Source organism: Phodopus roborovskii, unplaced genomic scaffold (genome assembly GCF_943737965.1).
Source record: "Phodopus roborovskii unplaced genomic scaffold, PHOROB, whole genome shotgun sequence".
NCBI classification, from domain to species: Eukaryota; Metazoa; Chordata; class Mammalia; order Rodentia; family Cricetidae; genus Phodopus; species Phodopus roborovskii.
The window spans coordinates 38,348,688-38,420,776 of NW_026126407.1; positions in this window are offsets into that span (position 1 = coordinate 38,348,688).

The window sequence follows — 72,089 nt, forward strand, 5'->3', positions numbered from 1 at the left end:
TAGGACTTCCTGACAGTACATATCTTTGTCAGATGTGCCCTTGCCAACAGTTTTTCCCAGTATGTAGATTGCTTATTCATTCTGTTGTAGACAATTTTGTCCCTCTTTTTTAAATATCATTTTTGCTTTTGTTCCCTCTTGAAGCCCATTTCAAAATCACAGAGATATTTTCTTTTTTTTTTCCTAGACACTTTCTGTTCCCCACTCCCATTTTCTTTTGTTCACCAGTGTTTTTCTGCACAGCTGGATGCAAACTTTGATCACAAACATTCCTTCTCAGCTTTGTGGGTTTCTTAAGCTTTCAGTTGAGCTGCTCAGAAAATTGCCAAATGGAAGAGTGACTGTATAGCTCCAAATTTTAGGTTCCGGATAAAAACTACCTAGATTCTTGTCTGTAAAATTGTCCAGTATTACCACGGTCATGGTGTCTTTTCACAGCAAAAGAAACTCTAGGATAGACAGTTGCATTTTAGTTAAGTTTCTACATTTTTCCATATACTTAGGGATAGTTTTCTTTTTTTTTTAAATTTTATTTAATTTTATATAACAGTCCAATTAAATGAAAACAAACATTTATACACAGTATTTGGGAATTTGGGCATCGTTCTTTCCAAACTACTTCCTGCTGGTAAGGGGCGCTGTCTTGGGGGATTCGAAGAAGATTCAGATATCCTGGCTGTAGTCTGTAGGGCTGTTTTGTCCAGCTGTTTTGAATGTAGGATCAGCTTGTACTCTGTTTCAGGCGGTCTGGCGTGATCAAGCCACATTAGTATGGAAGGAATCCACATCTTTTCATTTTCTGTGGAAACAAAAATAGAAATCCATTTCCCCAGTAACTTGTCCTTCAACTTAAATTTTGGAGTCAAAGCATTTTTTTTTTTTAGTATAATATATTATTTTACATGTCGATCCCAGTTCCCTCTCCCGCCCTCCCTCTTTCGCTCCCTCCCCCCAGCCCTTCCTCCCTCCTTCCCTCCCTTTTTACCTTCTCTGCCCTCTTACATGCACTCTAAATACCCTCCCCTCCCATCCCCCCACCCCAATTCCATATGTAGGGGAGTACGATCCAGTTGAGGTCATGTAGATCTGACAGGTCCTGTGAAGTAGGGACTAGGGCTTCTCTCCTGTCTCTAGATTAAGGCAGTTATCCCTCCATATCCATGGGGGATATGTTCGCAATTTTCTTTTGTGAACCAGGGATACATCCTGGCTCCACTGTCTGAGGTCTCTTTGACTGCTCAGTCCTTCTGGCTGAGACCCATAATCAGGGGGGACTGAGTCAGTCCCATGCTGGCTTCCCAGCTAAGAGATACTGTTTTCTATATAGGCATGTTTATCATGTTTGTACAGAAGTTACATTAAATGTCAATTCTGTTATTTATTTTCTTTGTACATACATATAACATACATTTCATATACTATATAATTATTATATAACAGCTATTGCATAATTATTATATAATGTGTTATAAAATGTATATAAGGTTATATATAGTATATAATATAATATACTGTATATAATATTACATATAATATATATTATATACAATACATAAATACATGGAAAGTTTTATAAGGAAGAAACATGAATGGTCTACTAATTACCTGGAACTTTAGGTGTGGAGATGATTATATATACCTGCTACAACCCATGAACTGAGTACAGTAGGCGAGATTCTTCTGTACTAGATCGAAAAGAAGGGACTATTGGACCATTAAAAGACACAATTCCAGCTGCCTTCGGCAAGTCACTAAATAAAAATCTTTTGTTGATAAGATCATTGCCTGAATAGTTGTTTCCTGCCAACTACAGTGTCTTCATTACTCTTGTCTAAGCTGAGAAAGGTAAATGTCCCTCCTTTTTGTATGGATACTTTAAAAACAATGACCTAAAAGCTCATGAGTTTGAAACAATAAAGATCTTATTTTAACTCATGTTTTTGAGTTAATTTAGGAATGGCAAGGTAAAGTGGCCATCAGTGACCCTGCTTAGGCACCTGCTGGTGCTTGTTACCTGGATGCTGCCACATGCATTCCACTATGGAGACTCACATAGGCAGTGCTGCTAGTCTCTCAGCATGCTTATTGTCACCTAGTACTTCTCAGCTGTGCAAGGTTGCCATAGCAGTATTGGTGATTGACAGTAGACAAGCAGCACCAAGGGAGGATTTTAATTTATAGGCAAGATGGTGGGCAGAAAGTTTTGCCACCATGGCCCAGTTAATAAGCATCACTATAAGAATGCACAAACATCATCTATTGTAAGGAAAAATGATAACCTTGGAGATTCACCAAGATAGTGATAGATAGAAGAGCTGAAAAGTGATGAGGGACAGATGTGAAATACCAAGAAAGGTGAGCCAGGTTAAATACAGGTTCAACCTGTGTCTCCATGGAAGCAGGACAGAAAGCAAAAGCCTCATCTCAAAGAGAGACAAGGTTATATATAGTATATAATACATAATATACTGTATATAATGGTATATTTAATATATATTATATATTATATACAACAAATAAATACAGAAAGTTTTTATAAGGAAGGAACATGAATGGCCTACTATTTACCTGGGACTTTAGGTGTGGGGATGATGACATGTACCTGCTATAACCCATGAACTGAGTACAGTAGGAGGCTCTTCTGTACTGGACCTAAAAGATGGGACTATTCACATGTACTGAAAACAAATCAGCAGTTGAAGCTTCAGGCCAAAGCTATGGTGAGCGTCACGTCTGGATGGCTGCAAGTTTTGGTGAGGCAGTGATCTCTCTAGGAGGGAGTGAAGGGGTGGGAGTGGTGTTTGCCTGAACAGATTGTCAAAGTGTAAAACAGAAAGCTTGAGAGAACAAGGCATTTAGACTCCTTCAAACAGGCCCTGGTTCAAACATACTAAAACAGGTAAAAGGCCAGGGGAAAATTTCAAAAGTTTACTAGCAAAAACAATCACTGACCTGAAAGAAAGCAGATGAACTTGAGCCAGGACCTGAACGGGAAAGTTAGCAATTCAGATAAGAAAGTTAAAATGTATCAGAAAATAAATAACATAGGTTAAATAGCAACAGGTAAGATATTAGTAAAGAAATTGGGATTTGTTTTTTGTTTTTTGTTTTTTTTTTGTTGTTGTTTTTAAATAGAAATGTTTGAGATGAAAATCTCAGTGTTTCAAATAAAAAAATCACAGCTGAAAGTGTCAACAATAGACTCCACCAAGGAAAAGAAAGAATATAAGAACTAGAAGGCAAGGATATGGAAGTGCTAGGTTCAAAAATCAATAAAGAAAAAAAAATGAAGACAGCACCCCCTTACCAGCAGGAAGTAGTTTGGAAAGAACGACGCCCAAATTCCCAAATATTGTGTATAAATGTTTGTTTTCATTTAATTGGACTTTGTTATATAAAATTAAATAAAAATAAATAAAAAAAAAAAAAAAAAAAAAAAAAAAAAGAAAAGAAAATGAAGAAGCATGACCAAAGCAACTCAGAAGTTAGGGAATGTGCTCAACAGAACAACTATAAGAATCCATAGGATAAAGAGGGGCTGAGATGGAAGGGAAAGGCTCAGAGAATCAACTGAGAGAAATTAAGTTTGGAATTTCCCATGTAACGGAAATAGACCCAAACATAAGAGAGCCAGTGGGCATGCCCAGAAAAGAACCTGTCCATGACATATTAGAATCATGACATCAGAAATTCAAGTCCAAGTAACAAAATTCAATATACTAACCATCTACAAAGGCAATGACTAGCAACTTCTACCAAACATTTAAAGAGCTAACAGTGAATCCCAGATCTAGAAAGGGAAGGAACGCTACCAAGATAATTTTATGAAATTGGTGTTAGACTGAAACCAATAAAGACAGAACAATCAAAATAAACTTTGATGAATATACATGCAAATGGTTGTAATAACATAGAAGCTAATGAAATCCAAGAGCACTTTATGGAAATCACTGGAAACTGGCTTCCTCCCTGGAATGGAAGGTCACTGCAGCATATCTACACCAATAATGTTACATGAATTGGTGGAAATGCAGAAGTCACATGATCATTGCCAAAGATGTGAACTCTGACAAAGTTGATCATCCATTCATGGTAAAATCCTTTAAAATATTATAAACTTATAGAAGTGACATTAGTATAAGAGAGGTTATTTACAACACAGATATAGTTAGCATCATAGTAAACTGGTCAAAATATAATATTTCCTATGAAATCGTCAGTAAGATATATATGTCCACCCTTTCTATTTAGATTCAATGAGGTGCTCAGATTCATAGCTATAAGAGCAAGTTAAGAGAAATATATGAAGTGATACAAATAGAAAACAAAGAAATCAAATAATCATTGTTTGAAAATGACATGTTCCAGTACGTAAAATATCCCCACACCCCACCAGAAAATTTTTAGATCTGATAACTCTTCACAGGAAAGTAGCAGTATACAAAAATCTATATAAAAATCAGTAGGTTTTCTATATATCAATAACAAGAAAGAAAAGGAAAATACTTTCTGAGCTGCTTCAAGAAAATAAATATCCAAGACTAAATCACCAAGGAGATGAAAGATATACACAGTGAAAACTATGATGCTGAAGGAGGAAATTAAAGAAAATACTGGAAGATTGAAAGGCCTCCTATGCTTTTGATCCCTGAATTAATATTGTTAAAACACAACTATGCTACCAAAAGCAATCTAACAATTCACTTGCGATCCTCATGAAAATTTCAGTCTTCAGAGAACTAGGGAAAATAATCATGAAACCATATGGAAGTTCAAAAGACCCAAGATACTCAAAGCAGTCCTACACAGAAAGAGCTATTCTGGGGGTTCATGATGCTGATGGAGACTGAGGGGAAAAGAGCTCTTCTGAGATAAAGGAAAGGGCAGAAAAATAGAAGCTAATGGAATATATGTGGCATGATGCAGAAGGTGGGGACTATTTTGGACAATGTGACCAAGAACGTGTGTGGGGCAGTGGTAGATAATGGAGAATAATAATGAAGGAGATTTCATTATAAATAATGATATGTACATACATACATAAATACTTACATATATTTATATAAAATTGCATAACAAAACCCAACATTTGTGGGATAACTTAAAAATTTATTGAAATAGTATGTCTTCAGGGACTTGCTTGGTAATTCTTCTATGTGAAAGGGTAGTAACCTTATCATATTCAGCTCATGGAAGACTGTTCTTGTATGTCCAAGTTTACTTCACTGGCATATCTGGTAATTTGGTAGAGCAGCTGGAAGGCTACCTCTGCTAGAAACATTGATGGGAACATGTAAAGAGAACCCTATAATGATTCAACACCTCACAATCAACTAGAAGTTTCATGATCTTTAAAATACTACCCTAAGAAGTCACTTAATACCATACTTGTTTTATTCCACTTGTTGGAGCATTTTTTAAACCTTACTATTTCAAGGAGCAAATACCAGCACACCCCTACTCAGTGAGAGAAGTTTCAAAGGTTCTTGCATTTATATTTAAAAATCACAGACATTTATGTTCACATTTCTGGCATGAAAATTTACCCATCTTCTCCTGTTACTCTCTCCCAGCATTCTTATCATTAAAATGTCAATGTAGGATCTTATATTAAGTCATCTCCAAGGGCAGACAAAGCTCTTTGAGTTTATTTCCTATGACTCAATTCTACATTTGGAGAATTAGGAGGCTCTTAAACAATGGTCAGTCCCCCTAGTACATAGAGACAAGAGTCTGTAAAAGGAATAAAGGCTGAGTAGAGTGCAGGAGGCATGGAAAGAAGATAGTTCATGCTACAGATGTGTCACTGAATAGCGAGAATTATTTTTCTTAAGTATGGTTATGGATTAAAATTAATCTTTCAGAATTTCTGTCAAATACATAATGCAGTTTGACAAAATTCCCTTTATTACCTTCAATGAACTCATTCTCCCTTCAACTGAATCTCTTCCTTTTCATGTCTTTTGTTTCACATTGTCTATTGCATGAAATTGAGGTTGCTTGCCTGAGTCTGGGTTGGAATTACTTTCTTGAGTGAGGGCAATGTATCAGTAACTATATGGTTGAGGAATATGATTTTTCCTCTTCCAGCAACCATTAACTGCCTATGAGTCCTAAAAAAAGGTGGGACCTTAGAAACCTCTTCCCCCATCCGTAATAGAATATTGATGGGCCCAGTCCTGTACCTACTTATAAAGGTAGCCACTGGTACCATGAATTCATGGATACAACAGCCATGACCTGCCTAGAAGAAAACTTTTCACAGCACTGTTTCCTGTTTTCTACCTTTTACAATTTTTCTGTTCATTCTTCTGAGATGTTCCCTGAACTTTTGTGTGCATGATAAATTTCCAGTGTTCTATACAATAGTGTGATACTATGCTTAATAACAATGAGTAAAGTTTTATTCAAATAATAGCTAGTAGAGAGCATTTTGAATGTTCTTGTTGAAAGAAATGTATATCTGCCTGACAGCTTTGCATGTTACCATTAACTATTACACATTGTATGTGCCACAGAAATGCCATTATAAATATGTACAAATGCTTTATGCTAATTAAAACAAATTATATTTAAATGGAGGAGAATATATGTAGCATTCAGTAGTAGATCAATTCTGTCATTTAATTGGCTATATCATAAATAACACTCAGTTCTTTTTTTTATTTCATTTCCTAAACCATTAACCATTTTGTTAATTTGGTAACTAAGTAACACTCTTGGCTGGACTTATATCCCTAGAAATTTGTTTCTACAAAAGTGTCTTCATTTTCTATCTTCATGTTCTAGTTTAGTCAAAAATTGACAGATAAAACAACTTAGACAAAAAATACATGCATATTCCAAAACACCTGTATCTTAGGCTCCTCACTAAACTGCTCTTAGGAACACCCTTCTCTGTCTTAGAGGAATTACTATGGAGGTAAGAAGGTGTGAACATTCTCTTCATGTTCTTATATGACTTTCTGTACAGATGAGAGTGTGTCTTGGCACTGACTTAAATCTTTGTCATCTCTAAACTGGATTCTACCACTCCAATTTGGATCTGCAGGTCAGACATCATTTGCAGTGTTTTATAGTGGATCTTTTCTTTAAGGCGATCTTGATAACTCTGGATGACTTGGAAAGATTGTTCTGGATCCTTTGAAATGGGATTAATACACTTACTACTTTCATTTTAAGATTTTCCCTTTCTTGTTGCATTATATAATAGGTACTATGAGACTAGATTGTGTGTTAGTCAGTTTACTGCTTCTGGATCCAAATACTGGAACCAGGTATAAGCTTCAAAAGCCTGGTATTCCTGACATACTTCATGAAGCTAGTACCTGTACTTAAATTTTCTCAAGGCTCCCTATTGTGCTTTCACTTCTTTTTCTGTAATGACATATCCTCACCAACACAAACCTGGGATGTGGCGAAAGGGTTTATTTTACTCACATTTCCAACTTGCAGTGCAACAACTAAGGAAAGTCCAGGCAGAAACTCAAGCAGTTAGTAACATCATTCTATAGGCAAGAGCTAAGAGAGAAATCAACGCAACCTTGTTTGCTTGTTCCCAGCTAGCCTTCTCCTTCCTTCCTTCCTTCCTTCCTTCCTTCCTTCCTTCCTTTCTTTCTTATTTTACATGTCGATCCCAGTTCCTTCTCCCTCCCTCCATCCCTCCCTCCCTCCTTCCCTCTTACTCTCCCTTCCCCCTCATATGCACCCTGACCACCCTCTCCTCCCATCCCCTCACCCCAATTCCACATATAGGGCAATGCCATCCAGGTGGGTTCAAGTAAATCTGTCAAGTCATTTGAAGTAGGGACTAGGACTTCTCTCCTGTCTCTAGGTTAAGACAGTATCCCTCCATGGGGATGTGTTCACAAGGTCCATTTGTGCACCAGGGATACATCCTTGTTCCACTGTCTGAGGTCCCTGAGACTGCTCAGTCCTTCTGGCTGAGACCCATATTCAGGGGGTCTGAGTCAGTCCCATGCTGGATTCCCAGCTATCAGTCTGGGGGCCCGTTAGCTCCTCCTTGTTCAGGTCAGCTGTCTCTATGTGTTTCTGCAACCTGGTCTTGTCCTCTCCCTCTGCATCTGGATTCTAGTTCAATTCACTGTTTATGTATGAGTGTTTGCTTCTGTTTCCAACAGGTACTAGATGAGGGCTCTACGATGGTGGATAAGTTAGTTGTTGCTCTCTCTCTCTCTCTTCCTCTCTCCTGTCTTCTATTCCTACCCTGACTCAATCTTCCTAGTCACACGTGCTTTCCTCTCCTCCCCTTCTCTTTCTCCTACTTCTCTTTCCATTCACTGCCCCCCCCCACTTCCCATGTGCTCTGGGGAACTTGTCCCTTCCCCCTTCTGTGAGGGACTTTATATAAATCTCTTAGAATACACCTTGTATCCTAGTTCCTCTGGTGGTGTGAATTAAAGGCTGGTGATCCTTTGCTCTAGGTCTAAAATCCATATATATGAGCGAGTACATACAGCCCTCTGCCTTGGGAATGATGCCAATCACATTCTTCTGCATACCTTGCCTAAGGAATGGTGCCAGCCACAATGGGCTTTATCATTAACAATCAAGAATATTCCTCACAGAGATGTCCATAAGACATCATGATCTAGGTAACTTCTCATTGTTACATCTTGTTGGGGGATGACTAGAAGCAGAACTCCATTGAAAGTATTGACTAGTGTTGACATATTACATGCATTCTCAAGATAACAGGACCTTTATGAAGGTGCAGTGTTTCTGCAATGGCTATGCCATTTAAGAAGGTGGTAAGTGTGGGTTCCTTTGCCAGTTTGAGACCCCAAAAGACAGTCACATTTGAAGTGATCTATTGGACAAAGCAATGGGAAAAGTCACACTGAGGAGGAGCTCCATGTCTTGGTGGAAGAAGCATTACAATGTCTGCTGTCATGTCTAAACTCTGTGTCATGCCTAAAGTCTGTGTGATCAGCAATAATTAGCCTGTTTAATTTACTTGTATTTGTATATTCTGTCTAAGGAAAGTTTGTGTGGAGTCCCTTTTACTCTCTCCACTTGAACATTTTCTTTGCAGAATGAAAATTTGGCTCTCTTCTTTCACTCTTGACCAAAAATATCTATGGCATTTGTGTAGTCAGTCACTAAAAAGTACTTGCCATTATACAGGCTTGGCTTATAGTGCTAGAAGGTCCTTTTTTTTTTTTTTTAACAGTCTTATGTTTTAGTCTGTAGGCTGAAGATTAAACAAAATTTATAAGCTATTCTCAGAAGTAAGGGGATGAATTAAACTTTCAAGTTGTTCAATTTAAGGTACCTGAGGGAATATTCCTAAAAAAGATGTCTAATTGCTATTTAGGGTTATGAGTATATTTATTAAAATGCAAACATTGTTTTTTCCCAGCTAGTTTCCACGACTGATGGATGCCATTTTTCTACTTTGGTCGATGACAATTCCACTTAAAATTTTCTTTATTTTCAAATTAAATTAGTTTATATGAAAGAATAGGGGATCCTACTTAACCAATTTACAGGGTAGCTAAATATAATTAATGAATTACATGAAAACACTTATGATTTCTAGGATACTCTATGAGGAAGATGAGACCTCATTCAAAAATAAGAGCACTGGAAACTCAGAATAGAAAAAGAAAGGCAGTCTAATTTACAACTTGGAGAAGCCCTGTGTCATCCCAGGATGGTAGGCATGCTGATTGGCTGCAGAGAACAGTTTTTATCACCCAAGATTCAGGTCCCTTCTTCCCTTCCATAATTGACTGAACAATAAGGAGGGTATAATCTTACATTTCATTTAGAAGTTGTTCCTCATTAATATTTGTCTATTTCTCAACAGGCCCCATGTGTGGGATCATTTCTATATCTTACATACTGCTTAATTTAAAGCTTATTATTTGCATGACGTTGCCATGACAGTAGGCCATTAAGCAAGCTTGCTGTTAATTATTTTCTACTCTTAACTTCTAGTTTGAATGTGGGGGTAGCTATACTAGCATAATTTGAGTTGAGTGCCTTAAATTATCAACCTGTCAGCAGGAGTCCAGTGTTTCCTGATCACGTGGAGCTGGATTTATAAGCTGACTCAAAGTACTCAAAGAACCATCAGATATTATAGTTTGTTTTAAAAATTACTAGCTAACCAGGTAGTAGCAGTGCATACTTTTAATCCCAGCACTTGGGAGGCAGAGGCAGGTGGATTTCTGTATGTTTGAGATCAGCCTGGTCTAAAGCGCTAGTTCCATGATAGCCAGGGTCAAAAAAACCCTGTCTCAAAAAAAAAAAAAAAAAAAAAAAAAAAAAAAAAAAAAAAAAAAAAAAAACAAAAACAAAAACAAAAAATACAAACAAACAAACAAAAGAAACAAACAAAAATCACTAGCTAACGTTGCTGGTAGAGTGGAACATTTAGTAAAGTACTTGTTTTGTAAGTATGTAGACCTCAGTTCAACACTCAGAACCCACATAAAAATGTTGGGTGTGGTGGTATGTGCTTATAATCCCATTGTATAGGAGGTGGTGGGAGAAGGATCTATGGGGCTCATTAGCTGTCATGTCTAGACTAGCTATTGAGCTCTAGGCCAATGAAAGGATCAGTCTCAAAGTATATGAATGGAGTTCCTGAGGATGACACCCAGAACACTGAGCGTTGTCCACTGTCTTTCACATACATGTGAATACAGGCAGGCACACACACACGCACGCACACACACACACACACACACACACACACACACACACACACACATACATGCTTAAGATGGTAGCTATTGAAATGACTCAGAGAGACTAAATGATGGCAGGAAAGACAGAAAGGAAGGCAAGAATAACAATTTCTACAGGACCAACGAATAGATCAAGTTTGGGTCTCAGGAGTTATAAGCTAAAATAGATCTTCCTCATTATTAAATTATTTATTCCCAGTAGTTTATTATAGTAACAGAGAACAAATAGTCATACTTGGTCTTTCAGAGGCAGGAGTTAGCAGACTGCATTCTGGAGCTCACAGTTCAGTGCTGAGACAAAAGCATTAGCTCTTGAGGGAAAGAATAAAGCATAATTCATTCAGGGAAATTTTAAGATACAGAAAATAGTATTCTAGCAAATTGGCAGTGTTGAATATTGGTTCCCAAGCAGTAACCAGGTGGGTAACACCCTGCATGCAACACTAAGATGCTTTGACTATTTTAAGGGGATGGCAGGGGAGTGAAGATTCTTAGTTCATCTTTGTGAACTAAAAGGCATTCTAGGCACTGAAGAGCGTGGAAAAGTGATCAGGAGCCCAGTTTGGAACTGTTCAAAGGGAGTCAGTGGAGAAGCAGAAGTAGCAAATGTGTGTGACTTGTGCTAGGAATTTGAGCATCCTTTGCCAGAAAGCTGTATCTGGTTTGGGAAAGGAAAATATTCAGGAAGTATTTCATGTTTATCTTGTATCACGCACATTGTAAAGTGCTAAGAGAAGAGCAAATGCTTTAATTAAAAGGAACAATTTGCTTAGGAGAAACAATTGCTCTGTTTGCTAACCGAGTCTAATGCGGTGCACAGCCAAACTGCAGGTTTAATATATGCCATCTCTTTAAATGCCAAACGAACCAGCAATAGTTGTGACTGCATATTTATTCAGTGTAATTGATAGAAATGTTTAATTAAGTATTCTGAAGAGTAATTCTCTAGCTTTCTCTATCAGACAAATTGAAACTACTGCTCACTTCTCATATTGTTCTGTGTATAATTAAATAAAAAGCACCCCAAGAATGGGAAAGTAACATTGGCAGAGTTCAAGATGGCTTTTAAAGCACTTCTGTTTGTGAAGTCCCAGGGCAAGACTGCCCCTGGTTGTTTCTTTTAATTTTCCTCTTCCCCTCCTCCTTTTTATCACACTGCTACAGTGTAAAATGACTACAGGGGATAAGAAAAGTATAGGGTTTCCATCAAACAGTTTATGGACTAGTTGTAAGAGATTAATTGTCTAAGTTACACAGATAATATATGCCACAGGGAAAAAGAAAGTAAATTACATTTTCAAATCAAAGGAAGAAAACGCTATTCCAACTGATTCTAGTTTGAAAATTTTCTTGATTATACACACAGAATGCCTCTGTAGGTTTATTTTAAACTCATTATCTTGCTCAGTTCAATGCAGGGTGAGATATTTCATTAAAAAGCAAACATTATGGGCTGTCAAGATGGATCAGCAGGTAAAGTGGCTTGCCACCAAGCATATGACAACCAGAGTTTCCTCACTGGAAGCCATGTCATGTAAAGATTGAACTGACTCATGTGGGTTGTACTCTGGTTTCCATATATGTACTGCAACACACACACACGCACACACACACACACACACATAAATCAATCAATCAACAAATGTCAAAAATCCACCTCAAAAGAGACATTGCAGACCAGCTGGCATGATGATATCAACCTCAGATTAAATTCACTTTTCTGACTTGTGTATATTTTAGCTAATGAGCATTAAGTGGCCAAGGTATAATTCCTTGGAATAAATACTTTCTTAGAAATGATTACACAAGTGTTCAAGTGGCAAAAGACATTACAAGGTAGTTATGAAGCAATTGTCTCTTATTCTTCTCTTCATCACCATCTGTATTATCCTCCAGAAAATTAAGTAAAATAACTCTCATATCTTTTATCTGAGTATTTTTTCATATATTTTAGTAATGAGGTAACTCTACATTTCTTTTTTTTTTCTTTGTCTTTGAGAATTTATACAGGTAAATAATGAAATATATCACCCCCCCATGATATCCTTTCCAAGTCTCCTCCATATTTTCTCAATATGTGCCCTGAATTCATTTCTTTTTGATAACCTACTAAGTCATGTTATTTCTATCCATATGTAGAGGAGTGGGAGGCCATCCACTGGAGTATAAGAAACTTAAAGATCACTACACACTTAGAAAAGAAGGATTTTTCTCTCTCCCAGGAACTGTCAGTTGATAACACATTTTTGATAAGAGTTGGGGCCAGGAGATCTTCTACCCCATCTAAACTGGGATTCTGGTTGTTTGGTCTTTTGTAAGTAACCATGACTGCTGTGAGTTCATGATTTCTATAGCCCGGCCATGTCCAGAAACAGTGTTTCATAGCATTCCTCTCTATCCTTCAGCTCCTACATAATTTTCTCATCTTTTTCATGTGTTCCCTAAATCTTGATGGTAGTCATGACTGTTACTACAGTTTCAATTTAATAATATGTCTTCTGAGGATAACATTGTCTACCCATGTTAGGTAATGGCACTCCAACTCTTTTTGTATTTTTAAAGTTGTATCTTAAAATTAGTATGTTAGGGTTAACCAAAAGCAAGGATTCATGAAAATGGCCCTAAGAAACCCAGTAGTTAGTAAACTAACTTCAAATTTCTTTTTTTTTCAATGGCTTGTATGTGCTGGGGCTTATAATTCAGAAAGTTTTCTATCATGAAGGTCTATTTAGTTTATTTTCAGAAAACAATAACTGGTTTTCATTTGGTTACTGGAAAATTAATTTAGAGTTCAGACTTTCTGAATAAAGATGTAATATAATTTAACATTGAACAGATAACCATTTTTCCTGCATGTCAATTTAATTTATAGCAATTATTTGTGCAAAGTAGAAAATTAATGATGTCACAAGGCCAAATGTTTTATGTTTATTATGCTTGCTCCATGAAAAACAATAGTGGCATGCCAAGTTCTCAATTTTGTTAAGCAAAAGCATGTCTTGAATGTGAATATTGTTCTCAGCCAAACTCAAGTACATTTATGTGTTGAAAGAGTATGTTGTACTCACTATAATGAGCTATATGGAGACAAAATGTTTTGGCTGAAACTGGCTACCCAGTCTCAATGTGATGCCAATGATGGGTATTCTGAATATGTATTGTTTCTCCTCATTCATCAAGGATATTATGCTTATATGTGTCAGAAAAAATCTGTATTTTTCCTTTCCTTAGACAATTACTATGTAAGGGCATCTTCTGGCTTTGTAAACCTCTACTTTGCTTAAGTCAGATTATCCCTACTTTGCTTGATCTATAATAATGGTTTTTTAGCACAGTAGTCCATAGATTGTGAAATGCTACTGAGCAAAGGCCCTCCTCTGGAAACATTTTTTATGATTTACTTTTTCCTAATATTCACTAATTTTTAATCATCATTGCCCATGAAAATGACTTTCTTATACAGAGGTTGTGTTCTAATGTTCCCATGGAAACATTCTTTTGGTTAGGCTGGAATTAGTGAAGAACATTGTAGGTAACAGAATTAAAACCATGCATTTCTATCATTGACAAAATATTGCCTGAGTGTTAGCCTCTCTTCTTAACTATATCCCAAGCCTTCTGAGAAGAGCGATGGCTGAAAATAATGTAAACCAAATGCAATAAATTATCTCAAATACTGGGTATGTTTTCTGGCAGTGTATGTATGTATGTATGTATGTATATAGTATGTCATGTGCCACTTTAAAAATTAGAGAAAGATTGGGTATAGGGTAACCATGTGAACTATAAAAGGGAAAATAGACTTTCTGTCTAAATCTGGAAACATTGGACCAAGGATGTGTGGTTTGAATGAAATGAGTGCAGAAAAAGTTAAAGGAAGGAAATACTTAAATCACTAGCCAGAAAGTATTCGTGTTTGACAGATTTAGAAATGATACAATACCTCATACCTTTACAGTGAAGCTCTAAACACTATTATTTTTCATCTGTCGAAGAGAACACATTTTATTATATGACCTAGGAGATCTTGCAGGTCAGACAATTCTAAAACAATGAAATATATTTCAGTCACTGTTGTTTGTTAGCTGTGCAACTTTTTGTAATGATTTGACATCTCTGTGCTATCGTTTTATGAAGTGTAACAAGAATAATAATGGAATTATCTCCTGGAGGGCTATGAAGATTAAACAGTTTTTAATGTGAGTTTAATTTTTGATAACTATGCCCATGGCATTTCTTATCTGTTCTTTAATTGTTACTAATAGTGATAATATGAGTGGCTATCTTTAGATGAACTTTACACACTGATCCTGGAGCTTACCAATTTGTCTAGACTATTTGGCTGCTAAGCTTCAGGGCTTCCTGACCCTGCCTTTTCAGTACTGGATTAATATATGTGTTGATGAGCCCAGGTCTTGATGAGGTATAGAACTCAAGTACTCATTCTTATGGGGTAAGCATTTAATGACTGATCAATCTCCATAGTCCGGCAATAGACAAATTTCTTCTAAAGATTTAGGTTGGAGAGTCTTGTCCATGCTGATCGAACAGTCACCAACATTTGCTTCACCCTTCTACTTTATGAAAAATCCATGTGCCTTTGTGTTATGGCACTAGTTGTCATTTCCTTCACAAGTGCCTCATTGCAAGAGTTTATATTTGACTTGTCTGAGACTCATTTCTGTACAACAGTATTTCCAAAGTCAATATTCCAATAAAGGATAACTCTCAGAGACATAACAGACATTGACCCATGATAGTACCACAAGCAGGGGACCAGTGCTTGTCATGTCTCCTTTGGCAGTCTTGGAGTCTGGCAATCTAATCACTTAGCCAGTGTCTGCTGCATTCTTGGAAATTTTATCATTAAAGTATTCAGAATAATTTACTGTGAACGCATGTTCTTGGGTTACAACGATGTAACCTGAGCCTTGGACTTCATTGATAGTATTTGTGATGTGCAATTTCTCTTTTAATTGTAGTATTGTATTTGTGACAAGATGAAAACTGTGACAAGCATCCCAAAAAATAAGAGAAATGAATTAATCAACTCACTGTATCCATAAAGATATTGATATAAAATATGCTTAAGACTAATTTTTTAAATTGATAACTTGGGAGTATTATTGGGTCTCATAGACAGAGAAGAGGGGACAAATAGTGAATGATTGCTGAGTTATTTGACAACGTTGCAGCATTGTACAGATTGTATTATTTAAATCCCTCCTTCACATTCCAAGGGCTTCCTAATCACCCGTGGTATGAAAGACTTTCTCACACTTCTGTTGAAGCAGGTCTGAATAGAGAAGGAAGAAATTCTTACATATTCTAAGACATCTTAAGATATACAGGGTTAGTTATCCAGCAAATTATTGTCTGGGAGGATAACTCTATTTGATACTTTTGATTTATAATCATTGGAACTTATATAGAAGAGAGGGATAGTCCAAGAATACTAAGGTGCCATGAATGTGATTTAAAGATATTCAAGTAGAAGAAAGTTTTTATTCTAATAAAGGAAAAGAGAACAGAATAATCATCAGGAAATGTCCAATGTCCTGGTAATGAATTTTACCCATCTCTTTGTTACTGTCAGACTTCCTTAATATGTTTTCTTTTTAAATCACAATAACTCCCAGAATTTAAATATTCTAATCAAACTTAGGGGTGTCATAGTGAAAGGAGGAAAATGAATGGTAAAAGTCACAGTCTTGCCATTCAGGCATCTCATTGTACTCACAAAGAATTTTAGAGAAATTCAGGCTCTGAGATCTGGTGGATTCAAGGGTATTTTCTTTCTTTATTTCTGCCTCTATTGAATGAACTTGCCCATGAATCACAGCTATTTATGAAGTTAGTACATTTTCTATTGATGTTATAATAGTAATTTTTAATGAAATTTACTCTTTATGTGAGGCACTTGGATCACAATTCTGGTCTCCATGGCAACTAGTTGTTATTAGTACTGCCAGAGCCCAAATTTTATTCCTAGAATTGACCCCTTACTACTGTACTATTTAAAGCTTCCAAGTAAACCCTAGTCAATGTTTCTCAACTGAGAGTTTTACAAAAACTCTGTAGTGTTATGAGGAGATTTATCCAATCTAGCCCAAATCTTTTGGGTGGAGGATCTACACCACCCCAAATTTCTCAAAGTGGGATGTGTATAATTCAAGTGATGCTCCTAATTGAGAAGACATATTTGGAGAGCACAAATCTGGCTGTTCCCAGTAACTGTGTATCAAACAAATGGAGCCAGTTGAGTGCTCACTGAGAGGAAATACAAAACAGTGTCTTTTCTTCTGGAAGCCAGCTGGTTATTATTACACCCACTGGCAGTTTGAATAGTGGATATTTAAATGTTTCCTTCAAATCCCAATGGCTTCTTAATCACCCATGGGAGAGTTTTCTAGAATTTTATTTTACTATGCTGTGAAAAAAAAAACACAAAATCTTTGTATTGACAAAGTCTGTAGTGCACACCCATATAGCTAATTTCTGGAACTTTTCATTTTATATGAGGAAATTTTACCTATTAATTGGCATCTTTCCATTTGTTATATCACCCAAATGAGTCCTAGACTTTTGATGGACCATTTTTGATTTGGAAAAAGATTTTTCATGCTTAGGAAGAATGATATCACAAATTCAAACTGTCCTTTCAGTCACCATTCCTATGAAATAAGCATGACTCAGCATATTTAAACTACATTTTAAAGTTAATTTTCACTACCTAGGTTATCCGATGGAAAGTTGTAGTTTATGTGGAAAAGTTCAGAATGAATGACAGAATCTAGAATTAGGTCTAAGAAGCAGAGATGTGAGGTAGCTTTTATTTGTAGAGATGTGATAGAGAATTTTAAGCAAGTTCTAACATCTGATATTTATGTATGATTTCACTTTTCTCTGAGGACATATTTTTATTGCTTCCTTATACCAGGGTATACAGTTATAATGTTTTTGAGGTGAGAGATTATAGTTTTAGTACATTGTTTATTCTATTTCTTTTCAGCTTCATCCAAGTGCAAATGATAACATAACAAAAGTATATCATGACACACACAATGCATATGTGTGTATATATTACATATAGATGCACATACATACTGATTACTGTTTATAAAAATAATTCTTATATTCAAAAAACAATATTGAGAATAATGTACTGTGAATTATCTGAGTTCTAAATATAGAATTGTAATCAAATTTTAGATTTTTCTAAAATCAAATTCAAATATGTACTTTTGAGTTGTGTTTTAGGGAGAGTGAGATGGAAAGAAATTGAGGAGTGAGGTAAGGAGGAGTGGGGAGTGATCTGAGCAAAAAGATGCTGCCCATTAAAGTAGAGCTTCTGGACCCCAAGGTCGGACGTTTAAAGGAGCAGATTGACCTTCCTCTCCTTTTTCATGCAAATGAGAGCAATGGGCAATGAACAAATTATAAAACCTCCAAGGCCACAATATGTGCATATATTTTAGAACCTTTATGAAATTGAAGATGGGAGGGGGGGAGTCATTGCTTTGTCACTTTTCAGCCATATAGAATAATCTGTTCTTTTTATTTTCATTCCTTTGGAGCCCTCACTTTTAGAGAAATGTGCAGAGGACTCTGCTAAATTATAAGGGCAACTCATTTTAAAGGTTAAAGGATGAGATGCAATTAGCCTCTAAATTCAGACCTGATTATTGAAGTCAGATTATCTGTTGGTTCATAACAATGTAACCAGACATTTTAATGCACTAATGTGTCCACTGGTAGACAATTAGAGTTGTCAGTTTAAGTAGTCAATTGAAGAGGCAGGTTAAGCTAAAATGGGTAGTGTCTCAGTGACCTTGTGCTTAGAAACATTTTTCTGGAAATACAATAGTGGGCTTTGAATTGCTGAAGGAAGCAACAGAATTTAATTATGGTCAAAGTACAAATTACTCTACTCTTTTCATATATATCACAATCATTGACCTAGGAAGGAACTGGCACACTGGATAGATCTATTAGAAAGGCAACAATAATTAATATTCAGGTAACCATGGGATATCAGCAGTTATTTGTAGCTTATAATATACCTTTGAAATTGTATTCTGCACTGGAGAAAGGATGATATAGGAAAACATTTCTTTTCATTTTAATTCACCTGTCTCACACTTTATGGGCATGGAGGAATCTACTTCTTACTTGAACACCCTCCTAACTTATGACTAATTAGTCATTTTTAATGAACTTTATTCACTTTGAGACACTGTATTCTCAGTGTCTGCCAACAGTTATATGGTAAGAGCATTAGGTTAAACACCAACATTTGTGTAGGGAAAAAGAAACTGCTTTTTCCTTTACATTTTGTATTTAATTGAATGAATGGTGGTGGGAGGTGAGATGCAAGATAATTAACCCATCTTATCATGAGTTTCTCAGGCTAAAGATCAGTGGGAAACATCTCTGATCCCAGCTCAGGTGCATACCTACACCAGAGAATATCACACCAGACAGCAAAGACATGCACTTCATCAGGGTGTGTGCCTAGGTTACTTCTGTGTATGTGTGTGGGTTGTCATCAAAACTTATCTACAATTTCATGATTTCTTTCTTTTTAACTGAATAAAATTACAATATGTATTTGAATCCAATTTTCATTATCCAATGTTCCAATTAAAGATGTCATAAAATCAGCCAAGGAAGAAAAGTTATGCATTGTTCTACCCAGCTGTAAAGACTATGAACTACTACAGTGACCAGCCTCGCAGAATATCTGCAAATGGTGAAATAGTGGTGTTGGTTGTAACCAACAGCTATCTAATTGGACGTATGGTTCACTTGATAGTACAGACCCTATGCTTGGTGCCATAAACCTAGCCAGACATTGGCTGGAGAATTCATAGACTCTAGAGGAGAACCTATTGCTGCCATTTTCCTAATCTAGTTGTGAAGGTTAGTTTTAATGTAAACTTGCCACAGATTAGAATCACATAGTAGGGAACCTCCTCTGAAGAACTGTCCTAATTATATTAAAGTCAGAAGAGCTACTCTGATCATGCGCAGCTCATAGTATTAAAATGAATCAATGTCATATTGATATTCCCATAGATTAACACATCTCTCAACATTCACCAGAGAGGTTTCATCTTACAGTAGATGGCAATGACATAGGCATCCAAAAGTGATCAATGCTGGTAAGAGGCTGCAGTCTACCATAGCCTGGTAGCTTTCTCTAAGCTCAGCAACAATGGAAGCTCCCCCTTGACCTCCGTAGCAAAGCTTCTTTCACTCTACTAAGCCTTATCTGGAGGAAGTCTCCAGACTCAGGATACCTGACTTATCTCAAGGGTGACTCCCAACACAGTTACTTGCAAAAACTCTTCCCCTGATGACCCACATCATAATTAGGAAGTGCCCTAGTCATTTCAATAGGGCCATGCTTCCACTAACCCAGCTATATGATAGGAGTATGCCACATAATAGAAATTAGGGTCTGTCCCTGGGCTCCGCAATCCTATATATTCCTTATACTCTGGAATAAAGTTGAGTTAATTTACTGAAGTCATATACTGGACAGCTGTCTCCATTCATACCCACAGCCATCTTGACCCCTGTTCACCGCTTCTGCTACCTCCTCCCTCATGGACCAGTGCAGCCAGTGATGTGGAGGAAGAAGTAAAACCACAAGTCAATGTGTATGTATGAGACTTTGGAGTGATCGGTCCTCAATAGGGCACCCATATTCCCTTTTCTGAAGGTTCAGGGGCTTTTACAGAAGAGGAAACAGAAAGATTGTGAGAGCCGAAAGTGGTGGAAGACTGCAAGGAACTGTTTGCTGGACACAACAGGCCAGATGCACATATGAATTCACAAATATTTTGACAACGTGAACAAAACACCCACAACCTCAATCCATGTAAAACTACAGTTTAGGGATGAGGTGGGACTTCTAGAAAGGGAGAGTCAGGTTTCTTTAATTGTGTATATCTGGTATATCAACAGTAGTCTAGGGCAGGCCACACACCCAGGAGTAATTGTCCAGTACAAACTAGCCTGGAGGGGAAAAAGCTAGAACAATAGAAAGACCGTTAAATTGGGTGGGAAGAGAATTTGGGGATCTGGGTGATGTTAGATAAGGGCTGAATGTACAAAATACATTGTATAAAGTTCTTGAACTAGTTTTACCCCAACCCCTTTGGCAGTCTACTGTTGTCCTTGTTCAGCTCATTTGTAAATGATATAGGTGAGAATATATGGGTGTGTGTTCTTAGATTACTAGGAGGCACAGTCTCACAGCAAACTTTGATCCTGGATTATTGTTCTTCTTCCTCCTCCTCCTATCTTTTTCTTCTTCCTTTTCCTCTCCTCCTCTTGCTCCTCCTTCAACAGGATTTCTTTGTGTAACCCTGGCTGTCTTGGAACTCACTCTGTAAACAAGACTGACTTCAAACTCAGAGATCTACCTGCCTCTGCCTCCTGAGTGCTGGGATTAAAGGTGTGTGCCATTATCACCCAACTTTTCCTTCCTGATTTTTATCCATTAATATCCTTCTCTTGCTTTATTATTCCAACTGTATGATTCAATTTTTAACTAATATTTTTAGCATATGAGGCTCTTCCTATGATTTATTTTTTAAATTATTTTTCTTTTAAGATTTATTTATTATGTGTATAGTGTTCTGCCTATACTATGTGGTTGTTGGGAATTGAACTCAGGACCTTTGGAAGAGCAGCCAGTGCTCTTAACCTCTGAGCCATCTCTCTAGCCCCATATGAGGCTCCCCCTAGGGCAATATATCATAATTATTATCATCATTTTTCACTGTCTAATCCTAGCAATGCAAAAATTGAAAGATGAGCCATAAACTTCTGATCTAAAATTTCCTAACTCTATGGCAGCTGCATTCTCATGAGGTATGGCTAGTTCAATAAGCAACTGTCTCTCTTAAGTATGCCTATGTGTCTAATATATAAAGTTCTTTAATGGATAATGCATTATATATTCATTTCTAAGTGCTTTTGAATTCATTAAAATGTTACGATATTCTTTCTAAGAAAACCCATTTAAGCGTGTAACTACTCTTATGTGATAAGGAGAATAATCAGTAGTATTTTTCACTGTTGATGAACTAATCCTTAGTGACTGATATTCTATGTCAGATACTTCTGTAAATACTCAACAGGCATCATCACATTTGCCTTCTCATCAATTCTATGGTATAGGTCATTTCAGTTTATAATCAGAGAAACTGAGGTAGAGAGGGATAAATTATCTACCCTGAGATAGTATAGTTGGGTTTCAGTAATTGAGATGTCAAAAATAGATCTTACTTAAGAAATTTAGGAGACATTGGCATGATTCAGATGAGATATTAAATTGAAGAAAAATATCCTTAAAAGTCTTTGCTTTGGTTATTTGGAGGCTGGTATAGTGTAGGAGACATATCTAGTTGGCAATGTGGAATAATTGAGTCCAAGTTTTCTGCAGTGGGTTTGGAGTGGGTGTGACAGTGAAGTGTAGTTACTGGTCCCTATGGCAACCAGAAGATGCACATGGTGACAGACACAGCTGCATACTGTGAGCCACAGGCTTAGTATTCCTTCAGCATCACTGTTGTGGCCATTTGAGACACTCAGTGCCACAGCAGCCGTAGTCTCTGGGGTCTGCAGAATCTGGGCTCTTGTTTTCGAGGCAGACCTGAAATAACTGTTATTTATTTATGGCCTCTGGCACTGTCGGAAACATTCTGCAACACAACTAGGTTAACAACTTCAAGTTAATGTAAACAGTCTGAAAATGAAAGCATTTGTGCTGAACTGCAAATATGGCCAGGCAAAGATGAGGATTAGGAAGAAGAGGCTAAGGTACAGGCTGCAAACACACAACAGAGTGCAGAGGGCATTCTCTTAGGGGAAATTTCAAAATGACTAGTTGTTGGATAGTGTTTGTTATGGGTATGTGACACTCATCATTTGTAAATAGCTATGTAGCCGGGAGTTGGGGAAAGAAAATTTAACAACAGAGTATGCCCATCAAAACTGGTAGTCATCTTTCAAATTTCTGCAAGTAGTTCACAGTAAATGTGAGTCCCTGTAATGGCCTTCACCAGTTAACAGCACTTTAGTTCAACTCCTCCTATTGTTTTCTTACTTATACCATGTCACCAGAGGATCACTTGGTGTTCCTTGCCTGTTTCAACCTGTCTGCTTTATTCTTAATTCCTAATCTGGGAATGGCTTATTCTTTTGCTTCTTCCAAGTGGTTTGTTCAGTTTTTACTGTCTCAAGGAGATATTCCTGACCATCTCTTCTACTTAATGCTGCTTGCATATGAAACTTCTGTCCAACAGAATACCTTAAAATAATAGCCAGTTTATTTTATATACACAGTTTATTTTATATACTAACATTGTGAGTCAGGAACTTGAGGTCTCAACTAGATGCATAGTTTAGTATATTTTATATCCTGTTGGTAGAGAGACTCTATGATAGATACTGTGAAAAGTAATTGAGAAAAATTATATACAGTGAAATAGCATATTTTGACTCATGCTTTTGGAAGTTCTAGCCCATGGTCATTGACCTTGTGACTTAAGCTTGTGGTGCCAGGATTCTTGAATGGCAGTGTCTTCAAAGCATTCAGGAAGCAGACAGGGAGAGGGGAAGAGAAGAGATTGGGATCTCACAGTCATCTTTAGTGAATACCCTTAGTGACCTGGAGCTTTCTGCCAGGCCCAATGGTCTGGTCTTAATGGTTTTACACCTCCTATTAGTACCACACAGGGACCTAATCTTTTTATCTGGGCTCATTTTAATAGTACCACACAGGGACCAAGCCTTTATACCTCCTAGTAGTATTACAAAGGGACCATGATTTTATACCTGGGCTCCTCCTAATAGTCCCATATAACAACCAAGCCTTTATACCTGGCCTTTGGGGAATGCTTCAGATCTGAGAGATATCAGGTGCAGTTCAGTGCTTTCATTCACACATTTGGCTGTTTGTTAGGGATGAAACCAAGGAAGACCCTAATTACAGTTTTTCTTCAGGATAGCAACCATCAGTTATTTCATGACAAGCTGCTTCACAATTAGTTGCTTAAAATAGCCAAAATTAATATGTAACAGTTTCTGGGGATGAAGAATTCATGTCTTCAAGATGTATCTTATGGCTTGGGGTGTCTCCCAAGGATGCAATTAAGGCTCTTCTCCCAACCCAGTGAGATTGCAGTCATTTCAAGTCTTGGCTGGGGAACACTAACTTTCTTTTTTCTTATTTTATATATTGATCCCAGTTCCCTCTCCCTCCTTCCCTCCCTCCCTCTCTCTCTCTGCCTCTCTCCCTCCCTCCCTTTCTCCCTTTTTCCCTCCCATACACCCCATCCTCCCATCCCATACCCCCCCCCCAACTCCACAGGGAGGGTGATGCCTTCCAGGAGGGATCAACAGAATCTGTCAAGTCATTTGGAGTAGGGACTAGGCCTTCCCTCTTGCCTCTAGGTTAGGGGAGTATCCCTCCATGGGGAATGTGCTGCCAAAGTCCTTTCATGCACCAGGAATACATCCTGGAGGGAACACTAACTTTCAAATTCACTAATGTTGCTATTGACCACAGATATTAATTCTATCACACTGTTTGCTCTCCATCTGTTTGCTCACAGTATGGAATATTGCACTTCCCATAGTGAGGGATCTGAATACAAGAGAGATCAAGCAATACAGAGTATAGATGTTTTGTAATAAGAGAGGTCTTCCTAAATGCAGGTAATCCTTCCTTTGTTAGAAGCAATTTCTAAGGTCTGTAACCCAGGGGAGGGGAATACAGAGCATGTGTATGCCAGAAGGGGACACTGGGTGGCCTGTGAGGGCCTGACTACATCATGAGGTGTTTACATGTATCCAGTTTAGCTGTAACTCACAAGGTGAGTATTCAAGGGATCTGAGCAGAAGGTTCAGAGATTACAAAGTCCCAGCATGTCACTCTCACACAATCCTACAGCCATGTAAAGCTACCAAGACCAGCCCTTGCTTCATGAGCCTCTCTTGGTCAAGATAGAGACAAAAGATTTTCAGCCATTCTTCAGTAATCATGTGACTCTCTATGATAGAATATACCCTTCCTCATCTCTCATAAACCAATTATTCCCCTAATGCCATGTGTTCATAGCTCCTGTTTTTTCAAATTGTTCATGACCTAACACAAATTGATAGCAATATAATAGCTAGACAAAGAATTTCATGAGGTCAATGACATTTTCCATGTCCTTCCCTATTGATATGTCTTTAGGGCTTATAATACTGCTAGCCATCCAATATTCTTTCATTAAATTCTCAGAATAATTGCATGTGTACTGGCCACTGTTCATTTCCCTTCCTCATCTTCCTTTTCCTCTTTCTTCTTGTTCTTCTCTTTTGGATTTTCAAGATCGAATTTCTCTGTGTAGCCTTGGCTGTCCAAGAACTAGTTTTGTAGGTCAGGCTGGCCTTGAATTCAGAAATCACCTGCTTATTCCTCCCAGATGCCTGGCCTCATTGCTATTAATTTTGAAACATTCAGGTCATGTTTCTACCTCATGTGTTTTGTGGTTTTAGGATCTGCTGTGCTACTTATCTTGGAAGAACTACAACTTCATACTTTCAGGACTAAGTATAAGTACAGTGTCCCAGCCACTATGTAAGGTCACTGTTTTGTCTTATCTTACAGTTTGATTTTCTTCATAGCATTTCTAAAACTAGTTGTTGCATATCGGCTCATCTGCCTGCTTTATTCCACTGAAATCCTATGACTATAGGTCCCGTTTTATTTGCAACTCTGCCCTGTATGACTTGGAGATGGCTGACTCATTTGGGAATGCAAGCCTAAGAGCATGCACTTACTCCCCACAATAAAAAGCACATAGTGGGTGGGGACAGTCAGATCATGGGGGCTCACTGACCATACAACCTAGTCTACTCAGTAAAGTTTTTGTGTCAAAAAACAAAACAAAACGAACAAACAAACAAACAAATAGGTAGTCTCAGGAGAGGCTCCACAGCTATCTAAAGAGAAACCCTGTCTCAAAACGAAAATAAAAACAAAACAACAACAAAAAAAAACCCCACAAAACCAAACCAAACCAAAACAACAACAAGAAAAAAAAAACCCAAAAAAATAAATAGGTAAACAGTGCCTGAGGAATGATACCTAATGTTGTCCTCTACCTTCAATTTGTCACACACATAAGCACACACACACACACACACAATTAACCAGCACTCAGAACACTATCTGAGTCATTGTTTTTGGTATCCTTTCTACATAGACATAATTTTTACATTTTTTTCTTGTAAAATTGAGCCTAAAATCAATGCTTTTCAGTGGTTCATTTTGTTGTCATCACCTCCACATTTGTATTGTTGCAATCTTGTAATCACTGAATGCCATTATACTTCTTACTGACAAACAACATCAACTGAAGATGGGCCTAATGACCTAGAAGAAATTGCCAGAATGTGAAAACAAAGAGAGCTGCCAGTTGGCCAACAGGATTGATATTCTTATGCACAGTGGCTTGTCCCCACACTTAGTTCTAGGTCCATCACTTGAATTGATAGTTAAAATTTGAGAGATATTGGAAAAGGCACATGGAAATTAAGATACTTTAGAAGGCATACACATGATGTAGTGATAGTAGAAACACGAGGATGTGTGCAGTCTACATTTTGAATTGGGCAAATTTTTAATAATTGGGGATACCTTTCTGTAAAATTCATCCTCTAGTCTCTCCCCCATTATTCTCTATGTACTGTGTCAATAAAAGATAATTTCCTCTGTAATGCTGAAATTTTGGAGTCAGGAATGACTTCAGCATTAGTGGAAAGTTCCTACCTTCTTGGGGTGGTTTGCCCATGCCTGTGAGACACTGGGTAGGTGAAGAAGCAGCGGTCAGTGGAATTCAGAAAGTCCCACATCTGTTCATAATCAAGAAGAAAGAAACATGATGGTTTTTATTATTATTTTAATTTTTTAATGTATAGGGTTGTTTCCCTGTCTATATGTCTGTATACTGTTTGTATGTCTGGTGTCGTGTCAGTTCCCCTACAACTAGGATTACAGATACTTGTGAATTCTGGTAATCAAACCCTGGTCTTCTTACTTAACCTTTGAGCTACCTCTCTAGACTGACATGATCATTTCAACCTCACCGAGAATGCTTCATTGATAGTAGTGGGTTCAAGCAGAAAATCGTACATAGTGGAAAAATGGTTATTTGGTTAGTCTGATTTTTTATTACCAACAAAGAAGCAAGCAAGCAAACAAAAGATTGATTGATGGAGGGATCTTTGCGATCAAGGTTGATAGCTTCTAAGTTCCAGAATTTAATCAGTTGATTCTGTCCCAAAAACATCTTTCTCTAACTGAAGATGAAGGATATTTGTTGGCAAACTTTTTCTGAACTAGAAGCTGCTTATACACACACATGCACACATGCGTGCGCGCACACACACACACACACACACAGGCAGAGATAGATAGGTAGGTAGATAGAGATAGAGATAGATAGATAGATAGAGAGAGAGAATACACATATGGATTCATAAGCCCATTTAGAAGAACCGTGTATCTGTGAGAATGTTACAAGTTTCACTGAGACAGCCCTAACACTGAACCTGACTGCTATGAACATGAAGTTGAATATCTCAGTAGCTCATATGTGTGCAAAGGTTATAGCTGATAGGCAATACCTCTGGGAGCTATTGACTACTGTGGTCTTCAGAATTAGGGATGGTGATTCGCTAGAAATGGTTATTTTATCCTTTGTAAGAGGATAGTAAATCACTTTCTGGAACTTTCTCACTTATAAATCCCAATCTTCTGCCTTAATGTTTGTTCCTCAGCACCCATGTGAAAGTGACAAATTGAGCAACTATTCTTAGATGGTGATGAGATTGCAATAGAAAACTCACTGGACTAGGAGTTATAAGACTTTTTTCATACACTCCTTCATTCTTTTGCTGACTTTGGGTAACTAACTTGTGCTATCTTGATATTTCATACTGTGGTGATATATTATTTATGGTTTATTAAAGTTTACTTGAGGATTCAGAAAGCAAAGCCAGCCAGGAGCTACAGAGATCAGGCAGTGATGATACACACCTTTAATCCCAGTTGCATACTAGCTAGTCAGACAGTGGTGGTACACAACTTTAATTCCAGGACTCAGGAGACAGGCAGATGGATCTCTCTGAGTTCAAGGCCACTCGTGCCTACACAAGAGTGAAGAATAGCATAGCTCATGGCTTTGATCCCAGCACTAGGGGGGAGGGGACAGGAGGAAAAGGCTTGGTGAAGAAAGGAATATAAGTCTTTTCCAAGTCTGTGGGATGCTGTTTGGTCTTTTTAACTGTGTCTTTTGCCTTACAGAAGCTTCTAATTTTGAAGAGGTCCCATTTATTAATTGTTGCTCTCAGTGTCTGTGCCCCTGGAGTTATTTTCAGGAAGCGGTCTCCTATACCAATATGTTCAAGGGTACCTCCTACTTTCTCTTCTAAGAGGTTCAGTGTGGCTAGATAGATGTTGAGGTCTTTGATCCATTTCGACTTGAGTTTTGTACATTGCGATAGACATGGGTCTATCTGTAGTCTTCTACACACCATCATCCAATTTTGCCAGCACCATTTGTTAAAGATGCTTTCCCCCCACCCATTGTATTCTTTTAGCAGTTTTGTCGAAAATTGGGTGTTCATAGGTGTGTGGGTTAATATCAGGATTTTCAATTCTATTCCATTGGTCTACCTGTCTATTTTTGTGCCAATACCAGGCTGTCAGAATTTGTGCCAATACCAGGCTGTTAGAACTATAGTTCTGTAGTAGAGCTTAAAGACTAGGATGGTGATGCCTCCTGAAGTTCTTTTATTGTACAGGGTTGTTTTGTCTATCCTGGGTCTTTGGATTTTCCATATAAAGTTGATTATTATCCTTTCAAGGTCAGTGAAGAATTGTGGTGGGATTTTAATGGGGATTGCATTGAATCTGTAGATTGATTTTGGCAAGATTGCCATTTTTACTATTATTTATCCTACCTATCAAAGAGCATGAGAGATCTTTCCATTTTCTGTTATCTTCTTTAATTTCTTTCTTTAGAAAGAACAAAGTTCTTATTATATAGGTCTTTCACTTGTTTGGTAAGCATTACCCCAAGATACTTTATGTTGTTTGTGGCTATTGTAAAGGGTGATATTTCTCTGATTTCTTTCTCAGCCTCATTGTCATCTGAATAAAGTAGGGCTACTGATTTTTTTGAGTTTATCTTGTATCCTGCTAGTTTATCAGCTGTAGGAGTTCCCTGGTAGAGTTTTATGGGTCACTTATGTAAACTATCATATCATCTGCAAATACAGACAGTTTGACTTCTTCCTTTCCAATTTGTATCTCCTTTTGTTGTCTTATAGCTTTAGCTATAACTTCAAGTACAATATTGAAGAGATGTAGAAAGAGAGGGCAGCCTTGTCTTGTTCCTTATTTTAGAGGAATCACCTTAAGTTCCCTCCATTCAGTTTGATGTTGGCTGTTGGTTTGCTGCATATTGCTCTTATGTTTAGGTATGTTCCTGTTATCCCTGATCTCTCCAAGACCTTTATCATGAAAGGGTGTTGAATTTTTCAAAGGATTTTTCAGCATCTAGGGAGATGATCATATGGTTTTTCTCTTTCAGTTTATTTATGTGGAGGATCACATTGATAGATATTCGTATGTTAAACCACCCCTGCAATCCAGGGATGAAGCCTACTTGGTCATGATTGATGGTTTCTCCCATGGATTCTTTGATTCGATTTGCCAGTATTTTATTGAGTATTTTTGTGTCGATGTTTATCAGGGATATTGGTCTGTAGGTTTCTTTCTTAGTTGTGTATTTGTGAGGCTAGGGTACCAAGGTTATTGTTGCCTTGCAGAAAGAGTTTGGGAATGAACTTTCTGTTTCTATTGTGTGTAACAATTTGAGGAGTATTGGTATTAGTTCTTCCTTGAATTTCTGATAGAATTCTGCACTGAAGCCATCTGGCCTTGGGCTTTTTTTGGCTGAAAGGCTTTCGATGACTGCTTCTATTTCATTGAGGATTATAGGTCTATTTAAGTTGTTTGTTCTTGATTTAATTTTGGTAAGTGATAGTTATCCAGAAATTTGTTCATTTCCTTTGAATTTTCAATTTTTGTGGAATACAGGTTTTCAAAGTATGACCTGAAAATTGTCTGCATTTCCTCTGTGTCCTTTGTTATGTTCCCCTTTTCGTTTCTGATTTTGATAATTTTCATGTTCTCTCACTGCTTTTTCGTTAGTTTGGATAAAGGTTTGTCTATCTTGTTGATTTTCTCAAAAAAACCAACTCTTTGTTGCATTGATTTTTTTTGTATTGCTTTCCTGGTTTTTATTTTGTTGATTTCAGCTCTCAAATTGATTATTTCCTGGTGTCCACTCCTATGGGGTGAGTTCGCTTCTCTCTGTTCTAAGGCTTTCAGTTGTGTTATTCATTCTCTAATGTGTCTATCCTCTGTTTTCTTCATATGGACACTTAGTGCAATGAACTTTCCTATTAACACTGCTTTCAAGGTATCTCATAAGTTTGGGTATGTTGTGTCTTCATTATTGTTGAATTTTAGAAAGATTTTCACCAATCCTACATCTTGCAAAGGGCTGATCTTCAAAATATACAAGGAACTCAAGAATCTACTCCACAAATCACCAAATTACCTATTAAAAATGGGGTACACAACTGAAGAAAGAATTCTCAATAGAGGAAATCAAAAATACTGAAAGACACTTAAATAATTGCTCAACATCCTTAGCTATCAGGGAAATGCAAAACAAAACAACTTTGAGATGCCATCTTATTCCTGCCAGAATGGCTAATATTATGAACACCAATGACAACATATGCTGGAGAGGATGTGAAGAAAGGGGAACACTCCTCCACTGCTGGTGGGAGTGCAAATTCGTACAGCCATTTTGAAGATCAGTATGGTGGTTCCTCAGGAAAATGGGAATTAGTTAACCATAGAACCTGGCCATCTCCCTCTTAGGCATATACCCAAATGATCCACATCCATGCAACAAAGACATGTGCTCAACTCTGTTCATAGTAGTATTACTTGTAATAGCAAGTACCTGAGAGCAACCTAGATGCCCCTCAAATGAAGAATGGTTAATGAAGATGTGGCACATCTACACAATGGAATACTACTCTGCAGAAAAAAATAATGGTATCTTGAAATTTGCAGGCAAGTGGATGGCACTTGAAGAAACCATCCTGAATGAGGTACCCCAGTCACAAAAAAGAGGAACATGGTATGTACTCGCTCATATGTGGATTTTAGACCTAGAGCAAAGGATCACCAGCCTATAATTCACACCACTAGAGGAACTAGGATACAAGGTGTATTCTAAGAGATTCATATAAAGTCCCTCATAGAAGGGTGAAGGGACAAGTTCCCCAGAGCACATGGGAAGTGGGGGGGGGGGGACAGTAAATGGAGAAAGAAGTAGGAGAAAGAGAAGGGGAGGATTGGAAAGCATGTGTAACTAGGAAGATTGAGTCAGGGTAGGAAAAGGAGACAGGAGAGAGAGAGAGAGAAAGAGAGAGAGATAAAGAGAGAGAGAGAGAGAGAGAGAGAGAGAGAACATGAAAGAGGGAGCCATTATTGGTTTGAAAAGAAAACTGAACCTAAATAAATGTCTAAAGACCTACAAGACTGCCACCAACTAACAATTTGAACAACAGTGGAAAGTCTACCATAAATGCCCTTCCTGGATAGTGCGATCAACAACTAACTTATCCACCATCATGGAGCCCTCATCTAGTACCCATACTTAAACAGTGAATCAAACTAGAATCCAGATGCAGAGGGAGAGGACAAGACCAGGTTGCAGAAACACAGAGACATCTGACCTGAACAAGGAGGAGCTAACGGGCCCCCAGACTGATAGCTGGGAATCCAGCATGGGACTGACTCAGACCCCCTGAATATGGGTCTCAGCCAGAAGGAGTGAACAGCTTAAGGGACCTCAGTCAGTGGAACCAGGATGTATTCCTGGTGCTCAAAAGGACCTTTCAAACACATCCCCCATGGATGGATACTGCCTTAACCTAGAGACAGGAGAGAAGCCCTAGTCCCTACTTCAAATGACTTGACAGATATATATGACCCCACCCAGATGGCATTGCCCTACATGTGGAATTGGGGTGTAGGATGGGAGGGGGAGGGTGGTCAGAGCGCATGTGAGGGGGCAGAGAAAGTAAGAGGAAGGGAGGGTGGGAGGGAGAGGGCTCTGAGAATGACAAGTAAAATAAAAAATAAATATTTAAAATTAAAAAAAGAAAGGAATATAAGGCAGGAGGAGACAGAAACTGAGGGCTTTTTGCTTCTGGGGCTTGGTGGAATGCTCATGGAGACAGCATAAATCCTTTGAGCCTGAGATATAGGTAAGAGCTAGTGGCTTGGCTGCTTTGCTTTTTCTGGTCTTCAGCTTGAAGCTTGAACCCCAATATCAGTCTCTGAGTCTTTTATCATTTGTGTTACATCAAATATTGTAGTTTTAGAAGCCATTGTATGATTAATACTGAAGATGTTAAATTGGTTAAATGATTTCTGAAGAATATAAAATGCTAGGCAATTTTAGGTGTTACCAGTATATTTGTTATAATTGTTTTGTATATGTTTATTTATAGAAAATGTCTGCTTATAAATATGAGTACTGTTGTTTTTGGAGAGACTAATAAATAAGATACTAAAGAAATACATTCTAACCTTTCCATAGTAGAATTTGCTATTAATATAACTAAGTATTCTGTATTATGCAATATTGTGTGTGTGTGTGTGTGTGTAACTTTTGTATTAGATATGTGCTATTTTAGTAGTTGTTAGTAGTTGAAATGAGACATGATAAAAATGAATTGACAAATAATTCAGCAATTAAAAGAAGTTTATTCTCTTCTGGTGGGGGTGGGTTCAGTTACCAGCACCCAACTACATCAACTACCTGTAATACCAGCTCCAGCATATTCCTTCTTTTGGACTCAATGGGTGCACATGTGCACACATCCTTTTCCCACATTACACCCCACTAAAATTATTGTGTTTATTTTGGAGATCACATTTTCTTTTCTATTCTTCTTTCATATACTGCATCCCAGCCACAGTTTCTCCTACCTCCCTTTCCCAAAGTTTCTCCCTTCCACTTCCCCTGTCCACCAGATTATCTTCCCACTCCATCTCCCCTCAGAAAAGAGAAGGCCTCTCTGGGATGCAGCCTAATATGCTATACTAAGATCAAGCACACACCTGAATAAGGCCATCCAGTAGAAGGAAAAGGGTCCCACAAACAGATAAAAGAATCAGACACAGCTTCCCACAGGAATACCAACCTTCTCAGTAATAGCTTATATACTGAGAACACAGGACAGACTCCTGTAGACTCCCTGATCTCTGTAAGCCCCTAAGAGTCATGGTCAATTGATTCTGTGGGCCTCTGTTTTCCTGATGTCCCTGACCCCTCTGGTTCCTCTATTCCTTCTTTCTGGTCCTTTGCAGGACTCCCAGGCTCTGCCTAATAAACGTTTGACTGTGGGATTCTTCTCTGATCATTTGCTAAATGAAGTCTCTTTGGTCTTTGAGAATGTATTTAAATCACATTTCTCCCTTCCCTTTCACCTCTCCCTGGGGAGAGCCACCTCTTCACTCCCAGCTTTATTAAATACTTTTGGGCCATCAAGGAATCTGTAACTGATTCAAAAAGATTAGGTGGAAGGGGTCATGATTCTACCTTCCTCAAGACTAAGGATCTTACCAGAAGGGACAGATGTCCATTAAAGACATGCTTCATGTGCTATGATCATTTTATTTCGATGATCTGAGTAATAGCTGCTGCTTATAAATGGTTGGGAATAAGTGAGTTAGTGTATAATTAAAGAACACACACATAAAATTTTGAAATTTGACGTGCAGAAATAGTTTGAGGCTATATATATTGATAAAATTAGAAAAGACGATAAGCATAGGAACCAGGTGATAGTTTCTGAGTGATTTTGCTTCCCTTCTCAATTGTTTTTTCATGAAAGCCTTTCCATAATGCTCATAAGGTAAAAATAATAATTGCTACACATGTTTAAAATTATCCTCATCTTTCTCCATCTTACATGTAAGGGTAAAGAGACAGACAACAATCTTTGCCCAGTGCCACAGAGCTGATAATGTAGAGGAACTTCAGTGAAAGGGGTGCCCTTAATGTGACTTCATTCCTCTTTGAGGCCTGAAGATATTGCATGCAGGTCTTCCAGATGGGTCCATGGAATTAACTGTTAAATGAATGAACCACTTTTATTTTGAAAATACTTTTGGCACAGCATCTTGCCAAATCACAAAAAAGCTATACTTAGAATGTTACATACGTGAGAGATAAAATTTAATGTAATATGCTGCTTTATTTTTATTTTAAATACATATAATAAAATTATCCCATCATGTAATTTCTAAACAATCACAGCAAAGGATTTTACCATAATGTAATGTAGAAAAGGGAAAGCCAAATGCACCAAGACTAATGAAGTTCTTGCTCTTCCATGTTAGTATCAATTTTAAGGGGAGTATGCAATATCCTGCCTACTTCTGACTTATTGATTGATCACAGAAACTGATGTTGACATTATCTTAAATTTTAAATTTTCTTGGTCAACATCCTAACCTTCATCATGGAGTTGTGATTCATAGTTAGAAAACTCTTTAAGAGCAATTACAGGGCTTGTGTACACTTCAGAGGGTAAGGTACAAATCCATAGTGAAGACTGTCACAAAGATCATCCATGAGAAAGACTGATCATGTGCTATTAGTCCAAGAGTGAATTCCTTAAATAAATGATACAGATGCTGTCTGGCAGTAGAAACAGATACCATATATCTTGTGTGTCACATGGTGTCTGATAGACACTGCTTGGATTTCTGACAACCTAAGATCTTGACAGACACACGAATACCAGCACTGCTATGTCATAGTCACTTTTACGTCACCATCAGACAATGCTCATGTTCCCTTTCTAGAAATATTTAACCATAGGTCACTCGGGTATCTGAAACCAAATTTAATAACACAAAGTCTGATTGGGAAGTAGAAGGAGGGTTTACAGCTTCATCCCCTTATGTTTATTCTCTCTCTTTTAATGGCATGGACATTTACTATGATCTTTGTTGTACCAGTGTTTTGGGAGGTTCTGATACTGGTCACATAGAGACTATGAGAATGATTTAATTTATTTGTACCTAAATATTGTTATTTAAACTCGAAGATGAGGAAATGGAAACCCAGCAAGATTAGAGGAAGTCTACAAGTCTTTAATAATAGTAGTAACTGTTTTTGGAAATGGCCTGGGCTCCTACAATAAAGACTTTTTTCATGAGCCTTAAAAGAAGTAATGCCTGATGGAACGCAGCATTAGTTAGTCAGATACATATTATCTGAATAGGAAAATATAAGTTTGTAAATTGTAGAGTTACTTTGTTACTTTGGTATTTGATCTGTATGGTAATTGCTCTTATAGACCAGGCAGTAAGACAATCATTGTAGCTCCCTCATTTTCCCCAGAAACTTTCTGTTTTCATCTTTATTGATATAAAAGCATCTGTACTGGAGATGACATTGGCTTGTAAAAGGACAGGACATAAGCTTCATTATTTATTTGTATGATTATATGAAGAAATCTTCCATACCAAGTATGGTTAAAGGCAGAGAGAAAGTAGAAGCTAGGAATAAAAGTAGAAGCAATTGAAGAAATGCTTTGGAAAGAGCCTTAAAAAATGCTTTCTTGCCCCCCCCCAATCTGTACTGTGCTTGTTCTTCAAAGGTTCCTCCAAACATAAATCTCTTCAAAAGCTTCTCTAACCATTAAAACCCTGGAGAGTTTGTGACTTTTCTTCACATGATTGGCAAGGAGGTTATGCTGTGTAATAAAATTATTTCTACTGAATCCTCAACATGTATTTGGTTCAGCCATTGAGGCTGTTGCGTGACTTCTTCTTGGGAGAAATGAACAAACATCTTTTTACACCAATAACGGCATGGAGGACATACCTGAGAAATGATCCTGTCCTTTTCTAGATGGGCAAACCAATGAAAAAGTTGGGATCATTTACAGTAGTATAGATGAGAGGTTACCTTTAGGCATATGGGTAATGTGCACAACTGCACAACTGAGAATCCTAGCTGAGCATTGTGATGGCTCATGAAATCACATGGATGCGGCTCCTTGATCAGCTGTCAAGTGTATCCAATGGACAAGTCCTTGACTGATGTTTGACATAACCTTGGGAAGGATCTTCAAGTCTTGTAACATTCTGAGCTTTCTAGGCCTCATTAAGTGTCCCTTAAGTTTAACAGCTTCTCTCCTATCTGCAGGGGGTTATGTTTCTTTAACAATAGTTCTTCAAAGGTAAAATCTAATGTTAAGAAAGTTTATGTGACTGGATATAGTGAAAAGCAATTGTGATTTAATAATGGATGTTTCTTACTCTATGTTTTATCATTAGTATTGCATACTATATTCACATGAGAAAAATGGGTTACCAACAGTCTGAACTTAATAATCTTCAGATTCATATTTGAATTAAAATGTAGTGACCATAAAAGAAAAGAAAATATAAAAGTCAAAAGGCATTGATTTTTTTTTCTAGAGTTTGTTCATCTCATTTCTCACCACAGAAGTTAGATGGCTCACAGTTGTCTTGAACTCCAGTTCCAGAGGGATTTGCCTTGGTGGGCATCTGCTCACATAGGGATGACAAACACACATAATTAAAACTAAATCTTAAAAAAGAAAATAAATCTCAAATCTGTCTGTCTTAGAGAAAACACTTAACCCAAATCAATCACTCAATTAATAAGTACATAAACAAATAACATAAAAGAACAAGATATAAACTATAAATATGGAAAAAGTCACATTCTTGTCATTTTTAGTACACAAAAAGCCTATGGTAAATATCTTTTAACTTGTTTTCTTTACAAACCCAATGCTGGGTCAGTAGCATATTTAAATGAAAAGTCATGACTCTTAATTTTACATTGACACTATCTAAGATAAATTTGGATAACAGAATCAGTTTGAATGGTAAAGCAGAGTTCATCATGTCACTTCAGGTAGGCAAAGATTTCTCAAAGAAAATATAAAATGCACAAACCATTAAGGTAATAAAATTACCTGCTTATTGGTAAATACCTATGTAGCTACTAAAGCCAAGAAATTCTTAAGGGCTCAAGGATAGTGCAAAAGCCAGTCACAGAGAAACTATTTGTAATAAGCATTTTCATAGATTTATGACTTGTATATAGAGTTATCTCCTTAAATTGAGAAATAAATTCAATAATGCTCAAATTACTGCAATAGTCATCTTTCTAAGACCCAATGAGCAAACATGGAGCTATGCTTAGCTTTGCTTCATTCCAGGAAAGTATAAATCAAAGTTATAATCCCCAAACATAGCATAATCACAAAAGTGAGTAAAGTGAAGCTATCTGCTCACCACAAAGATACAAAATAGTGGGAATGCTCATTCCTGCTAAGGGATGTAGGAATTGGTGTACCATAAGGCACTACTCAATAGGTGCAGTCTTAAATGATGATCCATTATCTTAGTTAGGGTTTCTGTTGGTGTGATTAAATACAGTGACCAAAGCAACTTGGAGAGGAAAGGGTTTATTTTAGCTTACACTTCCAGTAACAGTGGATCTTGATCTCTGAGGGAGGTCAGGATAGGAACAAAAGCAGGGCAGTAAACTTGAAGCAGGAGATAATGCAGGGGCCACAGAGGGGTGCTGCTTACTGACTTGCCCCACATGGTTTGCTCAGCCTGTTTTCTTTCCTTTCCCTGTTTTTTCTTAACTTTTTTTTCCTTCTCTCATACTTTACATTCATAATGCAATTTCACCTCCCTCTACTTCTCCCAGACCCTCTCACACCTCTCCCCTCCCCTAGATCAACTTCTCCTCTGTTTCCCTTGGGGATGTAGAAAGCAATTCTCCCAGGGATACCCACTGACCATATATATATATATATATATGGTCACATATACACCTTTTGTCATAATCCCAAACTAGAAATATCTCAAATGTCCATTAGCGATGAATGTCTATTAGCAATAAAATGAACAGAGTATGAAATATTTCTCACATATACTTACATAAAATGACAATGAGAACTGAACAACTACATGTAGCAGGATAGATGTTTCACAAACCTGTGGGAATGATGTCAGACCCAAAAGAGTAAATGGAAATCTGCTATAAAGCATTTGATATGACGTAAACTAACCATGGGTGCTAGAAGTAGAATAGAGGTCACCTTGGGAAGAAATTGCCTGGGAAGACCAGCATGAGGGACAGAGCTCTGAGAAACAGTAATGTCCTTACTTTTCAATTGGCAAGGTGGTTCCATGATTATATTTTTTTAGGTTCCTAAAGTTGTACATTTATGATTTGCATGTTTTTCTGTACCTGTCACATATGCATGCATGCATATATGTATGCATGTCAACTGAAGTTTAAAACCTATAAATTTTATTAAAGTCCTCAGAGAAAACTAAAGGGAAAAAATCTTAAGAATCAAGTTGCCTGAATTGCTGAAGATGTGATAGGGTTTCTATTTAATAGGTGCATTGCTTCTGCAGCCATTCCATCTTATTATCAAGTGGCCTCCCTCAACCTAGCTTGGTGACCTGTGCTAAGGTGACTTAATCTTCTCAAGCAGGTTCTTTAAATATAGATTTTATTTCTGTATTTTATAGCCACTTTGTTGAACAAAAGAGATGGATTAATTGATGGTTCGAGATCCTATAAAAAAATGCTAAGTCACAGCAAATGAAGTCTACATCTTAAACAATCTCTTTCACGAGAGAATTATAAACCTAGGAAGAAATAGCTTGGCAAATTCATCTGGTGTTCTGTATAAATACAATTTTAAAATACCTCCAGCTTTTTTTTTTTTTTTTTTTTCCTTCATGCTATGCCATCTGCCGAATGGCTCTTGGAATGGAATTTTAATCTCTAATTGCCAATGTGGGGATTAAAAAGGTTACATTCGAAATGTGCTAGGGGACCAACTAACAATTCAGAAAAGTTAAAAAAAAATCTGCAGGTTGTGCTGGCATAGATGTTTTCTGGAAATGATAACCTGGCACCAGGTTTTGCAGGCAGGAGTAAAAGAGGGAAATAACTCATGCTGATTGGGTCTGAAGTGTCTAGACCTTGTATAAACTCCAGTTGATTTGGGACATTGAATCAGGGCAAAAATGGGTAATGTCATTCTTTTCTTTCTTTAAAGCATATAGAGCATGATTTAAATAGTTAAATTAAAAGGAATATGCCATACTTTTGTTTGGGGGCACCTAATACAGATTAAGTTAAATAAATATAGGGGGAAAATTATCTTTTGTAAATGGTAAATGTTTCACAAAGGCATCAGGAAAATATATAGACAAATGAAAATCTGATGTTTATATTTCTAAATTAGGTAAGTATTTAAAAATGCCTCACTGGTATTTTAATTTTAAGATATTTGGTACAGATGTTGATGTAAATTATCTTCTGTGAATTTCTTTCTTAATGTTCCTTCATTGGGCCTTATGTTCCCACAACACAACATATTAAAATATATTTAAAAATTAAAATTTATCTTAAATATTCATTTATTTGACCAATATTCCTATTTGCCTTGGGGATACTCAAGAGAGAAATAATATATTTTTCAACTCAAACTGGAAAGAATCCATAGAGAAATCCTACTGATGCCTGACAAGGAAATTAGTCTATTTACTAGCAAGGATTAAGGCAGAAGAAGAGGAAAAAATAATTCCAATGTCTCAATGCCAAACAAACACAGAACTTTTTATGGTAGGAAATACCAACTTGATAATCAAATAAATTTCTATATGTTATTAAGAAGTAATCAAGTAAATGCACCCATGAGTTTATTGCTATTGTACTTTCTCCTCATGTTGAATGAATCACTCTTGTTAAGGCACTGACCTAACTAGTCCAAGTACCGGGTTGACATTGGATTGGTGCACACTGTCAAAGACAGCTGTCATTGTGCAGAGATGAGATGTGAAGTAGAAGAAAAGAAATAGCAGAAAGATTGTTAGTGCCTTTTGAATGTTCTTGGAGAATTTGACTGGCTTATATCATCCTACAATGCTGAAATAAAAGATCTTGGAAAATCCACATATTCCTGCTCTTCAGCAGCCTGTTCAGCAGAGGTATGGGAGCTAAGGTGCTAAAAGAGAAAAGGTTTCTAAGTAATGGGATGTGATTAGGGGTGCTATGAGCTGTCCTTGAACTGATGCTCCAGGAGGAAAAGAAATATGAGTGATGCAATCTGAAGAAAAGAAATATCAGTATGTCTTATTAGAAGGTCATGTTTCAAAAGATGCTTCTGGTATGGCCACCATTAGTGGGCAAATGGATTGTGTAAGGTAGGTTGTGTGGTTGATAAAATGGAGAAGATGAAGAAGTAGAGATAAGAGCCAATGTGACCTGCCAGCTAACAAGTCAGTTTTGTGCTTTTCATGAGAATAGGATCTGTAGTTTCCATGTTCAGTTTTATATGTTATATAAGCCAAACACAAAAAAAGTCTACCTGTGACTCACTTTCTCCCTTCCTCTCTTAGATATTTTAGCGGTAAGGGACCATGACAGTGAATGCATTGATTACTGAATTTTTAATTAAGATTAGTGTGTCTATGATTTGTGTTTCTGGCAAAGGGCTGAAAAAAAAAAAAAAAAAAAAAAAAAAAAACAAAACCCAAAACAAAAACAAAATGAACCAACCAACCAACCAAAACTCCTGAGAGACTGCAGTGTTCACTTTACTGTCAGATCATAGAATTTTGTTTTATTGAACTCTCTCTTGAAAAGAAGTCTTCCATTGTTAGAGTGGCTGGCCAAGACTTCTTGACTATCACTAAGCACTAGAAATGTGTCTGAACTTAATCTGACTTTACTGACATCTTTGTTGACAGACACCAAAGGGGCTGGAGTTGTGCATCTAAATCTTTAGTTATGCAAATGTTTGCATTTGTTTGCTTCCCTCCAGCAAGGTTCACAACAGGCAGTGGGACTCTCCTACAGCACTTCCCCAGCTCTCTGACAGATAAATGTGAGAACTACTATTTTATGAATAGCACCTGGAGGAGAAACTTTCCTTGCAAATGGAGCATATGACTGAAACATATCTAAAGATTGTTTTTTGTTTTTGTTTTTTTTTTAATGCATTTGGTGGTAGCGAGCATGAGAAGAAGCTGCTTGGAGAATATCCACAGAAGGAAATAACCTCTTTGCTGCATATGGGAAGTAATATTTTATAGTCCTCCAATCCGTATCATTTGCAAAAACTTTACTGAAAACCTCTCAGTGTTAGACTAGGCATTGGTTCTGGGAAGTTGGATCACGCTATGTTTACCCTTGAGTCATTCTTTAATTTGATGGCTGCTTGATGCCTTATTTCTTGTTCTGAACATATGCGAATGGTACCAGCAGAACAATGGAAAGTGCAATTGAAGGGGGAGGGGGGGATGTAATACAAAACAGAGAGCAACTGTGAAGTGAAGGTTTCTGGTTTATGTATCAATATTCACTGTTTCCACATAAGGCAGCCGGCCATGACCTTTGGAGCCCACAGAACCCTAGTGGTGTTAGCAACTGCAGTGAGGGGTTTCATAGGCAATGGGAACTTCAGTGCTGAAAAGAGGGAAAGGCTTATTCTGACTTGGGTGTTTTCCAGCAAAAGATCCATTTTGAAATGTGTGAGACCTGAGGCTATATTTAGAGTGTAAATTTATTTTCAATAATGTAGGTAAGTACCACTCTAGCAATCAGTAAATGGTCCTAGTGAGATGTGCTGTCAGGAAACCATTGCAGTCAGAAAGAAAATAGAAAACAGCCTTCTAAGGATTGCATCTTTTGTTAGGGTTTAAACATTTCATTGTGATCATTTATGAATGTAGATTCCTGAGCCAAAGGTTAGTGAATTAGATTCTTTGTGTAGTTGAGTCCAATCAACTTTCTTTCTTATGAACAGTATTTACTGCAATTGAAACATAGCTATTGTATCCTTGCATTTTGTTTTGTCTCAGTAAATCATATAATCTAACTATGGATCTAGAGTTTTCATCCCCCACCTCCTTAGGACACTTTAAATGATACTGGATTCTGTAAGGTAGCAAGCTTGCAGATATTAAAATATGCAAAATAATTGAATTCCAACTTTGGAAGATCTATTCATCGCTTCAGTTTCTCTGGCACTTCATTTAGCCACAGCCAGGGAGTCCTCTCATTCTCTATTTCTATGCTCTTATGCATATTAAGGAAGCAATCCACCTTGGTATTTCTGTAAACAGCTCTTTTCTTATATTATTTGCCTAATTTTTGGCTCTGATTTGAATTTTCATCTTGCTAATTATTCTCCAAAAGATAGATTTTGGTGTATATTGTCACGGAGTCATTCAAAGTTATCTTACAATACTCATTTGTAGACGGAATAAAATCCATACCTGGATCCAAATTTGACAAAGCAAGAATAGCATTGACATGATAATTCACTTTTGCACGGCAACTGAAAACCACTATTAGCTGTTGGTAAGGAAGCAACAACAAATAAGTTTCCTAAAGTCTGTTTGACTTTAGGTCACAAAAGCTGGCATGCAAGAAAGCAGTTAATTGAATGGAGATTGTGTTTTAAACACACAGAATCTTACATGTGTCCAAAATATTATGCTCTCAAAATATTATGTCCACTGAACTGATTTTGTTCTGGTTAGGACAATGACTATGTGCTTCCATTGCAGGGGTTTGTAGCAACTCCCTTACATTCAGGAATCTATACTTCAGATCTCAATACCTATGGCTAATGCATTGACCACATTGTCATCCCCAGGTCAGTGGCACACTCTGTGAAAAACACAAATTCTCAGTTCTTACTCTAGTCTACACAATCAGCAACTTATATGGAATGAAATTGTGAGTGTTTCTGTATTAAGCATTTTCTATCATCTATCTATCTTGCCATGGCAATGTGATGTTGTCTGCACTTGATCATGAGCATTCTCTCTCCACAGAGCTACAGAATCGAAGACACATAGGACAGATAATGGAGAACTTACTTGTACATTTATAATAAAAATACAACAGTCCCCTCTTGTCTTGAATGCTGTGAATGTTTTCTGAAACTCATAATTGTAGTAGGCACAGTGGGCCCATCTAAGACAGAACATACCAGCTAACTTTGAACTACAGATGAGAAAGTTTTAACTTTATCAGTAGCATTACAACTTACAATTATTTTCCCAACAGGACTTTCTTGGGTTCAAATTAGCTCTGGGAACAGGAGAAGATAAATTGTTGTCTTAAAATATGCCAGTGAAGTGTTCTTTCAGAAAGTGATAAGCTATGATGCCATCAGCATGCAGTGAGCAAACCCAGATAAATGATTTGCAGCTTCACCAAAAAAGGTGAGGGGAGAGGGAATACTGGCTAGTGGGAGACTGACCTTGAATTCTATCTCTTATTTTCAAAGGGATTTCTGTTTTCCATTCCACTCAACAACTGTGCGCTGCACCCCAGTGAACCCTTTAAAAAGAATATCAATAATGATGCTTCACATTGCATCCCTAAGCCACAGTGAAGCTGCTTTCCTGCTATCTCTCACCTTCCAACTCTTCTAACTACAGCCCTGCATCAGCAACAAAACTAAAGAAGCTGATACAAATCAAAGAGACAATTAAATGGAAAAGTTTCTTTTCCCTCTACTCCTTCTAAGATGCTTTAGACTAGTGAAAATGATCTCTTGAGTGCTGTGGTAAAGCAAGATATCGCCTTTACAATTCTCTGCTCCAAATCCTCAGCTGTTACCCACAAATGAAGGGATGTGTGGATTCTTTTTTTTTTTTTTTTTGAAAGCATACATGAGAAAAAAAATGAGACCTTAAAATAAAACACCCTTGAAATAGAAGGATGGATGGTAAATGATCACATATATCATATATAATGTGTTTAAAATATACCCAATCCAAAGTTCTACATTATAATATGCTATTTTTTGCACTAGCAGGCAAAAATACACATATATTACATAGTTTTATATGAATTATATACCCCAAGTTTGGCTTAAAAGTAATATATTTAAGCAACTGTGATGTTGGAATGATTAACCCATTTTTTGAAGAATTAATCCAAATCTCCAATTGGCCTCCAAGTTGATCAATGTTTTCCATCAGCAACCCCACTGCCTACTTCACAGAGCCCCCATGTATAGATGTCAATATATGAATTTGGGATAACATAATTATACAGATGATAGCAAGACACAATGTGATTTTCTTTCCCTCTTCTGATGGGTTGAAAAGAGAAACAATACTTAAAGATATCTCCACATAGCTCCATTCTTCTTTTTCAAATAGCCTCAGGGCCTGAGAACTAAAACACTTTTACTGAGTTCCATATATTTTGTTAATTCAAAACTGCACTTCAGTGGGAGGCAGGTCTCCCGAGCTTTTGAGATTCAGCCTGCCAGCATTTCAATATGGGTAGAAAGTGAATGATGAATATTTATTTAACATTAATGACCCCTACTCAGGACTTTGTCAGATGTGATTTCTTCTGTTTCATTCTATACCTTGTCATTTCTACAACTTTTAACTACACAAATGACACTGAAAATTAAAATCCTTTTTTTTATTTAAATTATTTTTCCTTAACTTATGATGGGAATTACGGAAATGTATCTTGCACCTCTGTACCCCCTATTGTATGATTTTTTTAAAAATTTCTTGTAGAGGACAGGGGTGGCAAATTTACTTTTGATTTCATGTGTCCTATAGTTGACCTAATATTGATATTTAAAACATACAGCTAATTAATATTTATTACTTTGCATTTAAAATAATGATAAAAATGAAATTCATGTCAATCAATTTTTATAAACTAACATTAACCATTCTAAATATCCTAAGCTGCCAGATGTAATAGTACATAACTTTAATTCATCCCAGCACTTAGGAGGCAGAGGCAGTCAGATCTTTGAGTTTGAGGCCAGCCTGGTCTATAGAGTTAGTTCGAGGACAGCCAGAGCTACACAGAGAAACCCTGTCTCAAAAAACAAAACAAAACAAAACAAACAAACAAATACCATAGGGTATATTCAAGGGAAAAAAAAGAAGAAAAGTGTATGTATATTTTTGTAAGTCTGGAGGGATTTAAAAATAATTGCTCACACACACACCCCCCCCACACACACACAGTTGTTGAAAATCAGGGAGCCTTGTCAATACACCAAGACCTTAGTTCCATGTATTTGATTTTTAGATTTTCCAAGAATCATCAGTTCAAAGTTTCAAAGTCATCCTGATAATAATTAAATTAATCGCAATAAGTAGTACATTATAAATGTAAATGGAAAACAATGCAATATAATGAATGAAATCAATTATCTGATATATAATCCAGTCAATACAATTTGCAGAAAAAGACCAAAGATGACAACAAATTCACTAAATTTATCTTTGAGTTGTTTATGCATGATCAGATAGCATAGGTAGCCATGCAATTGCTCCTTTCTTCTGAAGCAGACAGCATGGTTGCTTTGGCTTCCTAGAATCCAGTCATTTATCTTCTGCTTACTGTATCCCTATTATCCTCCGAGCTAGCATCATTTTCAGCTCAGTTTCCAGAGGAGTTGGCTTGATTCCTTTTTCACTGTGAGTTATATGGCCTGCCATAGCTGGCCAGAATCTTGCATTTCTTGGGCAACAGTGATTATATCTGGGTGAGGCCTGGCCTATTCAGAACCAGTGATAAAGTGAGATCACTCCAGAGACCCTGTGGAGAACAATACTAGATCTGTCTGTGGAATTATGGTTTAGAAAAGCCATGAACTTAATGTAGCTTTATGAATACAAAAGAGTTCCATAAAACAAAGATGGCTTGTGGAGAGAACAGATCCCGTTTTTGACATTGTCATATCAAAACCCATCTAAAGAAGTTCTGTAATTGCAATCTTGCTATTCATAAGTGCCAGTAAGTTGCCTTTTGGCATAAGATGGTTGAATTTGTAATTTCTATCAAGTGCAGCTCAGATCCCATTCTCTGTGCAGTGTGAAGAGGCATACATGACGAGTAGACAACTCAGAGTTCTTCACTTTGAGAAGGAGATTAGGTCTGACATGGGAGATAACACTACATCAAACTCACACGTGCTGGACTTGGCAGTGATGCTAACATTTCTGATAGAAGAAAAACAGAAAATGGTGTCATATGCAAAATATCACCAACAGTAAAGAATGCAACAGGTAACAGCTTTGTTGTCTGTTCACCATGCATTTAACCCTGTTTCCATGGGTTATCATTTGTGAGCATACCATGCTACATCATCCAATTTCCTGTTTACATATTCAGCCAATCAAGTGTGCTGGTATTATATGGGAAGCAGCCTCTTAGAGTTTAGAAGTTATAGTGACAATTCCATTGTGAGTTTAAGTTATCAACTCTAGCAGGAGGATAGCAGATTATGAGTTTCAGGAGCTCTGTTATGGGGGAAATAATTTCATAGAAGTTGATAACCATATTCTTGGACTACATTGACTCTGGGAATAGATGTTAGAAATGAGGAGATGATAAAATAGAAAAAAGTAGAGTTTGAGTTTCTGGACCAGAGTTTATGGAGTTAATTTACACAATACTAATAACCAGTAGAAAACCCAATGAAATGAAAATATACAAGCATATTATTAAATATATGTAACACTGAAGTTATAGGACAAAGCCTCGTATCATAAACTAGAGTGACATCCACTTACTGGAGTGGGAATTCATTGGCAGAAACATCTGGCAATCGGTGTTGGGAAGGAAAACCAGGACTAATGCAAGAACTGCCAGATTCCCAGTTAGAGAGTGCCCACCTATATACTATAAAGTATAGTGGCTCAACAAGGACCTCAGAGAAAACCTGCCATTTGCCTCTGGCAGTAATGGAGATGAGGAGCCACTTTGAAAGTACCAGAGCATTCTATTCTTCTCAAGTGCTGCCCTCAAGAGAAGCTACTATATTATAACAGTCTAAACGGTTTCAGGTTTTGCCAGGTCTAACTCTTACACCTTCTCATGCTGGGAGAAGAGGAAATACCCAATTCCACCCACCTCCAGCCATCCTGTCTTGTCTAAGGTAAATGACAGAGGAGTATTGTATAGAGGTGTAGGGTCACTAAAGGGCAGAAACAAACACAGAAAAATAATCATGTGACAGTGCTGGTGTCATGTGTCTTTAGAGAAATTCAAGTGGAAGCCACAAATTAGATATTACTATCTATCCATTGGAATGAACAATATCTAGAACACCAAAAACAGTGAGGTACAGGTGAGCATGTAATGATACAAAGCAGTACTTAATGGAATTGGAAACTTAGGCCTACCAAAGGTCTGCATACAGATGGACCCAGTAGCTGTATTCACAATTGTGTAAATGTGTAAACAACAAAGGTAGCTACTTGAAGAGGTTCCAATTACAATGCATTGTGAGAAAGGCAAAACTGTGGATCAAGTAAAGTTCAAGGGTTAACTCAGGTAGGGGTTCCGGAGGAGAGAGCAAGTGGAAATATTCTGCATACCTCTCTGAGGACTTTAATCAAGTTATCCATTTGTCAAACTTGTGGACAGGAACATCACAAATGGAAAACTGAACTGCCATGTGTGGACTTTACTAGGTAACAGTGTTTGTTTAGATATCAATTCATTGATTATAGCAAGAGCTATATAATAATTCAAAATGGTAATAATAGGTGAGGTCAGGTAAGGAAAAAATATGGGAAAGCTTTTTATCATTCTTGCTGAAAACATAGAACTGTTAATTAACTTGTCTGTTAATTCAGCAGGTGACAGTCCAATTTACAATGTAAATACAGGTATTAAGTGAGAAAAAATAAAATAAAAACTAACAATGGAATTGACAAATGTAGAATGATGCTTGATACAGTGTCATGATGATATGCTTAGATCATGCAAGGGATTTTCTTACCACAACACAGCATGGATCTAGTCATAACACAAACAAACCCAGGCATCTGGAATCACACCATACCTGCTTTGAAGGACTATATATCTCAAATGTATCTGTGTCACTGATAGTCATAGAATTCATCTGAAGACTACCAAAGTGATAAGCTATGCAAGTGTAATTTATGATCTTGACTGGTTCTTTGGTTTCAAAAAATTTATGAGGGACAATTGATGGCCAACTGGAAAAACTAAAATATGAATTATTACTTTAAAGAGCAAACTAATTTTATCAAAGTTCCATTTTATTGGTATGATTATAGTATTGTGATAATTCAGTGGATAAGACATTTTTATTTCAGCATCTGAGGATACCATGTTTCAATATCTGTAGCTATCCAAAGTTTAAACAAAGACAATATATATCACTAATGGTAGGTAGATATGATCTTTTTTATTTACTTTTTCTTTAACTATGAAAATGAGACCTTGCAATATAAAATCACACACTACACATTGAAACAGGCATCAATGCTGTGCTCTGAGAGACTATATTGCATATTTAAAAAAAATTAAGATGCATATGTATATGCTCAGACATAGAAAAGCCACTCTTAAGAATTTATTGTATTAAAATAATCAAGAGTCATTAGATAAACTATTTCTAACTATCAAGGATATGATAGAAAAAAACAGAACATATTAACTTGCCATAGTGTGAGTGGGTATTTCCTTTCGCAAGATCCCTGAGAGTCTATTGTTCTAGCCATTCAGAGCAGGCTATCTTTTCCACTTACATTGAGTCCCTCAGGTCTAGCTTAAGATCCAATTAAATAACACCGAGTTTTGCTGGGGGATTTGGAAGAAAATATTTGCACTATGTATTTGCACTGGAAAGAAGACTTTTAGGGCTATTTGTGTGTGTGTGTGTGTGTGTGTGTGTGTGTGTGTGTGTGTGTGTGTGAGAGAGAGAGAGAGAGAGAGAGAGAGAGAGAGATTTAAGATATGGAGATACATCTATGTATCTAGATAAGGGCATAGCTCTATTGATAATTGAAATTCTGAATTCATTAATTCATTAAGTAATCTATTAAAGGTTTTAAAAACTATTTATTTTCATTTGTGTGTATGTGTATTTTGCCTGCATGTGTGTCTGTTTGGCATATGTATTAAATGCCCACTGAAGCTTCTAAAAGGCATCCAATACCTCGTAACTAGGGTTATATACAGTTGTTTGCTTCCATATGGCTGCTGGAACCCAAAACTTGATCCTTCCCAGAAGCAATACATTCTCTTGGCCTTTGAGTCCTTGGAAGGTACTTAACACTTTGCTATAGTTTTAAAGTGTTTTGTCTTCTTCCAAATCTGTATGCTGAAATATCAGTCACTAGGTCAAACGATTCTGAAGATCGGCCTTGAAGGAAGTAGGTGTATAGTTGTGAGGGCTCAGTCTTCATGGAGACTGATGTAGCTACTCAGTTTTGCTGGACTGGCTTATCTCTATCTTTACTGCCATGTGTGGACAAAGTGTTCCTTTGTTCCAAAGAACAGAATCTCCAGCACCTTCCTAGATGTCCACAGGACAGGTGCAACCTACTGGTACCTTTATTTGGCCCTCTCATCATCGAAACCCTTGAAAGAGTAAACTCCCATTCTATATGAATTAATCTGTGGTATGAAGCTAGTGCTTGGTCAGAAAGTGTATTTTATTATTTATTTCACTTAGCCTTTTTGAATTCTGTTTTGATTGTGTCTTTGCTCTCAGTTTCAAGTTATATTGTCTACACTGTTATCAGAAGTCCTTTCAATAAAATGATACTGTTAGTCTTGCGTGTTTCAAATGGGTAAATAAAAAGAACATGTAACCACTCCCCATATCAAAAGTATAAACTCATTATTTGTATTTATAGATAGAAATAAAATTGTCATTAAATGCAGTTTTAAATTGACACTGGCATTTGATGTGGTTTTTCTGTTGTTTTAATGACTGTTTTCTGCAATGATGTTTTTTATTCAACTGTTTAACTGGATGCATCATTGAAAGGAGTCGATTGCATTCACAGATGCTCTTTTGTTTGTGTGACAGATATCACCATGCTTGTCCATATCACAGTGATTTCCTCTTCTATTCCCCATTGAGTTACCTTCAGACACATAGGGAAGCAATCTAAATTGTAATTCTCATTGTAAATGGAGAAAAGAAATGGCTACAGTGAAAACAAGATAAAAATATGATTTCTTTTTTATCTGTAAAGATGGAAGTCACCATCTGAAGTAATGGGACTTTAAAGTGTTTTTATTTATTTTTTAAATAGTTTCAAATGTTTTAAGTAGGCTAATAACATGAGCATTGAATATAGAAAATATGAGCTAATGTCTTATACCTATTGGTCTCTCTTAAGCTCAAGTTTTAATTTTTACCAAACGGTGACAATGATTAAAAATAAAATTAGGGACTAAGAAGATGGTTCCTTCAGTAAAGTGTTTACAATGCAAGGATGGCAACTCGAGTTTGAATCACCAGCCCTGATCTAAAAATCTGAGTGTGATGACATACCTTCAATCCTAGCACCTGCTGTGTAGAACCTGGAGGTTCACTGGGATTCACTGGCTGGCTCGTCTTGCTCTATGTGTGAGTAAGTGAGTGAGTGACAGGTTTAGCAAAAGACCTTATCACAGGAAGAAATGTAGAGTGACAGAGGAAGACATCTGATGTCAACTTATGACACACATGTGCAGACATATCAGTGCACACATGAACACATATGCACACACACACAAATACATTTAAATAACATATGACTTGGAATTTTTAAAATCTTGGTTACTTGTAATATTACTTTGGGAATTCCACAGTGTTTGGCTTTTTCTAAGTATCTTACATTTTGAGCAATATGGATAAAGATGAATTTCAACTCTAACTCATGATCTTTGTGGAGGAGACCATGTTTAGGATATGAGTTCTCACAAATGTTATTAAGGATCTTGAGACAGTATACTATATGAAATTGTTGCCTCCTAAATCCTGTGACAAATTTCTCCAAGAAGGACTTTAAAGAAAGGAAGGCAATTTTGATGGAGACGGAAGGATATCTGATGGAGCTCCAAGGATTGGCTGTGCTTCTGAGAATCTAGAAGATACACCCCTTTAGAATATTTGGAGAGAGCATTCTTCTTTTTGCAACTTGGTATTGGATTTTAGGATTTGAAATTTGTGAAAAAACAAATCTTTTTTTTTTCAAACCACTAGCTTATCAATATGTTATAGCAGCCATAAGAAACTAATACAAATGCTTAAACTGTGGTGGTTAAATACTGACCACACTGACATATTCAATACACCAAATACAGATGTAATAGTTGCTGCTAGTATAATTACTCATTTGAAGTCCTATATTTGTTTTGAACTTTGAAATTGGTTGCAGCCAACCTTCTTTTATATTTTTAATGGAATATTCTATACTCAAGGTGAGGCATTAAAATACTGCTACCTAGCAGCTAGTCATCTTGGCAAATCTGTTTTTGAGGATCTTTGAGAAATGAGCAAGAGTAAAATTGTATTTGTTCATAAATTTAGAAAGAATAGTATGCATAAGTCAGAAACTCTTAAGGTATGCTTAGAATCAAATTTAAATTGTTTTCCATAGACTAAAAGTTCTTACCATGTCTAGTTTCTTATTTTCCTTCGTAGGACTTGGGATTGAATACGGGGATTCACAAATCAGACTCTGTGACAATTTAATCTCCAGCTTGTCTCCATTTGTTTTGATAATTTTTGATATTGGATTTTATTATGTAGCCTAGGATGTTCTTAAATTTGTGATCCTTAAAGTTTTTCCCACTCTCTTAAGTAACTGGAATGTCACCATGCCTGGTTGGTTTCTTTGTATTCATTAGTTACTTTTTCTGCTCCTTATTGTAGGCATGCAATACTGCTTTGATAAATCTGATGAAGTCTCTAAAGTAGATTAAATCAGGTAAACTTTATAGGCATGTACCTTTGGCAGGCTGAATGACTATGTAAATATGCAAGTGGTTCTCAACCTTCATATTTCTGTGATATTTTCATAAAGTTTCTCATGTTGTGGTGATCCACAACCATAAAAGTATTTTGTTACTACTTCATAACTGTAATTACTCTACTGTTAAGAATCATAATGCAATGTATATGTAAAAATCTGAAATGAAGGATATCTGATATGTGATCAACAGGTAGAAAACCACTGGGATAAATGTAGACAAATATAAGCATCTTGGAACATTTTTCAATTTAAAAGAAAATCCAAAATCAAGTTTTGATAGTTTTAATTCAAAGTGATGACATCTTTTCCTGCTCCTAGATGGTAGGTGAATCACTATGTTCACACTGATTATTCTTGGTAATACATATTGAGAGTGAGAGTTAATCTAATTCCCAAGATGTCACCTAAACTTGGTGATGGCCTTCAAAAAAAATCTCCCTATTCCAAAATTATTATATGGAAGTTGTGGGTTTAGTATATGAATTTTGAGAGGACAGAAGCAGTGAGCTCATGGTAGGACATCTAAAACATAGTGGTTTGTTAGCAGAGATCATTCTGATACAAGTGATGTCAATCATGTCTGCATACCTCTGTTGACCTTTCACTTAGCTTACTCAATCTTTCTCTCATTTTCTTTTATTCTTGCTTTGTTTCATTTCAGTAGAACTGAAAATCAAACCTCGGTCTTCCTGAACACTAGGTATACACTTAACCATTGAGCTATATTCTCATCTCCCAAATTATATTGAAACTAGACCTTCTTTACTCTGAATATGTTAGTTTGTAGTGGGACAATGTATAAAGTTATTTAGATTTCCAATACTATGTAAACTTGCCCATAGGGATGAAACTTCCAGGGTTCCCTGTTCCATGGCTCATGTATATGATATCTTCAGTAACATGCTCTATGTACACTTATAATGCCCCCCCCCATTAAGTGATGTAGGGTAATCAAGAGCAATGTCAATTGTCTATAATGTTTAAATATCTATGGGACCTTACTGAACAACAATTACTTTCCTGGTACTAGGCATCCTCCTCCTCCTTTTCTTCTTCTATTAGTCTCTGGAGTCTAGTAGGGTTATTGTCCTCCTCTAGACTAAGTCCATTTTAAATCTTTGTGTGTGTGTGTGTGTGTGTGTGTGTGTGTGTGTGTGTAAAGGAAGCCTCTTCACTGTAGTGCATTCTGTCTCCCCATTCTTGAAATTTCCTCTTTATGACCACTTAGCAATTTCCTGACCTCTATAGATATTCCAAATGAAAAACACATTCCTGAGGTACAAAGATAGAAGAGGAAAACATGTGACATTTGTCTTTCTGGGACTGGGTTGCTATGTGTATTTCTAGAGGAAAAGCATTATCAGTGATCATAACCAGCTGTGAACCCAGTTACAATAATGGCTGTCCTGGCAGGAAATGCCAACCAGTGAAATAGTGGCACATACATAATATGAGTAACCAATGAATTAAATTGGATTTAAGTTCCTGGCCACAAGATGAAAACCATATCTGGAACCATTATTATATTAATATAGCCATGTAGCTAGAGAGCTCAGAGGTCTTTAGGGGAGAACCTACTAAATGAATATAATATCGAATTGACTATTAATGATTTACCCTTTTGCCCATAGATGAATATATTTCTTAACCCTATCTAAAACACTTCTATTGATAGTAGATGTTGATTTTCACAGTGGCCTATCCTGGCTAAGGTTCAGAGAAAGAGCTTCTGAGAATGTTCATTCCTAAAAGGAACATATCTACTGAACCTTCTCTGACTCCAAGGCTCAGTATTCATTGTGGAAGAGGGTACAGAAAAGGTGGAGTGGATGACAAAAAAGGACACAGCTTCCAGCCACATATATTAACTCATGATAGCTTTGACAGCACTCACAAAACCTCTGCAAGCTTAAGCCAGACCAAATCTCAGCACAGAGAGGAGATTTGGGTATACAATACCACCCATCTCCATGGAGCTATTGGCAATTTGTAACTGCTAGGTGTGAGGGAGGCAGTGTTTTCTAAGAGCGGATCCCCTGGTAAGCTGACAACCCTCAGAGGGAGTCCACATATCCAAGAGTATCTGGGTAGCATGCACTAGTCATGAAGGAATTTAAAGGAGACAATGTATGTAGGGGAATGGGATGGTGGATCTGGGAAGTTAGGAGAAGGGTAATCCAAAACAGTGTATGAAATCTAAAAGAACTTCCTTTAAAAAAATCTTACAATAGAAAAAGGAACAAAAGAGACTTGTCATAACCTAGCCGAAGGATGCTGTTAAATACTTCTTTGTGTCTTTAACAAGGATCTATGGCTATGAGTCCAATTTGCTCTGTGCTTGGAGGTAATTTCTTACTGTAAGACCATTGTTTTGGCTAGGCAAACTTGACCCAGTTTCACTATATTAAATTGGGCAGATAATGGGATCATATCCATCCTTTTTAAAACAATTTCTTTAACTTTACTTTATGTACATTGATGTAAAGCTGTCAGTTTCCCTAGAACTGGAGTTGCAGACAATTTTGAGCTGCCATGTGAGTGCTGGGAATTGAATGCCAGTCCTCTGAAAGAGCAGCTAATGCTATTAACCACTGGGCCATCTCTCCAGACTAATCCATCCTCATTTTTAATTGAATAAATCAGTTCTATTTTTTGTTTCTCCCCATGTGTGGTATGGTATGTACTTTGGTGTGTGTGCCCATGAATGAGCACGCTTCTAGAAGCCAGAGGAGGATGTTAGGTGTTTTCCTTTTCACTCTTTAGTTAGTTTGTTTTCTGGTTAAATGTATCAGAAATTCTTTAAAATATTTTTATTAAATTTAATATTTGATAATTGAATAAATGTAAAGTGCATTTTGATTACTGTACCCCTCCTAATGTCTCTCCCAATCCTTGAACTTCCTTCTTTCCTGCAAGTTACTTTCCTGTGTTCAACACATTTATGTCCCTTTATTTAAAGGAAAATATTATTTGTTTATTTGTGTTTATGAGTTGCCTATACATATGTCTGTGTACCACATTTGTGCAGTACTTGCACAGGCTGGAAGAGGATATTGACGCTCCTGAGAATGGAGTTACACATAAGGTTGAGCTGCCAGATAGATTCTGGGAATTGGTCCTGAGTCCTCTAGAAGTAAACTCTGAGCCATTTCTCCAGTTCTGTCTTGCTTTTCCCATTTTTCTTTTTTTCTTCCCTCCCTCCCTCCCTCCTTCCCTTCCTCTGCTTCTTTACCTCCCTCCTTCCCTCCTTTCTTTCTTCCTTCCTTCATCCCTCCCTCCTTCCCTTCCTTATGGAGGCATTTTCTCAATTGTGATTCCCTCCTGTCAGATGACATTAGCTTGGGTAAAATTGACATAAAACTAGCCAGGGAAACAGTTGATACCTCTTCTCAGAAGCCTGCAAAGCTCCTTCTAACGCCATGAAAGCTAGGTTGCAGGAGAAATCCTTCACCTTAGTGTCCAATTGATTTATCTACACCCTGTAATCAAGATGTATGGAGTCCTCCCTCAGCAATAGTGTCTTACCAACTAGTTATGGTTTGCAAGAAAGAGGAATAGTAAGATCCTATATTATTTGGGGCCCTTGGTACTTCTCTGAGCAACAAATCATTAAGGGGTGTCACATACCAGGCAGTGGATGTTTGGTTACCAACAACTGGCAATCAGGAACAGCATTGTCCTGATATGATTTGCATTCTTTGCAACTAATAGTTTTAATTAGATTATAAAATAATAAGTAGTTATATGGCATTTTAAACACTGTTCACTGAGCTACTTCTTTCTGTCTCTCCTTGTCTCTGTCTTTTCCCTGTGTGTCTGTCTCTGTCTCTCTCTTTTCATCTGTCTCTGTCTCTTCCTCCCCTTTCCTTCCTTTAAGTCAGTCTTTGTATACACTTAGATTGGTTTGGAATTGAGGGTACCCTTACCTCTGCCTCCTGAGCACTGAGATCACATGTAGCTCAAACTCTACCTATTTTGATTGGATAAAAGTCATACTTAGAGCAGGACAGAAAGGAACCTCAATAGCTACCTTAGTACACCAGAACAAAGTTTTGGTTTTATTAACATTAGAGCTTTATGCCTTGTTTCCTTACCTCTTTTTTTTCTTTAAATAGTTCTTTAAATAATATTGAATATAATTTTCCACTCTGTGTGTCAAACAATATAACATGTTCATCTCAGTGTTTATTATTAATGATTTTTGCCTTATTAATTTCCATGATCCACATTGCTCTGAAATTATTTTCAAATTTTATTATTTTTATTTTCACTAAGGATATTCTGGTATACTGAGTGCTCAAGGAATAGTTGTTGAAAATGAACTAAAAAATAATTGGATGTATCATAACTTACTTTCATTGTTTTATGGAAGTTTTTTCTCATCTAATGAAGTTGTTCTTAGGCCCTCCTTGATCTTGGAATGGCTGCTATCAGATGTAGCCTAGCTATGTAAAACTTCTAATCCTTGGAAAACCAAAACCAAAAACCAAAACTGACTGGCCAGACCCCAATCATGTGCCAGGGATAGAGTCATAAACATATCCTTGTATAAAAATGGAAAGTTTGGTAGATGGCTTCCAAAGAAAGGTACCTCATGGGGGAAGGGCAAACAGATGTTCCCTGCCAAGAGTACCTCCAGATAACAGGCTTTTAAAATACAGCATAATATACTTCAACATAGCAACATGTAACAACTTCAATATACTTCAAACACATCCTAAATCAAGAAATGTCCTGTGACAAAACTCTTTTCAGGCTCTGCCTGTTTCTAATTACAGACATCAAGAAAGTAACTTCTATTTTACAACTCATTGACTTTTAATTTAATTAACTTGTACTTCTTTAAAATGTTGATAAAGTAATAGCATTGTCTTTTTTTTTTTTCTTTTTGAGTTCTCAGAGTTTACTATCCAGATCCAGTGGTAGTGCTATTCAAACTGAAACTCAACAATTGAGAATTACAGACAGTTTTCTGTGTGTTTGTTTTGTTGCATTTTTACTGCATTTTCTTGCTTTATGTTGACAACATGGCCTCAGTGAAAAAGGGCATCTTTCAAACAGTGAGACTGTAAATTGTGTTTGTTTTCTTATAGAAATCTTAAAATTCATGTATTCTTATACTGCATAGTGTTTATAATCAGTACTCAATATTTCAATAGATTCTTATAGGGAACTTACAAATATTTGTTCTTTTAAACAGCTATTGCAAACCAATTTCTTATAAAGAAGTTTGTGGTTGATCACGTACTTCCTTTCTCTAACATCTGAGACAAAAAGGGGACTTAGAAAACATTAGAATCTAGCTGGGCATGGTGGCATAGAAAGACCTGTAAAAAATGCTTTGAAGGCTGAGGCTGGGAGACAAGGAGTTGAAAGTTAACCTAAAATGTATAATAAGACTCTGAAGGGACAAGAGCCCATGAACAAATTGGAAGCATGGGAAGAGAGGGGAGGGAAGTAGGAAAAAGAGGGGAGGAAGAAGAGGAGGGAGAGGGGAACATGAGGGATCAGGAAGGTTGAATGGGCAGAATAATAGAGAAGAGCAAGAAGAGAGAGACATCAATTGAGGGAGCAATTATAGGTTTAAAGAGAAATCTGGCACTAGGGAAATATTCAGGGATCCATAATGATGATCCCAACTAGGAATCTAAGCAATAGTAGAGAGGCTACCTTAAATGCCATGTCCTTATAATGAAAATGATGACTACCTTAAATACCATCCTAGAGTCATCATCCAGTAGCTGGTGGGAGCAGAAGCAGAGGCCCACAACTAAGCACTAAGCCAAACTCCTGGAACCAGTTGCAGAGACAGAGGGGCGACAAACGGGTCAAGACCCCAATGAGAAAACCCACAGAAACAGCTTACCTGAGCAAGGAGGAACTCATATACCCTAGTCTGGCAGCTGGGGAACCAACATATGACCAAACCAGGCCCCCTGAATGTGAGTGTCAGCTAGTAGGACTGGGCAGTCTATGGGGCCTCTGATAGTGGAACCAGGATGCATCCCTAGTACTTGAATGGACTTCGGGAGCCCATTTACCATGCAGGGATACTCCCTTAGCCTAGAGACATGGGGGAGGGGCTAGACCCTACCACAAATGACTTGACAGATTTTGATGATCCCTCATGGAAGACCTCACCCTCCCTGGAATGGATGGGGGGGGGCGTTGAATGGGAGGGGGTTATGGGAGGATAGGAGGGAGAGGGACCTGGGATTGATATGTAAAATAAGATTGTTTTTAATTTAACAAACAAAACAGCTTCCAAGAATCTAATCTCTTTTACATTAACTCCTATATTCATATAGTTTCAATTAAGATGTATTCTATACTAAAATTTGGAAGAAACGTAACCATGGAATAGTTTCACATATTCCAGATTTTAATCACTCTGTAATGTTTGCTTGTATTTTCAGTTAGATTTGTAGTCCATTTTTGTATTATGAGCAAGATGTTTCTTCATTTAATACTATTTGTTACTGGAGTCTTTCTCAAAGATAACATGGCTAACAATAGAAGAACAAATATATAGTTCCCCAGAGCATTCAGAGAACATCGATTTCAAGTTTATACTAGGGTGTTTGTCAGACAGCCAACAACTGCTTTTGAAGGGCAGGTGTCCCTGACTAGAAGGCACTATTAGAAAACCACCATGACTGGTGAAATGGCTCTCTTTTGGAATGCTGCCTTTCAGTCAATTTAGAGTCAAAGCTATACTTCTGAGAAATTGTATAACTATTGGTTGTTCCATGTTGCTTTCAAGGCAGCCTATAATATTGTTAGGTACTTGAACTCCTTGTATAATTTAGTACACAATGAAATAAGAGAATCCTCTTTCTCTCTCTCTAGTAAACACTAACATTGATAAAAATTATAAACAACTATTGCACTCCTACTCTCTGTTTCTTGTACTTGCATCTTTTAAGTAAACTTGGATAGAATTGGGATTATAGAATACTCATCAGAAAAGGCAGTCACTGAATTATAACAGCAGTAGTGTAAAGTGACATGGGTAGAAGAGACTGCCAAATGACTCTAAAGTAACATGATCTATGAACACCTTAGTGACATTATTGTGCAGTAAACTTTTATTCCTAGCATTCCTATTCCTTCTTTAAAAGGAATTCTAAGTTTCCCAGCAGCCACCACAGTTATGTAAAGATATAAGGAGACACAATTGTTGTAGTTATCCCAGGAACAGAAATAAATTAACACTCCATGTTGATTATTATAACTTCTCATCTTTCCCTAAAAGACTGTTGATGGTTCCTTCTGGTAGACCCCAATGTGTCATCACTTTTCTGCCAAGCACTGGCTTAGTATATTTTTTTTTTCTGAGCCATTGAATCTAATCCATTCTGTCTTCTTATATTGAAATTAACAAGGCATATACCCAGAGGCAAAGGCTATGTCTACAACAGTGAGTCACAAACGAACTTGAAGATGAGGTCAATCAAGTGCATGGAATACATCACACAGTTATTCCAAGCCTCATGCTGTGTCTATAATTGCCCCTTGTTCTGTCATTAGAGCTCCCTTATAAGTCATTATTTTGAGTCAGCAGAGCTACAAGTAGTGTTCCTCTTGATGGTTAGTATAAACTTGAATTGATAACATAAATATCTCCCAGCACAAAACACAAGGAACAGGTATTTAGATTAGGCCTAATAAAGAATGCAGCTGTTCATCTCTATGAATCTAAGCTAAAACAATATTCACAACTTTCTGCTTCAACAGCTCTGTGATGGGGGAACTGTGTTTCTGAAATAAATGGGCATATACCCTAATAGGATTTGTCTCTCTGTTTTTATCCCCTTTCTTTTATTTGGCCAAGAACAGCATCACATAGCTTACATGGAATATTGTTGTAGTCAGCAGTGTATATAAATTTTTTTCCAGTTTAAAGTATAAACATCATTTATTCATTTGTTTTGTGGGAGTGAGTTGTGTTTTAATGCTAAAATAACACACCAAGTTTGTGGCCTCAAGCAAAGTTTTAGATGTATTATCTTCACTGGGAACAGGAAAATTCAAATTTCTGGCTCAAAAGATGGTAGCCTACAGAGTTCAGAGAAGGCTTGTAGAGAAGAATTCAGCCATTTTTTTTGGTGGGGATCCAGCCCCTGGACAAAAACTAGGTAGCAGGAAGAATGGAGAGAAAAGAACAAAGCAATATTTGAAGTATCCAGGCACCCAAATGATGACATTGAGATATTTTGAAAAATTAGGCTGAATTAGGAGAATCAACATCCCTGGGGTCAAAATACACAGCTTTGGGGAAGATATATTATGTCTGTGTATGTCTTTTCATAATTGTTAAATAAAATGAATAAACTAGAGCAGATAAAACAAAACAATGGCCTGGAACTTTAATTGTAACTTTTGAAATGATTATTTGAACTATGTTGCATTTCTTGTAAATTGTGAATTAGTTGCAAACTTTGAAAAAAATCTAATTTTACAAAAGGATATCATTAGTTACTTACAACCAATGAGATACTGAATGGGGAAAAAAGCACAAAGACTCAGTGATATATACCAGAATGCTTGATGCTCCTGAGTCTTGAGTGAGTTGGGAATCAGTTACATGGATGCCTTCATCTTGGTTAGCTCACTCATTTTTTTAGAGCTGGCACTGTTTCTGTGACACCCTATACAAATGCACACATACAACACATACACACACACACACACACACACACACACACACACACACACACACACACTTACACAGTGGTGTGTATGTATGAATGTATGAGGCTACCAGAGGAAACTGTAGGATGTCCCGTTCTGTCATTCTTGGCTTATTCACTTGGACAATGCTCTCACCCAAGCTGGAACTAGGTGGACATCCAGAAAGCTCCAGTGAGCCTTTATCCTCTCTCCCCATAGTAATGAGGTTACTGGTATATACCTGGCCATGCTCAGACTTTTATTTGAATGGCAGTGGCCCCAAAGTTCTTCATGCTCATGCAGCAAATGCACTTACACACTATACCATCTCTCCTGTTTTGAAACCTTATTTCTGTTGTCTCCCTATTTTTATCTTTCATGTCAGGTTAGCTGTGGCTTTGTTGTACTGATGGGAAAACTTTAAGAGAGCACACAGAGGAGACTGAGTCCTTTTGAGGTTCAGCTTTGAAACATCATGTGGTAGTAACTACAACCTTAAGAGAAACATAGACAAAATAAATTTTCATACTCAGATTGAGTTATTGACATATGCCATTTACCTAGATCTGGGTGTGTGTGCTTAACCAGCCCCATGTGATATATATATATATATATATATATATATATATATATATATATATATATATATATCCCAGTTACTTCTCCCTCCTCCCCTCTCTACCTCTTTCCTTCTCTCCCACCTTCCCATGCCCTACTGACCACCCTCTCCTCACATCTACCCCCACTCTAAGTGTAGGGTGATGCCTTCCAGGAGGGGTCATCTAAATCTGTCAGGTCATTTGGAGTAGGGACTAGGCCTTCCTTCCTGCCTCTAGGATAAGGGAATATCCCTCCATGGGGAATGTGCTCCCAAAGTCCTTTTGTGCGCCAGGGATACATCCTGGTTCCACTGTTAGAGGTCCCTTAGACTGCTCAGGCCTTCTACTGAGACCCATGTTCACGGGGTCTGAGTCGATCCAATGCTGATTTCCCAGCTATCAATCTGGGAGCCCATTAGCTCCTCCTTGATCAGGTCAGCTGTCTCTGTGGGTTTCTGTAGCCTGGTCTTGTCCTCCATCACTGCATCTGGATTCCTGTTTGGCTCAGTGTTTACCTGTGGGTATCTGCTTCTGTTTCCATCAGCTACTAGATGAAGTCTCTATGATGGTGGATAAGTTAGTCATCAATCTCATTTCAGGGAAGGGCATTTATGGTAGCCTTTCCACTGTTGCTCAAATTGTTAGTTGGGGTCAGTCTTGTAGGTCTCTGGACATTTCTCTAGAGTCAGATTTCTCTTCAAACCTATAATGGCTCCTTCTTTTATGGTCTCTCTCTTCTCTCATCTATTCCTCCCCTGACTCAATCTTTCTAGTTCCACATGCTTTCCTCTCCTCCTTTTCTCTTTTTCCTAGCTCCCTCTCCACTCACTGCCCCCTCCCCCAACTCCCAATATGCTCAGATCTTGTCTTTTCCTCTTCTGTGAGGGACCTTATAGGAATCTCTTAGAATCCTCCTTGTATCCTAGTTTCTCTGGATGTGTGAATTATCGGCTGGTGAACCTTTGCTCTATGTCTAATAAGTACAAACCATGTTTCTCTTTTTTGTGACTGGGTTACTTCATTTAGGATGGTTTCTTCAAGTTCCATCCATTTACCTGTGAATTTCAAGATTCCATTGTTTTTTTTCTGCAGAGTAGTATTCCATTGTGTAAATGTGCCACATAATATATATATATGTATGTATGTATGTATATATATATTATATAACCAAGTCCATTTAAATGAAAACAATCATTTATAGACAATATTTGGGAATTTGGGCATCGTTCTTTCCAAACTACTTCCTGCTGGTAAGGGGCGCTGTCATGGGGATTCTAAGAAGATGCAGAAATCCTGGCTGTAGTCTGTAAGGCTGCTTTGTCCAGTTGTTTTGAATGTAGTATCACCTGGTACTCTGTTTCAGGTGTTCTGGCTTGATCAAACCATAGCTTTTCATTTTCTGGTACCACATCTTCTTTATCCATTCAAATCACTCTTAATTGGAAACATTCTCTATTTCTCTCATTTAACAATATAGTGTAACAAACGAATTGGAATTCCTGAACAAATAGAAAGTTCAGAATTAAACTACAAATTTTTCTTCAGAGGTAGAATGAGGCACTACTTAGATAATAAACCAATTAATTTTATAAATACCAATTTAATGTTCTTTGTCTTAGGGTTTCTACTGCTGTAAAGATACACCATAACCACAGCAATTCTTATGAAGGAAAACATTTATTTGGGGTGGCTCATTTACAGTTCGGAGGTTCAGCCCATTATCATCATGGTAGGGAGCATAGTAGTGTGCAGGCAGACATGGTGCAGGCTATATCTTGATCAGAAGGCAACCGAAGTGGGCTGTAACACTGAGTGAAGATTAAGCAAGAGACCTCAAAGCCTGCACCGACAGTGACACACTTCTTTCAAGAAGACCACACTTACTTCAATAAGGCCACACCTCCCAATAGTCCCTCCATATGAGCTTATCGGGGACAATTACATTCAAACTACAAGATCATTCCTCTTATGGCATTGTTTGTTTTTTCATTTTTGATGTGTGTGTCTTGTTTTTGCATATGTGGGAGCATATGTGAGTCTGTGTGTGTGTGTGTGTGTGTGTGTGTGTGTGTGTATGTACATGTACATGTACATTTGGAGGCTGAAGGTTGGTCTTTGGAATCATTCTGGGTCTTTTTGTCAGTGGCAGACTCTCTCAGTCAAATCCTGAGCTCATTGATATGAGTTATTCTTCTAATCACACAGCTCTAAGAATCCCATTATGTCTGCTTTCCAAGGCTGGAATTCTAGGTGGGCTGTCACACCCACTTAACATTTATGTGGGGTCTGAGGACTTGATCTCTGATCTTTAAAGTTGTGGGAGCACACTAGCTTTTTGAATATGTGTGGCATGTGTATTGTGCAGTATAGAAGAAGATGATTAAGTTAGAGTCAGAGACTTGAAAGAGGGGAATTTAAATATTTAGAGTCAGGCCAGTAGGTATTTACTTTCCTGGCTTAGTTTTTACATCTGCCCAATGGTGAGAATGGTTTGCAATACCAAAAGCATAGGCCCTAAATTATACTTTTACCATTAACTTTTATTATTATGAATATTATTGTATTTCCATATCGGTTGTTACAGATATGATACAGAAACCTAAAGGCAGTTATTGTGTGCTGGGTGTGTGTTTTAGTACAGATGTAACCATCTTCCTGTTTCCTTTGTCTGTTGAACGTGTTCTGTTTTTCTGTACTGTGAATTTACATCAGGATGATTTTATTTTTTCTTAAGTGAATATACTTTACAATCTACATTTTTCAAAAATATACAAACAACATCAACACTAGCCCCCTGAGACTGAAGACCTGCCTAGTTTTATCAGACTTAGTCTACCAGGTGGGTCCTGCCTATATAAACTCAAGGTCCCTTTTCATGGTGTTTTTTGTGGCCTGATAAGTGCTATTTTTTTATTGAGGAAATTAACCGTTTCCCTAGACTATGTTTCATCTAGTCCGTGATGGTCTTAATGTTCACATGTTTCCTCTGTGACGTGGCTTTATTGTCATTAGCAAGGCAATTTTAATGCTCTTGGTGACAAGAACATTCAGAGAAGGATGTATTACCGCTCCATATTTGTTGCTTCCTTTTCATGGATGTGTGCGTCCTGTATAGTTTACATTGCCTTAATGTATTCCAAAAGCCCTTCCTTACTGTCCAGAGCAGTGTGTGTTCTGTCGATAGCACTGAGGTGGGTTATTTTGCCAAAAACAAGTTAAAATATTTAGGCAATTGCATTTGTCAGGTGTTGGGGATGCTTTTCTCAGAATGATTTGGGTACACACAAAGCAATGCCTGCGACAGAGCCTGAATGGGATTTGGTGGGAGTTTATAGGGTAGCTCAGGCCTAGAAGGATCAAAGGGAACCTGAATCATTGAACTTTAGAAGAGGGAGGCCCAACAACAGGAACATAGTGCTGATGCTTTGTGATCCAGGTTTTATTTCTTTTGAATGATATGTCCAATGTGCTATCTTTCCGCACATTTTTGGGAGAAATCCATTGACCTGAATGAGGTTGCATGTTCATTCCATTGGGAAAGGAAGGCATAACCAGAGTATTATGAAAAAAATAAATAAAATAAAATCCCAGTGCAAGCAGCATGCTGCTGCCCAAAGGAAAACCAAAGATGATGAGAAAGGAACAGACAACAGATATGACCTACCCACTCCCATTTTTGAGCAACACAGTGCTCCTTAGTGCTGAATGTTTTCATCAGGAAAGAAACTTACTCAGCTTCCATTTGGCCTACCCCCTATTATTGTGTCTGCTTTTCCTTCTAATTGACACAAAAATTACCAGTACTTATGTGGAGTATTTTGTAATACTTCAGCACGTGTCTGTTCTGTATAATATTCAAATTGGGATAACGTGTTTATCTCCTCATTCATTCATAATTATTACTTCCAGCTGTTGTGAAATATAGTGTGCTATTGTTAGTTTGGGTATTCTACTGTGCTGTCCGATGTCAGAGATTTGTGTCCTATCCAACTGCAACTTAACTTTCCTCAATCTTTCTTCATCTCCCCTTCTACCCCCTCCCAGCCTCCACTCAACACCATTCAGTTCTTTATGACCAATACCAACTTTGTAAGATTCACCATAAAAGTGGGATCAAACACTGTTTATCTTTCTTCACTGGCTTAGTTTCATTAGCATAAGAGCCTCCAGTTTCTTTCCAGTTTTTGTTGTTGGGTGATAACATTTACTTCCTTAAAGCTAGCATACCCCTGAAACTGCCCAAACCCTTCTTCATTACCCTTTAATTCAGCCTCCTATACTAGTTCCTAATTTTTGATGATGAGCCTACAGTTCCTCAAGATGTTTGCTTTTTTAGTTATTTTGAATAAAGTAACATTGTAAAGGCACTGTTTGGGGATCCCCTTCCATCTTGTCTGTGTGCTAGTACCTTGGATTACAGCCTCTTCTTTCCCCTTTTCTGCTAGTCTCTCTTTTCCAGTCCTGTGTTCTTTGGCTTTTTTGAACATTCATGCTCAACTATCCACTCTTGCAAGTGTGTAGCAACCGGCAAAGTCTGCTTGTTGATGCTGACCCATTGTCCTTTCTTGCATGTCAACTGGACATGTCCTCTAGATGCTGTCACTCCCACAGAGGCCCACATCTGCTCAGTGTCTCACTCCTTTGCACCTGTGTCATTTATTTATTGATTATTTAATCTTTATTAAATCCAGGGTCCTGCAAAGTTAAACTTTCTTCTGGTCATTTCAAAATTTGACTCATAATAGAACACTTGGGATTGGCAGCAACCCTGGAAGGAAAGAGATGACATGTGGATTCTGATAGTTGTAACTGTCTATCAAGTGCAAAGCTATCAGTCATCTCAGGGATAGCTCAAGACATCCCACTTAAAGATACAGGCAAAGGTATGCTCATGACTAAGGGTTGTTATGAAGTAACTCATACTGATGATTTACTTTACATTTACTATTAGGCAATCATGGAAAACACTAGTAAGTGCTGCTCATCTTTTATGTGTGAGGGTAGTTATATACATCTATCATGTATTCCTACATGATTTCCAGACAGATTCCCTCTGCTCTGGCTTTCCCTAGGTCATCTTTCAGTTTGTTCTTGTGTTTCATCTTCTGCTTACACATTTAAAAAGAGTCATAAATTGGCTGCAAGAAATGGACACCTGTTTCCTTTTCCCTTTCTCCAGGCCAAGATGGTTTATCATGCACTGCCATTTTCATATTTATTTAACAAAACATCTAGTGTCAAATAAAAAGAAAGGAAAAACATTTTCTACTCATTTTTGACAGTCTACTGGGGATATTTTCTATTTATTATATAGTGACAGGCAATAAAATGGAAAAACCTTCCTTTAGTCCCATTCCTTGCTTCCTGCTACAGCCTATTTGATCTTTTCTCATAGACTCCATTGCTTTGTTGGGCACAATGCTTCTTTCTGTTCAATACTTTGTGTTCTTTCTGTGGACCATTTTTGTGACATTAGATTGAGAGAAGGGAGAGGTTACTTGAGGATCCCGGGAAAGCTACAAAAGGCTATCTAGAATTTTAATATCACCATTCTTTGAGCCCCTTTCAATAAAGTATTTTTAAACCCTGAATGTATTAATTAACGAAAGCAAACATTTTGGAGTCTCTCTGGGTTTTAGTCATTGTACCAAAGCCTTTCTATATTTATTTCATAGCAAAATTCCACAGTACAGATTCTTGTCTGTTTGTTTTAATAGGGACCTTGTTTTAATAGTGACCTTTCCATAGCTGTACATGGTCTAGCTAAAGCTTCTCTTGCTGCTAGGATATGACTACATTCTTATCATTAGTGCAAGAGTAGAAGTGATGTTCACTGACACTTAGTTTTAAAACCAAAGTGATATTTAGCTTTAATTACTTGAAAAGTAAATTATCCCCAAATGTAGTGGATTAGAACAATTTTTTTCCATTTGTTATTATGCAGGCTTCCAATTTGGTCTACATATGAGTTACTCATCCTGTTTTTGTGATACAATACCTATCAAAGCAACTTAAGGAAGAGAGAGTCTACTATGGGCCACAGTACACGCTACATACAACCTATCAAGGCAGGAATGGTAAAGAATAGCAACCTGTAGCGGATGGTCACATTGTACGTGATGTCAGGTAGCAGAGAGCTTTGAACACGTGTGCTCTGCTCATTTTCTCCTTCTTATTCAGCCTAAGACCCTAGTCACTGGAACAGTTGTTCTTCCCACATCAGTTAAACTAATTTATAAGTCTTCACCGATGCACCTTAGAAGTTTGTCTCCTTCATGATTCTGGCTCCTGTCAAGCTAACAAATGATATTAACCATCACAGACTGTGATTAGCTTATAGGTTCTTCTGGCTTTAGTTAAACACAGTGCATCTGTGACCATCTGCAGAGTTGGGCAGTGCAGTGATCATTGACATGGAAAATGAGGGTTTCTTTTTTATGCAGAGGACAAGCACAGGCACAATTGTTTTTATGATGTCGTTATTCCAAAAGAGCAAACAAAGGAGTATTAGCCATTCTGACACCCAGAATCAGAACTCATGTGAACCATGTTGCTGAACTATCTTAAGTTACATGAGCTATGTCCCATGCACAAGTTAAAAGAATGGAGAAACACACTGTTCAAGGATGTCAGTGGAAAGTCACACTGTGAACAGGCACAGGCATGGACAGTGAGGAATGTTGAAGATAATCTCATTGTTTCCCTTACTCTTCTCTCACACAATTTTGGAGTCTTTCTCTTCTTTTCTTCCTTCCATTAAAACATGGAAGCTAAATGATGATGACAGATCAGCATGATAGAGTGAGCCCATGGCACTATGAAGCTGCAGTACTGCAAAAGATGCTCAGATCATTGAAAGAAAGAGAAACTTCTATTCTGTTTTCATCAACACTATTACATAGTCTATGCTATGGAATCTGAGGTTGAGCAAAAATGAATATTTTGTCCATTTTTCAAATTCTAACATTGAACTATAGATTCTAAATAACTCATCCAAGTTCATCCAGACACTGTCACAGTACCTCCATTTAAAGCAGTTGTTGGCCCTGGAGACTGACCCCATGTGTTTAAATATTCCTCTGCTTGTGAACCTTACAGTAGTGTTTTTACTGTGTTTGTCTTCAGGAGCCAAACTTGGAAATTCTTTCATTTTTAGTAGGGGATACAGCATCTATGAGCTAGTTCCACTAAATTTAAGGGCTCAGTTATGTATTTTAGTTCAGAATATTGTCTATTCTGTGCAATTGAAAAGAACACATATAAGGCATGAGGGTATTAGTGCTTTAGACAGTCAGTTTTATCTGTTTTATTTTCATGGTATAATCAAGGCCAAATTTGAACAGTAGCAAACCAAAATGGAAATTTAAAAAAAGTAAAGTAGTATAAGGAAGGAGCTACTGTATGTTATAAGAAAGATTAAGCATTTACCTGTCCTTGGGACAGATAACAAAGATAAATAAATAAATAAACAGAAAATGGCTCAGATATAACAGAGAAATTTGACTGTCGGACTATCCAAAGTGCAAATATCTCCAATATGGAATCATCTCTTTTTCTGTTCCTGTGTGAGTCCGTGCCACTACTCTAAGCCTAATATATGTTATTTGGAGGTTTGATATAGATGTGTTGAAACCAGAAATAAAGGCTTGTTCTTAATTGAGACTTGATTTCTGCCATCAGTACATTTTGTGTGCATCTTGTAGGACTTAGACCCAGGCCTGTGTACATGCTGGGCATGAAAGTGATAGACCACTGAGATACAGCCCTAGCCTCAATGTCCATGCAGGATTTCTGTTTAGGTCATAGGGCAAAAAAATTATTCAAACAGCATAAACTGATCACCAACACTTTGATACCATAAAATTTAGCCATTATATTGTTCCTTTGGGTAGCTCTTAAGGCTTAAAACTAGCTATTTCTACATTGAAGTGATGGTTTTTCCTACATCAAGTTATTAGCAGGGGAAAAAAGACTCGATGTTGCCTATGCAGAGAACTGAGGCTCTCCCACAATTTCTTTCAATCCTTTGTGTACATGATGAGCTAGAATGGCCTTGCTGAACTGAATTATCCTTCCTCGGTATGGTTCAGTGAATACCATTATATTTCAGCACAGCTTGAGTGATTTTTAATGCCAAAAACATCAGCAAGAAATACAAATGTTACAAAAATATTGAAACAATACCATAAAAAAGCCCAGGATCATAAATACTTTACTTTGCAAGGTCTCAGAGGTCAAGATAGCAATACTATGGAAAATTAAAATGCTCTCTGCGTGAGAGATTTCCAGAGGAAACACACACACACACACACACACACACACACACACACACTTTTTACTATTAAAAGGCACAAAGCTATTCCAGAATCCACTTTCATTTTGATGAATAAAGAACAAAATAACAATTTCCAAATTTAAAAACGTTATTCATCTGGATGTTGCCTTGTTTGTTTTTAATTACAATTCAAATTAAAGGTAATCACAGTGTATGAATCAGGGATGTGATTTTTATATGAATTATACCTTTAAAGACACAAAATACAGTGGCCTTTGGATAAGAGTTGCCTGAGAATTTGGATATAGACTCTTAGACCATCAAATTCTTTTTCTATTCTTTTTCTTTTCTTCTTTCTTCTTATTTTATGGGGTTGGGGAGATAATTTAGGTCTTTCTTTTTGCCTTCTACTGAAAGTAGATTATTTTCTCGTGCAGTATATCTCAATCACAGATTCCTCTCCCCTCTACTCCTTCTGCACTGTCCTCCCCATTCAATATACTCTATTTCTGTCTCTTACTGGAAAAGAACAGGCTTCTAAGTGATAAAAATATATAGAAAAATAAAATATAATACGATAAAGCAAAAAACAATTACATTGAAGTTGGACTAGGCAACCTACAGAAGGAAAAGAGTCCAGAGATGGCACAAGAATCAGAGGCTACTCACTTACGCACTCAGTAATTCCATAAAAGCACTAAGATGAAAGCCATAATATATACACAGAGGACCTGGTGCATATCTGTGCATGTTGTGTGCTTGTTGCTTCAGTCTCTGTGAGTTTTGCTCATGTTGCTATAGGGGGCCTTGTTTTCCTAGTGTTCTCTATCCCCTCTGGCTCTTACACTCTTCCCAATTCCTCCTCCATTTTCTTGGTCTCTGGGGAGTGGGGTTGGGGTGGGGATAGGATTTGATGGAGACATCCCAAGTAGAGCTAAGTGTTCCAAGGTCTCTCATTCTTTTTGTAGTATCTGGTTGTGGATCTCTGTATTAGTTCCCATCTGCGCCAGGAGGATACTTCTCTAATGGATGTTCCCACCAAGGTTCAAATCCTCTAGGTTAGTCTTTTCAGAGTAACATGTCAGCTTTAGTTTAAGCCAATGAATTTGCAGAAAAAAGAATTAACTGCAGTATTTCTGAAAGAAAAACACACAGCCTAGGTGCTTGGGAAGAGTAGTTCAGCAAAGAGTGTGGATTTCTAGAGCCCAGCCCTTGGAACTCTGGTCCTCATTCATGAACTCATGGGATTTCATGACTGAAAATGATGGCCATGAAAAAATGCAGCTCCAGCAAAAGACTTCAGAATGCACAGTGACAAAGCCAGTATTAAGCATATAATGAGTCTAAAGTACTTTTGGTAGTGCTTGAACATATTGCATTGCACAAATTTACTTCTGACTTGGTTATGAAAATGTGTGTGAACTAACTATACTTGCACCTTGTACATACCACCACACCACCACAGCAGGCAATGCCAGAAAGTGCTGCTTGAAATATCCTAGCTCATATTCAAGACTGTTGGATATTATGAATTGCTGAATTTTGTGTGTGTGTGTGTGTGTGTGTGTGTGTGTGTAATGTTTTCTGAACTTGAAACAAACTTATTTACTGGAGAAACAAAATATTTAATATTTTATACATTATCCTCAGTATGCCAGTATCATATTGCCTGTCTTTGAATCGTATTATGGTAGAACATTTATTGTAAACATTGCTGTTTGAGTAATTTACTCAAGTTGAATAAAAAACATCATTAAGTCAACCATGGCTTGGGATTAGAACAAAATTTCCAACAATTTCTGAAATAGCCTTCACTTCTGCTATTTTGTACTATATATTTATATAAAGGCTGTTTAGAGAATTGGCAATTATAAAATCAAAATATTGATCCACTTCCAAAAGCATTGCAGACACTCTCTGTCCCACAGTTTCAGACATTCAGGCAGGATTTAAAGCTTTTTGTAAAAATGAGCAAGTGAATCCACCTCATTAATACACACATTTCCTCTCATCTATAACTGGCAGAATTATATATATTTTAAAACAGTACTAAGGAATTGTTTGAAAACAAAACTCTATGTCTTATCACTATCAGCAGGCATTTGACTTGTTTGCCTGTGTCATGAACCTGTATACTTGAGCTTGAATAAATGTTTCTTTGATGGAAGGGCATTAAACATGGAAAATTTGAAGAAGCCTTGGTATGGCATCTTGTGATCTTAGGGATATGAATATTCTATCCAGTCCCTTCTTCTTTCCCTTTTCAAGTATTCATTTGGGGTCCTCGCAGTCTATGTACACTGTGGGCCGCTTGCTTTGGTGTCACTTTGGAAGGCAGTGAGGGTTGGATGGAACTGCTGAAGTCGCATTAGTGGCTTCGTAAGAAGAGACCTGAGATAGTACTCTGGTTCTAAGTCCCCTTATAATGCCCTCATCTTGTTCAGATGGCTTCATGGGTTGCAAAAACCAAGTATTTTGTTACACCAACTAAAAGCAACCTAACACAGAATGCTAACACAGAATGCATTATGCTGTTTCACATAGGTGTTGAGAATATGAATTAATAAATTTGAGTTTTCAAACATCTCTTGTGTTCACAGAAATATCATTATCATTGTAGGATGCTATATTATACCCTAGAAGCCCTGTTACTGAATAATGCAGTGATATTTCTCATTGGCATAGTAGTGTAGTTATGCATTCTCTTGTTTGGGAAACAATGAGAACAATTAAATTAGCTTCTGGATATTATGAGGAGAGAAAAAAAAAAAAGG